The 61,681-nt window shown below is 36.9% G+C and overlaps 3 protein-coding genes and 1 long non-coding RNA gene across 34 annotated transcripts; 1 reads left to right on the forward strand and 3 right to left on the reverse strand.

Moving 5' to 3' along the window:
• The first annotated feature begins 12,388 nt into the window (after positions 1-12,388).
• On the forward strand, positions 12,389-15,868 carry LOC112182260 (protein NUCLEAR FUSION DEFECTIVE 4). Its single transcript, XM_024320706.2, has 3 exons — positions 12,389-13,063; positions 14,137-15,044; positions 15,154-15,868. The coding sequence occupies exons 1-3, from the start codon at positions 12,755-12,757 to the stop codon at positions 15,632-15,634; spliced, it is 1,698 nt and encodes a 565-aa protein (XP_024176474.1). The 5' UTR covers positions 12,389-12,754; the 3' UTR covers positions 15,635-15,868.
• Positions 15,869-18,882: 3,014 nt separating this feature from the next.
• On the reverse strand, positions 18,883-30,447 carry LOC112182496. 24 transcript variants are annotated; one of them, XR_005804354.1, is made up of 9 exons: positions 29,685-30,204; positions 29,137-29,424; positions 28,453-28,630; positions 27,192-28,216; positions 25,065-26,671; positions 23,317-23,581; positions 21,634-21,797; positions 21,248-21,517; positions 18,892-20,744 (listed from the first exon to the last, which is right to left on the reverse strand). XR_005804354.1 is itself a non-coding variant. In XM_040512390.1 (7 exons), exons 4-7 carry the CDS (start codon positions 23,459-23,461, stop codon positions 20,652-20,654), a joined length of 675 nt encoding a protein of 224 aa, XP_040368324.1. In that variant the 5' UTR covers positions 23,462-23,581; positions 25,065-26,671; positions 28,453-28,630; positions 29,685-30,203; the 3' UTR covers positions 18,883-20,651. The 24 variants fall into 24 exon arrangements, 6 of the variants coding, with proteins under 6 accessions (XP_040368324.1, XP_040368323.1, XP_040368326.1 ...); XR_005804350.1 differs by lacking the exon at positions 29,137-29,424 and having other exon boundaries at positions 18,893-20,744; positions 25,065-25,189; positions 25,687-26,671; positions 29,685-30,192; XR_005804352.1 differs by lacking the exon at positions 29,137-29,424 and having other exon boundaries at positions 18,893-20,744; positions 25,065-25,832; positions 26,433-26,671; positions 29,685-30,189.
• Positions 30,448-52,025: 21,578 nt separating this feature from the next.
• Positions 52,026-54,296, reverse strand: LOC121052688. Its single transcript, XM_040518126.1, has 3 exons — positions 53,912-54,296; positions 52,804-53,018; positions 52,026-52,127 (listed from the first exon to the last, which is right to left on the reverse strand). The coding sequence occupies exons 1-3, from the start codon at positions 53,997-53,999 to the stop codon at positions 52,110-52,112; spliced, it is 321 nt and encodes a 106-aa protein (XP_040374060.1). The 5' UTR covers positions 54,000-54,296; the 3' UTR covers positions 52,026-52,109.
• A 2,962-nt stretch (positions 54,297-57,258) lies between these two features.
• Positions 57,259-60,494, reverse strand: LOC112187160. 8 transcript variants are annotated; one of them, XR_002931002.2, is made up of 6 exons: positions 60,256-60,494; positions 60,100-60,162; positions 59,192-59,244; positions 58,529-58,587; positions 58,348-58,415; positions 57,259-57,318 (listed from the first exon to the last, which is right to left on the reverse strand). It is a non-coding gene; the product is annotated as an uncharacterized LOC112187160 (long non-coding RNA). The 8 variants fall into 8 exon arrangements; XR_002931004.2 differs by having other exon boundaries at positions 58,529-58,604; XR_005805499.1 differs by lacking the exon at positions 57,259-57,318 and having other exon boundaries at positions 57,326-58,415.
• Between the last annotated feature and the right edge of the window lie 1,187 nt (positions 60,495-61,681).

The following is a 61,681-nucleotide window of genomic DNA, read 5'->3' on the forward strand; positions in this document are numbered from 1 at the left end:
ATTGAAAGTGAAGATTTTATAATTCCGAGAAGTGAAATAGAATTCGTTTTATGTCATTCTCAGTTTCGAAATTTTGAATTACTCTGTGGGAAAAAAAAAAAAAAAAAAAAGAATTCATTACTCAAATTTCTCACTTCAATTTCCACTCAAATATGTGTCATTTCGAATTCCTTTACAGTATTCAATTTTTAATTCTTTATTTATTTCCATAACACGATTTTTTTCATTTAATTTTTTTTTTCAAAGCCATGTTATTTTTATTATTTGCTTTAAGCTTTCTTAATTTATTATACATTCTAAATTCTAAAAAGATACAACCAAAAAATAAAAAGTGTCATCAATGAAATTTTAATTGATGGAGTTGTAGATTGCATCTGACTCAGAGACATCCTTCTATCAGCCAATGAGTACTGCAAACCAACAGAAACATTGGCGCCGTCTATGGGAATCCGTGTAACTTTACCCACTTAACACCTTGGCAGAGGAGGAAGAGGCAGCAGGCATTGGAAGAAACGTTGCCCGAGCGCTTGTATCCACACCAAGTACCTCTATTGGGGAAGTACCCAATATAGCAATCGAAACCCATGGATGGGGAGCCCCAAATCCTACAATAGGTGACACTTCATCACTAGCATGAGACCCCCTGGTCCTGTTATGGAGATGGAGGTTATGCGAGCTGAAATTGCGACCTTCTGGGAACAAAGTTGGCTTGACCAAGAGCAGCAAAGAATAGATTGGGAGACAGAAACTAATAAAAAGTGAATATAAAAAACTGAAGCAGTCACCATTTGTAGTGGTAGGACCCACAATTCAACTCACTATAATTTTGATGGTGAGTACCTTGAATATATGTCAAAGAGGTAAAGCAAATTATTGGCTAAATAGTTACTAAGCTGTAGCAATTGGTCGTTCCCACCGATTAATAGTGCCTTTAGGTTCAAAACACACCATTCATAATGGTGTAGTAAACCCCATTTTGTAGTAGTGATAGTTCTCACAAATTCTTAAAATAACTCCAGTCAAATAATTAATTCACAAATTAATAATATTGAATTACTCTGATAAAAGTAACTCAATATTCGCCTATATTCATTCCCTACACCTCTTTTCGTTGTGGCACAAAACTCATACATGTTTTAACATTTTACCAAACAAATAAGATAGTAATGAAATTGTAAACCATGGAACCGAAGTGTAGTAATTCTTTTACAAGAAAACAAAAGCACAAAAAAACAAAAAAGAACCTCAATTTTTAGCTCTAGCTCTTCCCAATTCCAAACTACTAGGCATAAAAGTAGTTGTGATGACATGCTAACAAGTTAAGTCCAACTGTTATGAACTACTTTACCTTGTTTATCAAAGCTTCCATACTGTTCATGATCTTTATCCATTAAACCTTTTTTCATTCATACCAGGCTTTATTGTGGTTTTTATTTTTTGCTCAGCAACTTTGTCGTTTGTGTTGATTAGTTTGTTTCAATCATGAGCAACAAACATTTTTGTCGCTCATGCACTTGTAAGCTTGCTTTTTCCTTGAACTTAGGGCTGTTGATCTTTTTTTTTTTTTTTTTCTTTGACAAAGTGAACCAAACTTTCATTAAAGAAAAATGAATATTACAACAGAAGCCCAAGAAAGGGCTGAAAAACACAAAAGAAACAACAAGAAATTAACAAGGCCCACTCCAAGAACAAGCACCAGTCTAGAAGCCTCCATGTCGGTAGACACCGCCATAAGAGGAACACAACCCCGCAGAAGCAGGTAGCAGAGCCAGCCAATCCTTCCAAAGGAACACGCCGATAAGACCAGGATCCAACACCGAGAGGCACCTAACTCGTCCCTTCGACTATCACTGGGTAGTCTGAAGTAAACAAGCACCGAAAATAACACAAAGAACCATGGAACGGTAGTATAAGCAGGAACCACAAGGGTAAACTGCTCAGGGGAAAACTGCGGAACAAAGCCGCTAAAGGTAATGCTCCGAAGAGCGAAAGTAGTGATAGTGATTGAAGACAAAGATACATCGGTGGAATCGGTGGTACTTAGAAACATGTAAAGGGATGGATGGTGGACAAGAGACAAAGAAGTGATTAAGAAGATGGAGAATAAGTGGAGGAACAACAAGAGAGAAAGGAACTGGGAAGAGTGAAGGAAGGGTGGAGAGGGAGGGTAGCGGACAAGGAGGAAAGAAGACAGAGGGACCATAACAAAGAAAACAAGAGGAAACAAAACAATACATAGAAGAAAAACTAGCTGAAAAAGGCTAGAAGCCTCAGATCTGGGATAGATCCCAGGGAAAATTGCCCATGGCGGGCAGGAGGAAAGGCCACCGACTCTCAACTGGGGTTGTTGATCTTAGATACATACACCACCTTCTTATTGTTTGTAGATTATGCTTAACGATGTAGTAGGGGCCGGGTAACCAGACCCCAATCTATTTCATATATTATTCTGGTTTCTTAGCCTCTTTTTGGAAAATAAAAGAAAATAATAATGATAATTTACTTTGTCAACCAAAGTGAGTGTGAAATGACATAATCGAAGATCCTTATATTTTCTGTTAATTTGTTTTCTCTCCCGAATCTAGCCTTAGTTCTCCATCATTCCTAACTCATAACCTATACAAATCCCTTATTCCATTGTTTCTGTTACTTCTCCAATATAGTCTAACAGAATGCTAAACCTGCCAGTGGATACCAAGTTAACTCCAGGATTGTTTCAAAGGAAATACACAATATTAGAGGTATAAATTTTACAGGACGGTTTATGCCTTTTCGATGCTAAAGGAAGGCTATGTATGTAATTTGATAGAGTAACAGTAAGAGAGAAGAAGTTATTACCCCCAGAAAGGTGGTTGTGCTTGGTATATATATCTCGAACAATGTGGGACGCAAATCCACAGTTTGCAGGCTGATATAAGATTATGGTGTGTACCTTGACTAGCCCCACTAGGTGGAGTAGAGACCCGTATCACCCAAGGTGTGGCGACCCGGAGGCCGGATTACCACAACGTCACCTTCACAAGGAACCCTACACTCGTGACACTTAGGGAGTAAGTGCTTTGGGCCTAGAATTCCTTAAAGAGACAAGACCTTTAGGTTGGAGAACAAGAAATCTATAAGCCCAAAATTCTTAGCTTGCATAGTGGGCTTGACTCGTAACCACAAGGTTACGAACTAGGCAAGGAAGAATAAAGGAAGGTGGTGTTCTGTTGAGATTAGAACCTACGTCATTTTTAGTTTTTAGCCCAAGTTTACATTAAGTTCATTAAATGGTAATTTATGTGAGTCTACTAGGCCTAGCCCACTAGGACCTAAACTCAAGTGAAGGTTCTAACTTTAGGGTTCCACTTTGGTGGTAACCAATCACACACATCATCAACCATACATATCTTTACAAAAAAATTTTGACTGGATCAAACACGTCAAATAAAGAGAAAAATAAACTTTAGATAAAACAATTTTGTGGCGTCTAAAATAATCCTTCGTACCCAAGCTTTAACAGCAATAGCCTGCAAAAAAAACTATGCTCATGCCCGCCCCCATATCTAAGTTTGAAAATGTAAGTTATCTTTTTGATAAAAAGGTAGTAGATAAAACCAATTTGCGATGCCACGTGATCGTCACCACGTAATTATAAATCCACGACAATTGATCTCCTTCCACAACTTCCATCATAACCGTTAATCTAGCCAATCACTTTTCGGAACTCAATCATTATCACAAGGCTAGAGACAAAGGGGAAAATCAATAACAAGGGCATGGTGCACACTGCCCACCACTAGTGGCTCGGGATTTTCAATCCCCAAGGAGGAACAAACTATCTCCTTACATCCCCATCAATTTCCAACACATCATTTCAACACGCAAACCATTTCAAGTGTAAAAACAGATAATTTCCAAAAATATGCAAGAGGCCTCATATAAAACGTAGTATATGCAAGAAAAGCATAGATAGAGTTAAAGACATCCCCTACATGGAATCCGAGCTTTCTCTTGCAGTACTTGGCCTCAATGCAACCTTGTAGCAACCACCAATTTAACAAGATCGATCCTACCAAGATATCGAGCCTAGATCAAATAAGCGACATAAACAACGATAAACAAGGCTAGCAATTCACTCTCAATACTCTCCGAAGAAAACCCCTCCTTTAATCTAATTTACTAGCTAATAATAAGACCATTTGGGTTCTAAGAAGGAGTTGGTTTTCAGGAAAAAGTGGTAAGAATACCTTTAAAAGACAAGTTGTTAAAAGCTGGAAACAAAGTTTAAAAGGAATGGCCGAGGGTCACGAAAAATTCTTCAAAATATTAGAGATAAATTCATGAGAAAATTTTGAAAGGAGGATGGTTTAATGATCAACTCAGTAAGATTGAAATGGTTATTGAATTTCAATTGAAGCCATTTAAAGAGTAAAGGACTCAAAGGCTAAAGTAACAACAATGTGCATGTCCTTTTCAAAAATATAGGCTTCTGTACATATTTTTCAAAAATCCATAACTAATCCTAGAAAAATGCTTTTGGAGTTATTCAAATTCTGAAATGTTCATTCTTGTGTCTACTATCTTTCTCTAGAAGAAACTGATCCCAAATTCTTGGTGGTTCAACACCAGTTTTGAAATAAATGCAGCTGGGTCAGACTGTACTGAAAACTACAGAAAGTTTTTCTTTTGTTCAAAGCTCTTTTGGTACCCAATATGGCCAGTCAAAAAGAATCCAACACACTTAAGGGACATGTCTAATACTTCTAAAGACCTAAAGCTCGAGTTACTCTCGATACTATATGGGCATGTGGTTTAGCTCAATGATATGGTGCATTGAAACATGATGTTTGAAAAGCTATAAACAACAAACAAAACTTTGAATGAAATACGATTTCAATACTCAGAGTATAGCCATGGTCTACCAGAATTCCTAGACTTTAGAATGAATGAGAAATCAAAGTTAAAGTAGGAAGATACCAACAACAATAATGACAAGTTGTAATCTGCAAGGATTCATAACAACAACCAAATTAAACTTGGTGTTAAGGAAAGCATGATATTCACCAAAGACCAACCAAAGAGGTGAGTTTTACTGAGAGCTTCAGCTAGAAAGAGAGTTGAGGGAGTTTGATTTGATCAAACCCAGTTGCATGCCAAGAAGTTTACTCGATTTCGGACATGCAGAGTGAAACATAAATTTCTCAATATGAAGGAAAGTTGATTGAAGTACTGAGCTGATACACTCAAAGTAAGCATATAATTTAACCTTAAAAATGTCATCGTTAGCATAAAGTAAATAGGGATCGTTTTAAACCGGGGATTGAGGGTACACTTGTCATTGTAAAAACAAATTAATAAAAGTAAAAATTATTATTTACAAAAATAAAACAAAGAATAAAAATATATACAAGTAAATACAAATAAGGGGGTTTTAGAATTATAAATTTAAAATTAAAATAAATAAAATAAAGAAAATGTAAAAACTTATATACAAGGGTGGAACACAAGTAACAAAAATCAAAACCACAATCATATGCAAGAAATCCAATCACAATTCCTATAGTTAATTATCTATGTCATGAGAAAGAAGTTGACCATGTGAAACGTTAGAAAGCAAACGATTTCCCATTTTTTACTTTCCTTGAATAATTAATCTAAGTGAAAGCACCTAAATCAATCATATTGAACATGCAATCATAGTCTAGAAAGCTAGCTAATCAAGAACACATTCAACGCATGAAGAACAAAGAAAGGATGTTAACCAAAGTGCACAACCTAGTTATGAATAAGTTCACCTATTTGCAATCCTCCTTAATTGATTTCGACTTTTGTCCAAAGCCTTCGCTACTTAAATTAGCTCCAATTACATGCATATATCCTAAGTTGGCCACCAAAGAACATAAACATGCACAAGTTTTCTGTAAAACAAAATCAATCAAGCAATCTAACATAAGCAACATATAAATCAACATAAAGAAATCACAACTTTATTTCAAAACATATAAATGGGCTTTAAACTTTGCCCTTAACGTCATGTTAACTAGAATTCATAACTTTACGAATCAAACAAAGGAAAACAAAAGAAAGTATGAAATACACCTTGAAAGATGGATGACATGGCCTTGAGACGAAGAACTCGAAGATCCTTGAAAGCAAGCAATCTTCTAGGGACGACACAAAGGTGGATGGCGGATAGGATCTTGATGTATTGCATGACTTCTTCTCCTCCTTGGTTGAGATGCAGAGCTTCTGAAGACTAGAGAATGGAGATAATTTTTCTGATGTTTATTTACTGAGGGAGAGAGGTGTGTTGTGTTGTGGTGGTGTTGTGTTGTTGTGGTGTCATGGTCTGTCTAGAATGCTCCTATTTATAGGAGGATGGCAACTTAGTCTCCAAGTCTTCAAGATTGATCCACACAGCATTAACCAATCAAATAATGCCATGTCAGCTCTGCCATGTCACTGAACCAATGAGAAGCCTCCAATTTAACACCTTGATTTAGGGAGATTATTTTTGAATTAATTACATGATTATTTTCTTATTTATCTCCTCAATTTTGGCCAAGAATGAATGTGGACATCAAGGAATGTATCTGGACCTGTTTTCAACCTTTTTGCTTGTTGCAATCCCTTGAAATTCTCCTTCCATATATGTCGAAATCTCCCTTAGGCCATAATCATGCATTTAGGATTTAATTGAGATGTCATTATCCATATATATTCTTGAAATTCGGCCAAAATCAGTTTGCATCTAATATGGACCCAAAATCTGATTTTTAACCATCTTTTCTTGCCAAAAATGACTCCCAATCCATATCACCTTTGTAGAGGACGTTTTGAGCTTGTTCTTGGGCTCTCCTAGTCCACCAAGGTATCCTATTGTCATCAGGACTCCTCATTTTTTGCCATTTCTCTTCATTTATTCCAATGTACCTAGAAAATAGAAACTAAATTAAAATTTATTTATTTAAGGAAATAACTAAGTAAAATATGAGGAAATAACTATTAAAACATCGCATTAAAAAATGCTCCTATCATGAGCCTAAAAATTGAGGAAAGAGACAGGAATTTGATGGTTCAATGATCATACCAATTATTGATATCAATCTCAAACAAGATCTGGGGGATTAGGGTAGAGCAAGAGAAGGAACAAGCAGAAATTCAGAGCAAATTTGCTTCTCAATAGTTCCCACTTCGATTGGGGTAAAGGTCTCAAAACGACTCCGATAGGGTTAAAATTTAGAGGTCAGATAGAAGAGACATAGGCGAACAACTTTGGTGAACAAAGAATTTTGATCGGAGATCTTGAACTAGGCGTTTTGGGTCATGAAACCAGACTGATATGCACAGGAACGAGAGGAAAGGTAAGAGGAGAAGGATGAATGACAACTTCTGGCTTGGATGCTTCCTTTTAAAGGCCTGGGATGATTTTCTAGGAGAGGTTGCCCTCTGCATGGTGACAACGTAGGATGGAGGAGCTGAACAAGGTTCTTGTTTCTCTCTGCCCAATTTTGACGAGAACAAGAAAGAAGAGAAGGTTGGGCTTTGCGTGTGAGATAGGAGACTCAACTTGGGGAAATAAAAGAGTTTGAATCAGATAAATCATGAGGTAAGAAAATAGGTTGTAAAAACTAAAATGATGGGGAGATAAAAGTAGAATAGATAAATACAAGAAAACTCAAAATTAAAATGTTGACAAGACTAAATAAGAGTTTGGTTTTACCAAACTTGTATTTAGATTTAAAAATGACAAAGTAAGTTTTGTCGGAATTTTGCTCGAGTTTGAAAAATATATTGACTAAATAAATAGTGTTTTTGAAAGACGGAGGGATGGTTGAGGAGTAAGTGTCGGGTAAGGCGAGTAGAAATTCCACTGATTGTTAAGAAACAAGGTCAAATAAGAAAATCCTAAATGCATGCACAAGTAGTTTTCAAGATTATGCAAAGATGCTATCATGAGCTACAAAAACCTTATTGGGTCAAGGGAGATGTTCGGGTCAAAGGTCAACTAACTTATTGGGCTAGCAGGTTCACTAGCATACCCGTTTGTTAGATGTCCAAAGTAAATTATGGACTCTAACCTTAAGCTATTTTTGGGCCTAAGGCCTAAGGCCCAAGACCAAACAACTTTCCAAGGTCTTTAGCCAATCAGAGGCCGCGAAAAAAATTATCCCTTCCAAAATTGACGTTCAGAATTTCACGGGGCTTATACGAGGTGCTGACCATTGTGAGCATCGTCCAGCTGGGTGTAGGCCTTATCAACCGGCCTGGCCCATTCATAGCGGGTTTGGGCCGGGCCTTATTATATTTGTAGATACCTCTACTAGCAAGGCTATAAGTTGATATTCATATGTATTTATATGTAATTCTAATAAATTGACTATTTTAAAAACGATATATTTTCTCCTATATCCCCGATATTTCCGATATCTCATTTTTTTAGAGTTCCGATAGATATGAAGATACTGATATTTAAAACCTTGGGTATGACAATTTAAAGAGGCAAATTAAACTGTTTGGGAAAAACATCGAGAAGTGAAACTTCTAAAGGGAGATTTGGGTGAAGAGAAATCCCCTCAACGTGAATCTAGGTGAGGAGAAATCTTCTCAAAGCCAATCTAGATGAGAAGTAATTTTCTAAATACAAATATATGTGAGGAGAGATCTCCTCAAGGTGAATGTAGGTAAGGAGAAATCTCCTGAAAGCCAGTCTGGGTGAGTATTCCCTTCGAAGGAAATTTGAGTGAGAAGTGGAATCCAGCTGAGAAGAAATTCCCGCAAGATAAATATGGATGAGGAGAATTCATAATGGAGCTATTTCAGTAAAAGAAAACAAACTTGATGGAGTCATGTTTCAAAAAGATATATTTTTAAGAATATTCTCAACATTTTTTATATATATATTTTTTAAAATTCTGATAAATATGTGAAAACTGATATTTTAATCCTTCCTTCTAAGTTCCAACACAAACGAGGAACAACGGACCTACCTTTCCAAATAGAGCTTTTACCTCATGAAGAAGGTTAGAATAGCCTACCAAAAATGTGGGGCCAAGGAAGTACCGACCCGATCGAATAATGTTGCCAAACACCCTGCGGTAAGGACCTAAGTTTCTTTAACTCATAACCAGAACTGATTGAAATGTTGCTCCCAACAGCGACCAGTGAGAAAATTTGGTAGGCCGGATCTGCCATCCGTGCTTCCTTTCCTGTTTCCACTCACAGACCCACACTAGCTAGTAAATCAGAAACGTCCATATACATAGAATATAGTACAATTATACTGGCACCTGGGGCATGCGATATCGGCTATTTCGATTCCTCGGACCATATATGTATCTGCACACTCTCATCAATATTTTCAAGTTTACTTTTGACCAATACTTTCCCGATAGATCTGACTACCCCAGAAACAAAATAACGTTCTGTAAAGCTAGCCCAGCTGCATGTATCATTCAGCTTTTGGAAAACTACGACCATGGATGTCTTTCATCAGTTAGCTCAGAATATGGTTAGCCGTACGCAGCAGCAGGAGCAGAGATCCCACATATATATATATATATATATATATATATATATATATATATATCTGGAGGCATGCATTCATGCATGGCTCGAGGCAACAAGTTCTGGACTTGATTTGAACTTTGACGATGACAATTCCAGGTGGTGGGAAAGTACGTACGTACAAGATTGAGAGGTGTGGACTTGTATGTAGCCGGCTAGCTGCTGAGAATTGTACTTACTACAGTGACTACAGTCTCTACTGATATGTATTGATCTGGGAATTAGGCTACTTGAACGTGACTTGTCATTCTCAGATTAGTAGGACAAATATGAAACAAAAATGGCATAGTAGAGCAGTAATTATGGTGCTGTCTAGCTTGCACTAAAATAGAAGTTTTTGGGATGATGAATTAATTTTGGTTTGCTGGCCGGTGATGATTTTAATAAGTATATATATCAATCCAGAGCAAGTAATTAAAAATGTTGACTAATAATGCTTTAATTGATGACCTTATCCTTATTATATGCTGATACTTTAACTATACTATACATTTCCATACATATATATGTGTTAATGTGTGTCACTTAGGATTTTTTTGTTTGTCATTTTAAGAAAGTGTGCGGTTATTGCCACCCTACAAACACATGAATTATTGAAAAACTATATATATTATCCAAATATAAAATGACTAATAAGTACACTCATTTGTAAAAATTTAAATATGTAAGAAAGTAATTAATTAAATATAAAGACTATTTAATTTCTCATTGGATAACATTAAGTTTTATCTTCTCCACCCAAATTTGAATTTATTACTATTTTTTTTGTCTTTTTGTTGTCTCTTCATCGTTAATTCGTTATTCAATTAACAAAACCATTAGTGTTAACTTCATTAAAATCTTTGCAATACCCTTTATGAATACCCCAAATAAAAAAAGGGTAAATTCCTCTCATGGTACCTAAGGTATTGCTACTTGAACAGTTTGATATTTGATGTATTAAAGGGGACAGTTTGGTACTTGAAGTTAGACTCCATTTGACACTTTGGTACTTCTGTTAATTTTTCTGTTAATTGTAAGGATAAAATTGACATTTAGAATATATGTATAAAAACATAATAAAAAAACATGAGTTTGTGGGTTGATTTTCTTCATAATTTTATAGGTATGAATTAATGATTATGGATTATGTTGAAGGTGAAATATTCGAATTTTATGTTTAAGAAATATAGTAATCATATAGTGAACACCCATGAGAGTACTCCATTGAAACTAGTCTCGTACAACTAAATATTTTTAAACATAAAATTCAATTATATCAACTTTAACATAACCCAAAAGCATTAATTCATTTTCATTTTCTCCTAAATGACCCAAAAAATGATGAAGACGTAAGATAATACCAAATATTATCATCGCATTGTGTTTATGATGAGGAGGAAAAATCAATGGATTCATAGAGAATAGTACAAAAAAAATCTAATTATTATATTTCTTTAACATAAAATTCGAATATTTCACCTTCAACATAACCCATAAGCATTAATTCATACCTATAAAATTATGAAGAACGGCAATCAACCCACAAACTCATGTTTTTTTATTATGTTTCTATACATATATTCTAAATGTCAATTTTATCCTTACATTTAACAGAAAAATTAACAGAAGTACCAAAGTGTCAAACGGAGTCTAACTTCAAGTACTAAACTGTCCCCTTTAATACATCGGGTATCAAACTGTTCAAGTAGCAATACCTCAGGTACCATAGGAGGAATTTACCCATAAAAAAATTAAAACACAAAAAAAAAAAAAAAAATCAAATCTCTTCTTCATTGCTCATAGTTGTAAATTGTATTTTTACATGGACTGAAATAGAGAATATTGAAATTGAAAGGAAAAAAAATTAAAAAAAATGGAAGTAAATTTAATGAGAGATATTAGTTAAAAATATTTATTTTTTAATTGGATATGTCATATAAGTATATTATTGGAAAGAGAAATGGTTTAGATAAATAAATTTAATAATTGAAATTAAAATGTATGGTGTAATGAGTAAGTAGGGTGAACTAAGAAAATGGTAGAGTGGCAATAGCCACACCCTTTAAGGAATTCCTTGTGAAACTATTTTTCGATCATATATCGGTATCTCGACCTTTCACTTCTTAGGATTTCATGATTAGATCCATTTTTTGGTTAATTTAAGGGATTTTTTGTGAGACCCACTTTTCGATCATATTTCAGATCTGGACTGTTCAATTTTAGGTCCCAATGTGCAGATTATTTATGCAAATTTTTAGTCAAATTGATAATCGTTAAGAGATTCAAAGCTGTGATTTACAATTATAAAAATGAATGGTTCAGGTTTGACAGATTTGGTTCGTCCATTGATTTAATCTAATTCGATATCTTAATGGTCACTAATTTGACTGAAAATTTACAGAAATAATCTAATCATGGAGCTCTAACTAGTGAAAGATTGAGATGCTGATATGCTATTGAAAAATGAGTCTTACAAAAGATCCTTAAAATGACCAAAAAAAAAGCTTAGTGGGCACCAGCTTGTGTACTAACTGGGTCGGATGAGCGGTACCCAATTATAGTACGTGTTCTGAGGGGAGGCCCGCAAGTATATAGTACGTGTTCTGAGGAGAGGCCGACAAGTCTCTAGACAATTAGACATATATAAACCTATTTATTTATAGTAATTTATAAGAAAGTATTTTTCCTCTTATAATAGTTATGAAACTTTCATTTTCTTTTTTTGTCCTATTGAGACTTCCAATGAAGCGTAAAAAGTCGTTATGATGATCCGTCTGCTACAAATTTTGCTTGTAACTGTCTTTCAAGGTTTATCTACTTTGTCCCAACAACCTTTACAAATTACAATAGAGGTCCAGGTCATAAGCTTATTACAGAAGCCTTGATAGCCCCATCACTATCCCCATTCCCAAATCCCCTCCCTCTCCCTCTCTTCCCATTTCTAATTTCTCCACCCCAACAAAAATAGGCAAAGTCTGCACGCGCGCAGCAGAGAAATTCATATATGTATAAATGATATGGATCGATCAACAAGAACACTAGCAAATACAAGCTAGCACGTTCCAAGATTGGCATATAACATCAGGAAAATCCCACCCCAAAACCCTCTAAACCCTCCATTCCCACAACCCCTTTTCTCTTTTTATCAAAACCTCCCCAGAACATGATTAATCAGATTGATTGATCGATTACTACTCTATACGTCTAACAAGATTCAGCAACAATGGTTGGACAATCAAGGAAATGGATGATACTCGTGGCAACAACATGGATTCAGGCATTTACGGGCACGAACTTCGACTTCTCGTCCTACTCCTCCGAATTGAAAACGGTTCTTGGGATATCTCAGGTGCAACTCAACTACCTTTCTGTGGCCTCAGACATGGGCAAGGCATTGGGGTGGTGTTCAGGTGTTTCCCTCATGTATTTTCCTTTGTGGGCTGTCATGTTCATGGCTGCCTTCATGGGTTTGTTTGGTTATGGTCTCCAATGGTTTGTCATTCAAAGAATGATCACCCTGCCCTATGTTCTGGTTAGTTCCATCATTCCGTCTCTTATTTCTTCTCCTACATTTTCTGGGTTTTTGCATACATGATTAATGGCTTTTTCTTGATATATATATATATATATATCACTTTCCATTATGTGATTGGTGGGAATGGATTTGGTTTGTTTTTTATTTTTTATTATTATCTAAAACCAATTTTGACCCAAAATTGGTGAACCTCCAACAGCCACCAAAGAACCAACCAAAACCACAAGCAATGTTCAAGATTGATTTTTCCTTCCTGCTTAATTTACCTTCCTGTGAAGGTTAGCTAGAAACTAGAAGCAAGAAAGAGACAATTTAGCACAAATGGTGAGTGAGGCAAACACATCATCCCCTTTTTTCTTTTTCTTTGGTTTTAAAACACATCATTATCCATCAGTCACTACTCACTACCAGCTCTTAAAGGAAAACCCCTCAACGATGTGGGACCCACTGATTGCTTCTGCAGTTCAGTCATATGTTTTTGCATAAGCGTATCATATGTTAAACATAATATAGACAAACATATTATTATTTCCTTGATCCAAAAATGATCACAGTCAGTAAAATTATTTATTCATATATTATTTTTTTCTTTTAATTCTCTGTAAAGAAAACATTATTTGTTTGTCCTAATCTTTTCACGAGATTTACATCTGCGAACACTAGGATAAATTTATGAGGGGTAGTCCCTATGCAAGAATTTCTCTAAGTTTATTGGTTTATTGTCAAGACAGAACTGAAAAAATGATACTATATTTGCACTGGGATCCTAACTGTAAGTCAAGGTATAGGGTTGGTGGCTTCAAAGATCCCACAATGAAAGAGAACATGGATATTTCATATATTAAAAAGTATCTTTAGATTTATTCCAAAAAAATAATTTATTCTGTAATTACCCAACTACCCCTTCATGATCTATGAACTAAAACCATACTGTAGAATAGCTAAAGCCCTTCAACAAATTGAACTGCAAGTTTCTTTTTTTTTTATCATCTATAATGGTCAACATAAATTTAAAACAAAACAAAATCATAGAAGTAGCCGAGTTGATGTGTTAATCTTTGGTTTTGCAGGTATTCCTTTTGTGTTTGTTGGCAGGATGTAGCATCTGCTGGTTCAATACAGTCTGCTATGTATTATGTATTCGGCACTTCCAAGCCAACCGGGCACTTGCATTGTCCCTAACAATTAGTTTCAATGGCGTAAGCGCAGCCCTCTACAGCCTCATTGCCAATGCAATAAACCCGGCTGATGACAACCTCTACCTCTTATTGAATGCAGTAGTTCCACTCTTCACATCTGGTGTTGCACTAATCCCTCTGCTTCGTCAACCACCTTCAATGCAGCCACTGTCTCGTGAGGCTACTTATCGAGACTCCAGGATTTTTCTTTGCCTGAACATCCTAGCAGTGGTAACAGGCCTATATCTCCTCCTCCTCAACTCACTGTCCTCTAAGATATCAAATGCTCGAATTCTCTTGGTTGGTGCTATTTTTCTCCTGATCTTACCTTTATGTCTGCCTGGCATTGCATATGCTCGGGAGTGGGCTCGTCGAAACATGCCCTGGAGCTTCCAGAATGATAACTCGTCAAACTTCAATCTGGCCAACCCTGATGATCTTGAGCTCCATAAGGAACTCATTGCTGAAAATGAAAGTGGAAATGTGGTGAATGCCACTTCTTATGGGATGGTAGACAAGCAAGGTTGTTTATGGTGTTTTGGGAAGGTGATGGAGAAAGACAGGTTGACAGTGCTAGGGGAGGAACACTCTGCTCGGTTGCTCATACGCCGGTGGGATTTTTGGCTATACTATGCTGCATATTTTTGTGGCGGAACTATTGGATTGGTCTATAGCAACAATCTTGGGCAGATTTGTGAATCACTTGGATACGGTACCAAGACCAGTTCTCTTGTCACACTATACTCTTCATGCTCCTTCTTTGGTCGTTTACTAGCAGCTTCCCCGGATTTCCTGCGCGAGTACGTATCTTCTACCATTAAGAAAGTTAATAAATCTAAATGCTTTTATAATTATGGAATCAGAAACACAATATACCATAAAAGCTAACCTTGAGTCCTGGTAATGCAGTAAGTTATACTTTGCAAGGACTGGGTGGCTTGCAGTTGCGCTGGTACCAACACCAATCGCCTTCCTCCTGCTTACTCTATCAGGCAGTGAAGCAATGTTGCGTGCCGGAACAGGCTTGATCGGGATAAGCTCTGGGTTTGTGTTTTCTGCAGCGGTGTCAGTAACATCAGAGCTTTTTGGGCCAAACAGCGCGGGTGTAAACCACAACATCCTCATCACCAACATCCCTATTGGCTCACTCCTCTATGGCCTTCTTGCAGCTTTGGTGTATGATTCCAACGAAGGAAGCTCACAAATTCGGGAGAACTTTTTAAAAGAAGCAACATTGTGCATGGGTAGGTCATGCTACAGGCAGACATTCATATGGTGGGGCTGTATTTCAGTTGTAGGGTTAGCATCAAGCGTCTTGTTATTCCTACGGACCAGAGCTGCTTACAATCGTTTTGAGAGGAACAGATGTCGAACAGAGTCCTCCTCTTAGCTTTAGATTCAAATTTTGGTGGTAGAGGTTTGCTAAATGCTTATAGATGTGTGTGCATCTCAAAGACATTTAACAATATGACAACATAGAAATCGATATAAGTGTATCTTGTTTTTTGACACAAAAGAAGTGATTCATGTGACATTGTACATGTTATGTACCCAAAAAAAAAAAACATTGTACATGTTAAGATAACAGAGAAAAAGTCACAGTTCTGTAGAAAAGTTTTAGAAAATTTTACTCATGCTATTGTTTTTTCTTTAACATCTTTGTTTATCCTGCTGTTGCATGCATAGACCAATTGAATAATGTTTGGCTGAAGGGTACCCAGTATGCAAACAATAGATGCTCATGTAACAAAAGAATCATGTCAAATTAGAACAGAACAACTAGACTGGAACATCTGAAACTAAACATATTCTACATTTGAAAGAGATCCTATAATCAAAAGCATGTCATCTCCAGACCAGAAATGTTGTTTTGGAAACTCAGAACATATAAGGTATATAATTATTCATCATTAATATTGCCATCAACTACAACGGGTGTCTCCACCATTGACCTTGTTTAGAAGTTCAGATTGGATGTCATCTTTGAGAACTTGGACTCTTAATATTAGCTGTGTGCTTCAGACTTCGTAACTTCTAACAAAGATGCAATTTGAACCTTAAAATGGTTGTCAATCAACAATTGTTTACAAGGAAAGATCAAACGTCTATACCTTTAGTGTTTGCGTACTTCCATTATACATCATCTCCTAGGTCTTGCCCTGGAAGGTGAGAATCGTAGGGATCAAACTGGAACGTAATACTGGGTCAAGTTTGACTGGTTTGAACGTACAGGCTAGCTAATACATGATGAACCTGAGTTAGAGTAAAACAAGACTATTAGGAGATCTAAAACATTATTGCCTATAACTGGAAAGATCAAGAATGGGTTCAGCAGGAGCCAAACTATCTTTAGCTTCAACAAGGGGAACCTTTTGTGAGAAAACACAAGCAGCATGTTCAAATTCTATATAGATTGTTCTGACTGAACAAATTGTCTCATTGTTAGTTGACACATGTATAGTAGAGGTTCCTGGATCAATGTGTTAAAATTGCTGACTATGATCATGTGAACTGACATCGATAATAAACAAAATGGCATGGACCCTAAACTGACAAATTTGTACAAGGGTTTTCGATATGTGCAGTTGAGAGGACGACATCGAAAAGGGATTTCCGTAGAAGCGGCCAAAATTCATCTCCTTGCATTTCAATAATGTGATTTCATGTGGGTTGGTGGGGTCTCCCATTTGAGGATCGAGAAATTCTTAGGTAGGGATTTCCCTATCACGTGGTTTTAGAGCAAGTTGACCCGTTAGGTCACCGGGTCATCTATTATTCACAGTTTTTAATGTATATTTTCATTTTCTGGGTCACGAAATACACTGTACCCGTGACCCAGGGCACGAAATGTAGGGCTGGCTCTAATTGCCAAACCTACCGCAACAGACCGGAAACCGGCCGAACCGGAAGTGTCAGCGCCGACAAATACGGCAACAGGTGGATCGGTACCGGTAGTACTGTACCGAAGCTAGGTACTCGGCTCGGGAGTGGTATTGCATAATCCATAGGTTCGGTAATACCGAACCGGCCAAAATAAAAGTTTTTGGTTTAATTCCAAAAACTCCCACCCTTTTTGGGTCTGCCATGCATCGAATGCTTGCCAACCTCAATGAGAACTCAAGCCACTTACCATTGGACCACAAGCTCGCTTGTGACAAGTTGTGCAAAAACACATATTTAATTGCTCATAAAGAATAATAAGGTTCTCACCTTCAATTTCTTCCCGAAGCGACTATCTCTATTATTCATTCTTCCTTCTCCTTCTTCCAGAAACGACTCTCTCTCTCTCTCTCTCTCTCTCTCTCTCTCTCTCTCTCTCTCTCTCTCTCTCTTCATTTCTGACTTCTATTCTTCTTCCATTCTATTGCTTCTTCCTCCATTTTCTCATGGTTTTCCTTATTCATTCTTCCCTTCTTCCTTCTTAGATTTGAATCAAAAATCAAATCTACCAATAAATCTCTTCTTCTTCGACTGTTCTTCACTTCTTCTGGTTCATCTTTTTTTCTTTCTTCTTCCTCTCAATTTCTTCACTTGGCTTATAGATCTAAGGGTTATGAACCTCAAGATTTATAGATATGAGGCTCATTAACCTTTAGATGAAAAAAAACTGCATATTTTGTTACTGGATTTTCGCCGGATCATCACGAGATTTCATTCATCGCCTTCGAATTCCGACGATCGGTGTGTCAAAATACCAACCGATACCAACAGTTTAACTCGGTAAACCGAAGTTTCGGTAACCGAAACTTCCAGCACGGTACCGGTTTCAATTCTGGAGAAACCGAAGGCTTTCGGTCGGTATTCGGCTGACGCCAAAAACGTCGGCAACCATGCCGCAGCCAGCCCTAACGAAATTTACTGTGCTCGTGACCCAGAGGGTGAAATAACACATAAAAAGCAGTGAATAGTTGGTGGCCTGGTGACCCAATTGTTGAACTTGCTCTTAGGGCAAGCAATCAGAAGAAATAAAATTTTCTCCCTTTTTCCAAACTGTCTCTGTTTTTTAAAAGTACAATACCCAAAATACCCTCTTGTTGATGCTTGATTGGTTAGCCACACCGCCATGTGGTGCGGCTGACGTACGTAAGTCTCTCTCTTGAGGATCTTCTACTTAGTTAACCAAGACTTTACAAAGAAAACTACAAATAAGATGTATAATCATGTGAAAAACAAGAAGAACATAAGTTTGTCAAAACAGTAACAATATGTGAAAAATAGATGACAATATTTGGAGTGACTTGGAAATATTAGTATGCAATCACATGCTCTGCATGTATAAGAAAACTTTCATTGTGTAAACAGATAGTGAGTAGTTATTTGCAGAGAACATGGATTTAGTGGATAGTTATTTATGGAGTTGGTAGTTCTCCCACATATTTATCTATTTTCCTATTTTTCAATACATAAGTTTATCTATTTTTCTTTTCATATTTTTCTGTTTCTTTTGTAATTTGACTATATTATCCCTTTATATTTTATGAGTATGAAAGTTTATTAATATTTCAGGGTTATTTTGGTACAATTTTTCAATTTTGACTAACAAAGTCTCTTCTCTTAATAATAGTATAGATATGCACTTATCATGAAAAGTAGTTTCAACTGCGACCATTCATACAAGTAGTCCCGAATCCCTGAAACTCAGAAAGTATTGCATCAACAGTCTGTTGATGCCTTGATGGTCATTAGTTGACAATATTTAGACTGGCGATACCAGACTGACCACTGATTTTTGGAGAAGAAACTGTAACAAAGTACAATAGAGGACAAGAAGTACTCAGTCAAGCCTAAGAGAATACACTAGCAAGGCAAAAGACGTCAAGATTACAACACATATCAACTCCATATAGCTTTCCAATCTAAAGTTATTTCTGAGACCTTAACCATATAAGCATCCAGAACTCCATACTCCAAAGTGAAACATCAGTAAATTGAATGATAGGCATTTATCAACACCGCAACACGTTATGAAGAGCATTGTAATCCAAGTGGAAGAAGCTGTTCGAGTAGATAGTAGCGGAATAAGACTGCAACCTACAATCTTTCCTCAGCAAGGGCCCAGGTGAGACTTTGAAGACCTTGAATCTTCTCTTCATAATAATATGTCCATTGAACCATTTGCACGTAATTTTGACAAACTTAGCCCATGTTTTGAGAAGAATGACCCAGCAGCTGACTTAAGCGAAGAAAGTTCAATGTCAAAAACATGGATAATGTCAATAAAAGACTATACGGCACATCCGTTTTTATCACATAACACAAACATAACCGTCAGTTTCTCCTTTATAATCAGGAGTTTCACCCAGCAGAACCTGCACATAATTATTCTACCTATCAATGCAGCATTTTTGAATACAACATTTGTAGAAAACTCTTCTGTGACCAACAAGAAATCATATAGGCTCAACAAAACTTCCCTAGTATCTTGAACACGGTTGACTGTTGACTGAACGCGGATCAGCATTCGAGCCATATCTAATCAGAGAAGAAGCAATTTCTATTTGTAGCTTTAGGTTCATCAAATCTTGACACTAGGTCCAAGTATGATTCAAGGTATTATGAGTGCCAACATTACTGTAAAATATTTTATTTTTCCAAATAGGTGAATCCCTCAGAATGAATGAATCACCTCCAATTCGTTTCTCCCTGACATCAACTCTCGGAAGATAACAACACAAGCAAAGAAGCTGCAACTTTTTCGATACTACACTATACCAAATTCCTGAACTTACTGAACTGAGCTGGATCGAAGCGACATGGCAACTTTTGAAATTTCCTATATAAATGTGTACAAAAGGTAGACATCAGGTGCTTGTCTTCGAATTTTTGTCCCGATCATTAGAATGATAATCGGAGATTTTACTCTGCAACCAATCAGTTGGTAAGTTTCCAAGGTTGGTTCCTGTAGGACTGTACTTAAAAAAAATGTGGTATCTATATCATCACCACATCCTTTCTTGAAAAAGGGGAAAGTCTTCGAGTCATTATCTAGTCGTTAATCTTAGTATTACAACGACAATCCTTTCTTGAAGAGAGAAACGGATACTACCAGCATTCTACCTATATGAATATCAGAGGAAAGTGCATGTAACAAACAAAAACAGAACAACCACAAACATCAATGTCTCAAGTCTGAAACCCACAAAGCTTGAGAGCAAATATCTCACGCATTACAGAAGGGAGCTAATATCTTTTACATGGCTAACATTCATGCAATGGACAAATGCATGTTGTCACCAAAAAATGCATGGTGAATGAAAATGTGAAAGTGAAAAAGAACAAAGGTATTGGCGTTTAGGCATACGAGTTCAGACCCAGAAAATGTAGACGAATTCGAAGAAATACCTTAGAAGATCACTCAGAGGTGCCGAGTCCGAAGGGCTTAAGGATCTACGTTTCTATTTGAAACGCTATTCTTTTCTATATGAAACAAAAAACGGTTCTTTGCTCTTCGTACCCCCTATAAACAGAGTTCTCCCAAACTTGATTGCCACCAGAGTGTCCTGCTGCAATAATTGAGTCAGACAAGAAATTTGCTTCTCTAAGAGTATGTTATGTTCTGAAACTTTATTTTAGTACATGTGGTTGATAAGATGATGATGTCCTTGATCAAGAATTTGATTCTCATTTCATAATTGACTCTTAGTCTTTCGGTCTTTCCCTTGTTTCACAAATATCATTACCGCTTATCCTAAAACGTCCGATACAATTTAGAGAAAGCTTCCATTATGAGATGGTGAGACTAAATTGGTTAAGAGAGAGAATGAGAAAAGTTATTGAAATTTGATGTTGGTAGTCATACAATATAAACTAGATGCTCACACATGAACAAAAAGATCATGTCAACTTTCAAGTGTAGCACAATAAATAGGCTCTAACAGAGGTCAACCTCCAAAGTGAGATGGATTACTGAATCACAATTCACAATTCAAATTATAATAGTAATGCCATCAAATTCAAACTAATCAAGAATCACAAGGGGTTTCTCTGCATTTTCACCGCTGACCTTGTCTAGAAGTTGAGCTGGGATTTCACCTCTGAGAATTTGGACTCTAAATACCAGCTTTGTGCTGCTGCACTCCGTAAGTTCGAACACACACCCATCTCCGACCTTCAGATTGTTGTCGTCAACAAATGCTTTCCACGACGGTCTATCAAAGAACTTCTGAGCATTGTTTGCTGTATTGCATGTCATTTCCCAAGTCTTGCCCCCAAAAGTGAGAACCACAGGGACTGAACAGGACAGTAGTAGTGGATGTAGTTTGGATGGGATCGACTACATTGTTACAGTTAATTCAATGATTATTTCATGAACTAGACTAAATTAAGCTTGTGAGCACTTATATATGGGAGTTTAGTTTAGTGAAGGGATATAAATATATAGTTATGTACCATTTGACATTTGGGGTTGACATGTGATTTTGCGAGGATGATGTCAAAGAAAGGTTTCCCTGAAAGTGGCCAGAATTCATCGCCATGCAATTCAATCGTGGGATCTGATGAGGAGGATTGGCTTGCAGGATCTCCCATTTCAGGAAAATCAGCCAAGAAATTACCTGAAAATTAAAGATAGAAGCCTATGAAGCATATAGACATATAATACCATTAAACCGGTCAGTAGACTATCTAAGCCATTTCATCACCTAGTTGTTACTAATTGGATGCTGATCAGAATTTCAGAAGCAGTTTTCAACATGCACAACATTGTTGATGAAATGAGTGATAGAAAAATTTACTTTCTCACACAGTAATTCCTGAAAAGCCGCCAGCAAATGCAGAATTACACTTTGAAAACTAAACAAAAACGTGCTTATAGGGACCGATCAAGGAACCGTAACCCAGAAATAAAGTTGCAACGATTAATGAAGAAATTAAGAAATTATACCTTTCAAAATCTGGTAGGAGAGAGCTAGTTAAGAATGGACTGAGAAGTGAATATGATCAAGGGGCTAAAAGGGAAAAGAGGAGCATTGGTTTCTTTCAACTTAAAAGCGAAGACATACATTGTGCATTTGTGCTCATATAAGAGAAAAGTCACTGGCAAAATGACAAAGTAGGTGTGATGCCTTGGAGTTTTGGAGAAGGAGACCCTTCATAATCAAAAGCCTTAAAGGGAGTACATGCGTGATACTTTTCCTGCGTGCACCTCCCACTCAAACTTTATAACCATGATTGTGCGGACCTCCCTCTCAAACTTTATAACGTACCATGATTCTGATTCTGCAAAAAGTTCACGAGACCAACGGATGCAATGTCATATTTTCTGATCAGCTAAAGGAATCACATCTACTTTCTTTGAACAACTTGGAAACTTTTCATTTCCCAATACACAAGCAAAAAAAAAAAAGAGGAGAAACTTTCATGAAGAAATTATGATGCCAAAACTGGCATATAAAACAAGATTACAATCCATAGCTGACGAGTCACAAAATTACACTGTTTCATCTATACTTTACCGCATAAAAACTTGGCCAAAAATACTATAAATCGCCTTTAATGCAAAAGCTCAAAAGTTAAGGCAAACACCCCATAACAAGACTGCTTATTAGCTAGATCACCCATCTTCAATCTCAGCCTTTCATTGCTCCACAATCAACATATACTACAACCTTGAATCTCAAACACGAATATAATGAAAGATCTTATCATATATTCAACTGTAAGAGTTGGACAGAGGCTGAGGGTAGGGTTACTTCTTGCCAGAAGTAATCTTTAAAATAATAAGTCCTAATCTACCATAGATGTGATTCTCTCAAATGTAGCTGATCAGAAAGTATGACATTGTATCTGTATAAACCAGAAACATTCAATCAGAGCCTACTTGAACAAGAAATTAAAGACTAAAGACTCTCCTGAAAAGGGTCATTAGACACTGAACTCTTGTTTTCTTGCATATAACACATGCATAAACACAAGCATAGTAACGTTTCTAAAACAAGATACTGTCAAATTAAACTACAGGTACACATACAACTAACATATTGAAGAAGTAATATTAAGAGCTAAAAAAAAAAAAAAAAAACTGTACAAGTACACTTAATAGGCCATACATAATTTTATACATTATATTAGCACCTGAAAAGGCAATATTGTTACAAAACAATGGCTTTCTCCCCATCCTCACAGATGATAAGTTCAGCTGGGATGTCACCTCTGAGGATTTGGACTCTGAATAGTAGTCTTGTAATGCTGCACTCCATAAGTTCGAACACACATCCATGTCCAAGCCTCAAATTGTTGTCATCAATAAATATTCTCCATCACTTTCTATCAAAGCTTTTACTAGTTTTGTGAGATCCATTCCATGTCATCTCCCCGCTCCTGCCTGCGAAGGTGAGAACTGTAGGGATTGAACGTAGTATTCGATGAAGTTTGGATGGGATCCACTATATTAAATAAACGATTATTTCAATGAACTAGAATGAAGCTAATAAAATGATAATCCCAAATTTGGGTAAACTAAAGTTTTCTGCTTGGCTTAAAATCTTGGTTATCAGCTTATAATCCAGCTATTTCAAAGGAAAAGATGGCAACATTCAGTTTAAGAAAATGCAGAACGTAACGAAGAAAACATCATACATTTTGCAAATGTCTAACCAGAAACAACCATATTGACTAACCAAAGAAATCAAATTGAGTTTATCAGACCAAGAAAGATCAAACTGAGCTTATAATTTAGCAATCAAATGACCTTCCCCACATACAAATGAATCATTTTGCACTCAGCTTCATAGGTCTCTAGGCTCAAATAAACATTTGGTGCCATGGCAAAAAAGGGGTTTGGTGGATGGTAAACTAATTATTAGTTCGAATAAGATAACTCTTAACCCTTTATATGAAAATAAGAAATTATTTATGTTCAAATTGACCAAACATTTCCCTCATTGAACAAACTGTTACTTCACAGTAATGATGAGGTAGAGATCATATGGTATGACTAAATATGATCATATGGAAAGGCATAAATAGTAAACAAACTGATAAAACAGAGGGCATTTTAACATCCATTAAAGACGTGGGAATTTGAAAGGAAAATTACCATTTAAGGGATTCATATGAGATTTTGAGAGTACGATATCAAAGAAAGGATTCCCCAAAAGTGGCCAGAATTCATCGCCATGAAATTCAACAGTGGGATTTAATGAGGGTTGGGCTGAATCTGCCATTTCTGGGTTTCTGCTTTGCCAAGAGGGGCTTAACAACTAACTTATCAAAGGTCTGCACTATCATGCTTTCAATAAAAACAAAACCAAAAATATAGCAACACACAGAAAAGAAATTTTCAGTGATGAAAAGCAAACAAGAATAATTTAGTGGTTATTATGACAAATTACAAAGATTTTCAAACAATACTTGAGAACTATGTTGCATTAGTGGAGCTCAAGAAACATAAATCATATTAGAAAGGATGAGCATAAGGCCATCCCCATATGTCCTCCAGATACCATAACAGACATAACTTCGTTTTTTGGAAATGTTATAAAAATTTGGAAAAGGTGTACCACAAGGAAACAAGCTTACCATCACATATACAACAAAATGAGCTGATATAAGTATAATTCTTTTGACATAGTTCATATTGCCTCAACACCACTAAAACTAAAACCTTGTCTTGAAACACCTGGTGAGCATCACTAATGTTGCAATTCTTATATAAAAAAAAAACAAAAACAAAAAAAAGCTAAGAATCTCCATAACACATGAGATTACTAAAATGAACAAAAGAACATCTCACAAATTAGTTGCAGACAATTCACAATCAAATGCATAATAATTAAAATAATGAAGAAAGCAAAAAAAACGAAGAAGCTTTCATCAACTACCTCTGAAGATGGTCTTCTGGTTAGAGATGCCGAATAGTAGAGAGGTGTATGGTAAGTACTTAAATGAAGGTGGTTCTGTGTATCAGAATAGAAACTTGGGATCTGAGAGGCAAGTGCTTTGCCATCTGATAAATAAAAGTTCTATTTTAGCCAAAAAAGTAAGAAAAAGATCTTGTTCTGTTTTCTTTCTTTTTAATTAAATTGAGTTACTTATTGCTCACTAATTCATTCTGTTTATTTCGTAGTAGCAGATAATCTCATATTAGAGTTTGTATAGGATAAGTACTAAGGACCGGTGCACTCAATGTCTCAATCCCTCAACTTTTTCATTTAGTTCGAGTCATGTCAAACTGGTATGCAGCCAACCCCTACATTATATTTCAAAATTCTAATATTCAACTTAAGATTTTTTCTTTTATCATGAAAAAGTGAATAAAATCCATTGAACTCAAAACTCAATAACATCATTAGCAAAACATGAAAGCCATGGAGCTTCTAAACACAACAAAGGTTCATGCAAATGAAGTGCAATCCTAGCAAAATGGTGTGCCACCTTAACACGACACCTAAGAGAGAAACACCATCAAGTAGAACCGTAGAATGCAATTACTGAATAAGCAACCTTATCTCATCCAAGAGCGAACCTTCCTTGCTAAAGTCAACCTCAGTCATAACATATTGAGCATCACCTTCAATTAATCTCTAAACTGGTGAACCATCAATCCCATTCTTGACCATCATATGCATCATCCAAGGCTCCTGGCATTGCTGTTAGAGGTAAACTTTCCTCTAAAAATTTCCTACATGCTACTATTGACAGTAAATGTTATCCTCTCACAAGATGTAAGGCAAGACATTATGTCTCACTGAAAACTCTCTCCATCCATAAGTTTTCCTTATTACTTTCAACCTGATTTTGCTCACAATTTTAAGGACTCCGTGATATTATAAATAAGGAGAAATGTATCATGATCCAGATAATAATGCACCACTTGACTATGAAGAGTATCTACCTTAATCCTATTTACACCATATAAACCGAAACTGGGATCAATTTGAGGCTCCATATTCTTCTTTGTTTGCTTTTCCACATAAGTGCAATCTTAACTTGATCCAATGTTTATAACATTATTATCCACAACTAATTCTATTTTAGACACAACATATGGCATGTTTTAATTTAAGATATTCCTAAGCAAACGGCAGGACAATTTCAAATGCATTAAAAACAGGGCATTATCACATGCAGTACTTATGAAGAAAACATTATCTCATGATATTGTAAAAAGGTCCAGTAATAGAACCAGCGACTACGATAATGCTAACCCTCATCAAAAGTAAAGAAAATGACACAGAAGGATATCATACCACCTTATTTACATATGGATCAGTAGGCAAATGGGTTTCAAATGTGATTTTGCGTGAATGATACCAAAGAAAAGCTTCCCTGAAATGGCCAAAATCCATCTTTGCGATTCAATTGCACAGAGGATGAATTTTGGCCACTTTCAGGGAAGCAATTCAATCATGGCAGTTGATAAAGATTCCGATGAGTCTCCCATTTCAGAATCTTCTACCTCGCCAACTGAGACTTAATATAGTACTACCTGCATACAAGAGGTACTATCATGCTTTTGATCAAAAGATACCATACAGCATGAAAATTAAGAATCAAATATTACAATTAACCATAAGCTCATCATAATAGTGAACCCAATATAACTAGCTTGAGATCATCAATCATCTTAAACTAGATTTGTGAGCTTAGCCATACAAATCCTAACTAGATCAATTTACTAGTCTTCTAACCACTTTCTACAGCAAACCTATCTAAATTGGTGTAAAGGGTGGTGAGCCTTTCTACATATCTACCGCTCTGCTCTCAGTTAAACTCAATGAAGAATCAGAACTATCCCTAACCCCTAGCCCATCATCCCATCTAATTTTTTTATTTTTTTATTTTTTTTTCTGATCAAAACCCTACAATCACTCCTTTCTCTTCTTCCTTACTATCAAAGTTAGCTTACTTAATATCAAAATCCATCACAGGATCCTATTCTCCAGGTAAAAAAAGAAGAGCCATTGTAATAACAAAAGAAACATAAACTTGGTGCTTTAAGAAAATACCTTTGAATATGATCTGTGGTGAGAAGTGAGAACTGCCAGAAGAGTGCTATGATAAAAGGCTGACTGAAAAAGTATAGGGGGTCTCGAATACAAACATCCGGACCATGGTGGTTTCAGGTAGTATCGAATAAATATAGACATCCGGACCATGGTTGAACTTTTCTAGGTGGTCTCGAATGAATACAAACATCTGGACTATGGTTAAATTACTATGGTTAAAATTTAACCATGGTTAGTTCATGATGGTCAGACTTTTGAGACCATCTATTTTTGAAGGCTTAAGATGCCTGGTTCACTAGACCAGGGTGATCAGGGCTTAGTTTTGTTCATTTTACTGGGGACAGTAGATGTTATCCCTAACCCCTAGCCCATCATCCCATCTAATTCTTCCTAAAGACTGGTAGAAGCAATCTTTCCACAGATAAATTATAAATGACAGTAGATGTTATCCCTAACAAATTATAACTAATAAGAGGTTATATATAACTTGAAGTAGACTCTTCATCCACAAGTTTCTCCTTACATTACAAGAAATTCACTCGATCTCTGCCTCACCGATGAACTTCTTTAGAAGCTCAGCTTGGATGTCACCTCTCTAGCTCTAAACATATTAAAATGTAGCAGTACTCTGAATAGGCTCTACTGAGCTCTTTACATTATATTAGCTCCTGATCAATTCTGAGTCAGGAAATTGGTACATCCACGGAAAGGAAACATCATTATATAATAATGGGTTTCTCTGTCTCGCTGGAGTACTTCTCTACTAGCTCAGCTGGGATGTCACCTCTGAGGATTTGGACCTTGAATACTACTTTTGTACTGTCACACCCCGTTAGTTCGAAAATACATCCATCTCCAGCCTTCAGACTGTTGTCATCGACAAATGCTCTCCAAGATTGTCGATCCACTAATTTAAGACGTTTTGTTTCATTATATATCATCTCCCAGCTCTTGTCCCCAAAGCTGAGAACCATAGGAAATGAAGCACCAGCGGGTAATACTGGATTCAGTTTGGCTGGGATCTCCTTTAAGAAGCAACAAATGATTTCAATGAACTGGAGTAATAGAATGATGATTCCAAATTAGAGTAAAAGTGCCTTACTTTTTAAATTTGATTAAACAGATTGCATACAAGCTTATATCCAAAGCGTTTAAATAAAAATGTGGGCTATTTGATTTGAGATATTCCCATAGTAGAGAGAATGACAGTGTCATATGCAGTCAAATTATTATATACAGTAATCGAAAACATAATACTTACCATTTGGTAAAGGGGTTTGACATGGGATTTTGTGAATATGATATCAAAGAAAGGTTTCCCTGAAAGTGGCCAGAATTCATCGCCATGCAATTCAATTGTGGGAGTTGCTCTGGATTGTGCCGAGTCTTCCATTTCAGTATCTTCTGTTTGGCCAACTGGGACTTGAGAAATAACTTATCTGCAACAAAGATGAGTTCTGTCATGATTGCAATGAACATAAAACCAACAGTACAAAACACACAAAAGAAACAAGAATTCCTAAGATTTTTAGTGGCTATTAATGACAAGTTACAGAGATATTTAAAGAACATTTCAGGAACATAAAATTATATAAGCAAAGGATGCATATGTATCCCTATTTATGAAACCAGATACAAACATAGACAAATTTTTGTTTTCCTACAGCGAATTAAATTTGAATGAGAATCCAACAAGGTGTAACACAAGCATAAAATTAAATGCAAGTACAATAAGCTCATGACATAACCCTTTTGCATCAACAGAGACATCAGAGCGCATAAACCAAAAACTTAGCCCATTCAAAAGACCAGCTTGACTTCAATTCATCATACTAGGCTGCTTTAACATGACGAGAGAGACGCTGATCTCTAGCTCATATCAATCATCTCAAACTAAACTTGAGCTTAGCATAAACTCATAACACTAATAGTGTCAACAGCTAACCTATGGTTTGTTACATGGGACTGGATGGGATAGGATAGGCTTATCTCATATGACAAGACTTATCCCGTGTTTGGCATCACTCGGGACTCTATTAACTGAGACTCTGGAGTCCCAAAAACACACTCAACCCCTTCTTCCAGAGTGACACCAAAAAGCATCGGACTGTGGAAGCCCATTCTTCGCTTCAGTATCGCCTCGTCATTTGCAGCTCCTTACATGCAATTCAGCTCCGTCTGGATCGTTTGGGTTTTCAATTTCTTCTCTTCTTCTCATCGATTCCTTATTTCTCTGTGGAAACTCTCAAGAGTAGAAAAAGAAGCAGACTTGCATCAAAACCAGAAGACTGGTCCTCACAAAAGCCGAACTCTTGCATCACAAAAGCCATTTTAATTCAAAATCCTAAACAAGGCTACTGTAATCCCAATAAAGATTCCAACTTTAACTTGGAGGTGAATTCCAGATGCCTAAAACCCAATAAAGATGCCCTTAAAACCTAGATCAAAAAGACCCAATTTGAGAGAGAAATTGGATGGCTTCTTCCCTGTTACCTTGTTTGATTTGAGGTGTTTTCAGCTTGGGTGTTTGTCGCTAAACACCAGAAATTGCCTCCGATTGCTTCGGAATTTTCCCAACCGAGTTGTTTCTACTAAGATCAGCAGAAGCTAGGGAGGAGCAGTGAGAAATCAGATGATTACTATTTTAGTGTACCGCTCTCTCATTTAAGCCTAATGAGGAAATGAAAGTGCTATTAGTTAGGGTTAACACCTTGTTCCACTTTGTTTAGCCTATTTCACTAGCTAATTACACCTCCTAAGCCTAACCCCCAGCCTAGTTTTTCTTTTCTGATCTGATATCTGAATCTCTTAAAGATCAGAGCCTAAAACCTTACCTAGCTAGTACCTACTTCTCTTCTTGATTTGAATGAGCTAATACTCAAGATCCATCCCAAAATCTCAGTGGTCTTCATGAGAAACTCAGAAAGCCCTTCAATAAGACCAAAAACTTTTCTCAAGTGGTCATCAATTACACTCCAATTTTTTGATGTAAAGAACAAAAAGCTAAGACTATCCATTAGCCATTAGACATGTTTTCACTAAAAATGAGAAGAACAAAAAATTTCTTACAAACTAGTTCCAGAAAATTAAAAAAGAAAAAAAAAAGCATAATGAAGAAAGAAAAAAGCTTTGAGAAAATACCTGTGAAGATGATATCTTGTTGAGAGTTGGCTTGAGAGTGAAGTGCAGGGTTGCAGTAGGTACTTAAAGGGGAAGTAAGGTAACTTAACCAGGGTTAAGTTAAATGAAATGAGAAGAGTTAAGTGGTCTCACTATCACATATGTTTCATTAATGATGACTCCATGCATAGGTTGGTGCAGAAACAAAGGCATCTTTGCCATTTTCAGGAAAATTACACTAGCACCAAGACAAAGTTCTGACACCAAAATAGGAGAGAATCAAGAAATCAGATTCCTGGACCAAAATCCAGAGCTACACGTACAATAATGTTGATGTGGAAATTACATTAAAGGACAGGTCCCAATAGAGAGGGAAATGTTTGAATTTGATAGTTGAGGTTTTCCAAAAATGACCAAAAATTTTAATATGGACCAAGGTCCAGGCAGACCATGGTTAAATCCGGCGCGTGAGGAGGACGTGCGGTTTTCAGGCGAGTGAAGAAGAAATTTGATGGCATGGGACCCACTGATCTGCAACTGTTGGGTTGTTGACTGTTCCCCGACTTCGTCCTCGTCCAGGTTCCTTCCGTCCTCCGTTAAACCACCACCGACGCGCAGGAGATTACATCCACAGCTCAACCGGACAACCGATCCACCACCCAACCGGAGCCCCATTACGGCGAACCCTTCATCGATTCCATGGTCGGCGATTTCAACAAGCCAACCCCGAAAACCCCGATGGGCTTCAACGAGAACTGCTGTGCCACCCTGAAGCTCATCTGCGACGGCGGCGCTCTGGCTCCTCAAGCACCACCCCAAAACCCTAGCCTGCAACGTCGACGTTGGCGGCGGTGCTGTTGTAGACGGCGAAGTTCTGGGCCGATGGTGGCTTCCGTCGGGATATATATATATATATATATATATTACATTTCTATTAACGGTACAGATCAAAAGCTGCAGATCGTACGGTCCAGATCGAAGATCTAAAAAATTATTTTCTAATAAATAACTGATATGTTTTTAATAATATAATACAGAAATAATTTTATAAATTCTAAAACTTCTAAAAATTGTAATAAATGGCTCTGGGGTCTGCAAAAATTCAAAAAAATTCAGAGAAACTCAACGTGACGTGTACTTTAATATTGTGTCTCAAAACTTTTACTTATGAACTGTCTAGCCATTTGAAGTGTGAGTAAATAGAAATAAGAAAAAAAACTTGGTCGGTTGACCGAGCAGATCCATGTAATAAGTATTATGGAATTATCCAAATTTTTTACCTAAAGCCTAAAATGATGTATTTGGCACATCTAACGGATGGTATCTTAATCTCACGATCCAACTTTACCTTTGCTCTTTGAAGAGTGTAGTGAAAAAAATAGGGTTATTAAAACTAAGTCGTTTGACCGAGCCGATCGACATCCTAACGATGATGGATTTATCCGAATTTTTTAACCGATGACGGAAATAATGTACATGGCACATCTAACAGAAGATTTCTCAAGTGTACGATCTGATGATGCCCTTGCCCTTTGAGGTTGTAGAGAACAAAAATAGGGTTACTAACCCTTAATCGTTTGACTAAGCTGATCGACATCCTAACGGATTTTTCCCAATTTTTTAACCAATGACGGAAATAATGTACATGGCACATCTGACAGAATATTTCTCAAGTGTACGATCCGATGACGCCCTTACCCTTTGAAGGTTGTAGAGAACAAAAATAGGGTTACTAACCCTTAATCGTTTGACTGAGCCGATTGATATCCTAACGATGACGGATTTTTCCTAATTTTTTAACTGATGACGGAAATAATGTACATGGCACATCTGACGGAAGATTTCTCAAGTGGGCTATCCGATGACGCCCTTGCCCTTTGAAGGTTGTAGAGAACAAAAATAGGCTTACTAACCCTTAATAGTTTGACTGAGCCGATGGACATCCTAACGATGACATATTTTTCCCAATTTTAGACTTGAAACCTAAAATAATGTTCTTGGCACATGTAAGGGAAGGATTCTTAAGTGCACGATCCGATGCCGGTCTTGCCCTTGAAAGGTTGTATAGGAAAAAAGTAGGGTTATTAAGTCTTTGTTGTTTGACCAAGCCGATGGATACCATAACAAGGACGGATTTATCCAAATTTTAGAACCGAGTTCTAAAATAATGAACATGGCACATCTGACAGAAGATTTGTTAAGTGTACGATCCGATGACGCCTTTGCCCTTTGAAGGTTGTAGAGAACTAAAATAAGGCTCCAATCGTTTGACCGGGCCGATCGACATACTAACGATGACAGATTTTTCCCAATTTTGGACCCGAAGCCTAACATAATATAGTTGACACATCCAATGGACAGTTTTTCAATAATACGATCAGATGACGCCCTTCCCCTTTGAATCTTGTATTGAGAGGGAATAGGTATTATTAAGCACTTTAATATTGACCGAGCTGATCGATATAATAAGGATGATGGATTTTTCTGAATTTTGGACCAGAAACCTAAAATAATTTACTTGGCACATCTAACGGAAGAATTATCAAGTGCACGATCCGATGCCGGTGTTGCCCCTGAAAGGTTGTATAGAAAAAAAAAAAAAGGTTATTAAGCCTTAGTCGTTTGACATTTCTGATCGACACCCTAACGAGGACGGATTTATCTGAATTTTAGAACAGAAGACTAAAATAATGAACATGGCACATCAGACGGAAGATTTCTCAAGTGTACGATCAGAGGATGCCATTGCCCTTTGAAGGTTGTAGAGAGCAAAAATAGGGTTATTAAGCCTTAATCGTTTGACCGAGCCGATCGACATCCTAATGATGACGGATTTTTTCCAATTTTGGACCTGAAGCCTAACATAATGCACTTGGCACATCTGACGGTAGGATTCTCAAATGTACAATCCAATGAGGGCCTTGCCTCTGAAGCTTGTAGTGAAAAGAAAAAAAAAAAGAGGGTTATTAACCCCTAATCATTTGACCAGGCCGATCAACATCCTCTCAATGAAGGAATCTTCCGAATTTTGGACCCAAAGGCTAAAATAATATACTTGGCACATCTGATGGAAGGATTCTCAAGTGGAGGATCTGATTACTGCCTTGCCCTTCGAAGCTTGCAGTGAGAAAAAATAGGGTTATTAAAACCTAGTCGTTTGACCCAGCCGATGGACATCCTATCGATAACGGATTTTACGTAATTTTTGACTGTAATCCTAAAATATTGTACTTGGGATATCTGACGGAAGGATTCTCAAGTGCACGATCCGATCAAATTCTTGCCCTTGGAAGGTTGTATAGAAAAAAAATAGGGTTATTAACACATGTTCCGTTTGACCCTGCCGATCGACATCCTATGGACTACAGGTTTTGCCGAAATTTTGACTGCAATCCTAAAATATTGTACTTGGGAAAACTGACGGAATGATTCTCAAGTACATGATCCGATCAAATCCTTGCACCTCGAAGGTTGTGTAGGGAAAAAATATATTGGTATTATGCACTTTCTATTCCGACAATCCTTTTAATTTGATGTTGTTTGATTCTTTTAAGTTCAGATAATAGTTGTTCTCTATCTGTTGTATAAATTTGTTTCACACAATTACGTACCTTTAATTTTTATGTTGTCTGAGTTTATGGCTTAAATTTATTCTGCACTAGTTGAATTCATCAACACTTAGCCAAAACTAAAATTTTCTACTCTTTCCATTCAACCAAAACATCTGAGCTGAACGTCGCTCTCACCTCTCTTACATCTCTCTCACTCAGCCCTCAGCTCTCATTGTCTCTCACAATATCGAAGCTTTCAAGCCATCTCTCTCAATCCATCTCACCGGAGCTTTCAACTATCGAAGACAGCTTTAAAGGTTCTTGAAGATAGACCGCTCCCTCTTTTGAGCTAGGTATGAACGGGCTTACATTGTTTGTTTGCAGTTGAATTGGAATTGGGGATTATGGTTTCCTATTGAAATCGATTTTTGGGTATATTTGATTTTCTGGATAATGCGGATTACACTCCAATTTTTTTATGTAAAGAACAACAAGCTAAGACTAACCATTAGCCATTAGACATGTTTTCACTAAAAATGAGAAGAACAAAAAATTTCTCACAAACTAGTTCCAGAAAATTAAAAAAAAATAATAATAAAAAAAAAACATAATGAAGAAAGAAAAAAGCTTTGAGAAAATACCTCTGAAGATGATATCTTGTTGAGAGTTGGCTTGAGAGTGTAGTGCAGGGTAGCAGTAGGTACTTAAAGGGGGAGTGAGGTAACTTAACCAGGGTTAAGTTAAATGAAATGAGAAGAGTTAGGTGGTCTCACTATCACATATGCTTCATTAATGGAGGCATGGAGTCATAGGTTGGTGCAGAAACAAAGGCATCTTTGCCATTTTCAGGAAAATTACACTGGCACCAAGACAAAGTTCTGACACCAAAATAGGAGAGAATCAAGAAATCAGATTCCTGGACCAAAATCCAGAGTTACACAATAATTTGATGTGGAAATTACATTAAAGGACAGGTCCCAATAGAGAGGGAAATGTTTGAATTTGATAGTTGAGGTTTTCCAAAAATGACGTCGTATCAGTGTTAAAATACAGAACCCCAACCCAAAAGGGTTTATAGAATTTTAGCTGGGTTAAAAAAGGTTTGATCGCTAAAATGTACATTGTAAGAAAAAGATTGAAAAGAGATTAACAAGTTAAGCAGTGATCAACGATCGAAAGAATATCGATTTTTTTTTTCGCTCAAAGTAAGTTTAGTGAAATCAAGACGTACGTCAATAATAGCACAACTTATTAGATGCTTGCTAATGTTGTGCAAGTTTTTTTTCCCCCTACCAAAATGAAAAACTCCACCTAAGGTATCATAGCTAATACCAGCTACATACGAAATGAACTACTCACACCCACTTGGTGAAAGAAATCAATTTTTTTCAGATATAGGCAGGCATTATCAAATGAAAAGCCCAAGGCCAAGAGAGCGATTCGATTTAATTTTTTATTTTTTTATTATGATATTATCAAACACTGAAATAGCTATTGCTAAAGTAATTATGGCAATGACGTCATACTAAATCTTGAGCGTGACATTGGGGACTGCATGTAACCATGGTTCATGGTTAATTGAGACTGATCTAAACCCTTATTACCTAACCGCATGCCTCAATGTGATTTGGATCAGAGTTCCAATTTTGTTCATCCATTTAACCTAAAGCTATCAGCTAAATCTAGACCTGTAAATGGACCGGATTTTGATTCGAACCCGCTCCACATCCGTGGCTATTGGACGGATTTGGATTGAAAATTTTGATCTGTTGATCCGTTAATCTGTGATTTTTTGACATGCATATAGTATACAATTACATGTGATTGCGATAAAATGTAAGATAAGTATGATGGTTACTTTTCAGGAATGCTTTCTAAGTTGGCTTTTTTTTCATTGTAAGATGGATAAATCATGCATGGTTGCATGCTGACAGAAAATCACTAACTTTTGAGCTAGGGGTTGAAGAAATGATTATGTTTGTATTAGAGAATGGTTGTAAAGTTAATAAATTTTGTTATCCTTATACGAAATGTGTGCATGCCAAACATTTGAAGGCTAGGGTAGTAAAACATCATTTAGTGGAGTTTGGTATTGATAAAACTTGCACAAAATGGATATGGCATATGGAAAATTCAGAAACTGAAGGGCATTTTGAAACTGTAGAGATCGAACATAGTCCTATAGGTATAGTTTTCAGAAGACTGATGAGTGATGAGCTTTTATGGTTTGTCAAGGATGACAATAAACTGTTTTACCCTTGCTGTACCCGTTTTACCAAGTTGAATGGACTTGTTAAAACTTATAATTTGAAAGCAAAACATGGGCTGAGTGATGCATATTATTTAGACATGTTAATACTTATCAGAATATTGCTTTCAAAAGGTAATGAAGTACCAGGTTCTTTCTATGAGTCCAAAAAGATATTGTGTGCAATAGGAATGGATTACGAAAAGATACATGTGCGCACTAATGACTGTATCTTATATAGGGATAGTCATGTTGATGCGAAATAGCTGCTCCGCTTGTGGTATATCTAGGTGGAAATTAGGAAAGAATAATGTAGAGAAAGTAGGAGTTCCAAGTAGTGTTTTGATATTCCACCTATACATTGGTTCCGAAAGATGTTTTAGTTGACACAGATAGCTAAAGCCTTGACGTGGCAAGCTAATGAATGAGTGTAAGATGATAAAGTGAGGCATCCGGTTAATTCCCCTACTTGGATGTTGTTGGCAGACCCACTTGCCGAGCGTACTAACTCATGCTCGTGCGGTAACAATGGGTGGTCCCATGTGACGACAGCAACAACCCCCATATAAATGAATCATTTTGCACTCAGCTTCATAGGTCTCTAGGCTCAAATAAACATTTGGTGTCGTGGCAAAAAAAGGATTCAGTGAATGGTAAAATTTTATTCGTTTGAACAAGGTAACTCTTAACCCTTTAATTGAAGATACGAAATTATATATGTGTTCAAATTGACCAAACATTTCCCTCGTTGAATAAACTATTACTCCACAGTAATGATGATAATCATATGGCACAATTAAATATGATCATATGGACAGGCATACATAATAAACAAACTGATAAAATAGATGACATTTTTTCATCCATTAAAGACATGGAAAATTACCATTTAGTAAAGGGATATCATATGACATTTTGAGACTTTTGATAAGGATTCCCCAAAAGTGGCAAGAATTCATCGCCACGAAATTCAACAATGGGATTTTATGCGGATTGGGCCGAGTCTGCCATTTCTGGGTTTCTGGTTCGCTAAGTGCGGCTTAACAAAGAACTTATCAAAGGTGTGGACTATCACGTTTTCAATGAAAACAAAACCAAAAATATAGCAACACACAAAAGAAATTTTCAGTGATGAAAAGCAAACACGAATAATTTAGTGGTTATTATGATAAATTACAAAGATTTTCAAACAATAATTGAGAACTATGTTATGCATTAGTGGGGCTCAAGAAACATAAATTATATTAGAAAGGATGAGCACAAGGCCATCCCCATGTGTCCTGCAGATACCAAAACAGATATAACTTCATTTTTCCAAAATGTATATAAAAATTGAAAAAGGTGTACCACAAGGAACAAGCTTACCATCACGTATACTACAAAATGGGCTGATATAAGTATAATGCTTTTAACATAGTTCCTATTGCCTCAACACTACTAAGGGCACGTTTACTTACAGGGTAAAATATTTCTGTGTTTACTAATACATAAATGATCAGAATGATTCTAGGTAAAAGTATTCATCCGTTTACTAACACATGAATGAATTGGAATCGATGTAGGTCCTACTTCCTTGTCAGGAATTGATTTCTGAATACTCATAAATTTGATTATGAAGGGGAGAGATGGATTTAGGAATCAAAGCCTCGGGAATGAAGACTGATTCATTTATTCTTCCATTCCAGTTGTCTCCGATTCAAAATTATTTTTAATTCCAGTATGTGAACATGCCATAAAACTAAAAACCCTGTCTTGAAACACCTGGTGAGCATCACTAACATTGCATTTCTTATATATAAAAAAAAAACAAAAACAAAAAAGCTAAGACTCTCTCAGCTTTAAAATGCACATATGAAGAAAAGCATGGGTGCAATCACATGCGGATCGTACCCGATTGACTAGACAAATTTGAATTCTTCTTCCATCACTTGGATTCATCTTCATTCCCAAACAAAATTCATACTGTTTTTCTTACCAACCAAATTACTTCAATAATCCAAAAGAGATTTACATTTTAAGTTTAAGTCTGGTATAGTGGGGAGTCTATAAAGCATCAATATGTATAGTGGGGAGTCTATAAAGCAAGTTTTAATTAATATAGTAGAAAATAATACTTCAATTCAGGGTTAATTCGATGATTCTATTCATCCCACAATAAGGGTATATATACAAGTCTAACTCTAATAGGAAACAATATTTCCATAATTACAGGATATCCTAATTAAATAAAATCCTAATTACATACAAATTTACAACGATTCTACACTCCCCCTCAAGTTGGTGCATAGATGTCTATCATGCCCAACTTGTCGACTGAGCTATCAAATACCTTTCTGGACACTCCTTTAGTAAGAACATCAGCTAATTGCTCATCTGAGTTTACAAATGGAAAGCAAATAACCTTTCTGTCAAGATTTTCTTTAATAAAATGACGATCAACCTCCACATGTTTTGTTCTATCATGCTGAACTGGATTATGTGCAATCTCAATGGCAGCTGTATTATCACAATGCAAATCCATAGGCTTTTTAGGCTTGTAACCCAGGTCTTTCAAGACATTACAAATCCGCAACATTTCACAGACTCCGTGTGTCATACCTCGGAACTCAGCTTCTGCACTTGATCTGGCAACAACATTCTGCCTTTTGCTACGCCAAGTGACAAGGTTCCCTCCAACAAAAGTGAAGTACCCAGATGTAGAACGTCTGTCAGTTTTATTACCAGCCCAATCTGCATCTGTGTATCCAACAACTTTCAATTCATCTTTTTTTGAAATAATAACCCTTTACCTGGTGTCATCTTCAAGTACCTCAAAATACGAAAGACTGCATCCATATGCTCTTCACTAGGACAATGCATAAATTGACTAACAACACTCACAGCATAAGCAATATCAGGTCTAGTATGTGAAAGATAAATCAACCTTCCTACAAAACGTTGATACCTTCCTTTATCAGTTGGAACTTGATCAGGATAGATCGCAAGTCCGTGATTCATCTCAATGGGTGTCTCGATGGGTCTGCAGTCCAACATCCCCATTTCAGCAAGTAAATCAAGAACATATTTCCTCTGTGAAAGTGAAATCCCCTTCTTAGACCTTGCAACTTCAATACCAAAAAAATACTTCAGTTGTCTCAGATCCTCCATTTCAAACTCCTTTGACAAATACTTTTGCAATACAGTTATCACTTTCGGATCATCCCCTGTAACAATCATGTCATCAACATACACAATAAGAGCTGTGATCTTACCATTCTTGCGCTTGATGAACAAGGTATGGTCAGAATTGCTCTGTCTGTATCCAAAGACTTTCATGGACTTTGAAAATCTTCCAAACCAAGCTCTTAGAGACTGCTTCCGGCCATACAACGACTTCTTCAATTTACACACTTTTCCAACGTCACTTGGGTAATTCTTACCTCCTGGGGGCACATCCATGTACACTTCTTCCTCCAAATTCCCATTAAGAAATGCATTCTTCACATCAAATTGGTGCAAGGGCCAACCTTTATTTGCTGCAAGTGAGATTAGAATCTGGACTGTATTAATCTTTGCCACAGGTGCAAAAGTCTCCTTATAATCAATCCCATAGCGTTGTGTATATCCTTTGGCAACCAACCTCGCCTTGTATCTATTAATAGTTCCATCTGCATTAAGCTTCACAGTAAATACCCAACGACATCCTACAGTCTTCTTTCCAACCGGCATAGGTACTAGCTCCCATGTTGCATTCTTTTGAAGAGTTTCTAATTCTTCATTCATCGCCTTCGTCCATTTTGGATCCGTCAATGCATCCTGCACGTTACTAGGAATAGATACAGTAGATAATTGATCAACAACAAGTGCATGTGACCTAGAAATCCTATGGTTAGACATAAAATTAGCTATAGGGTATTTAGCTTTGGCTTTGATATCTGGTTCATATTGTTTCTTAGGAATTCCATTGGTAACCCTTTGTGATTTTCTAGGTTCGACACTTTTTAACCCAGAAGATTCATTAAAGTTTAGGGGTACCTGAGGAGGATCATTTTGACCGGGATCTTCAGTTGGTGATGCAGAAGGGGGAATGTCTTGTGTGTGAGCTTCAGATACGTCTTGATTTTGCACTACAGGAAAATATGTCTTTCACGACTTGCAAAGCGCGCCGTATATTAAAATTTACGACGCGCAAAGTCGTGCAAAAATGCGCCCTTATAGACTGCGTCCTGAAATCGAGTTCAATTTTTGAATTTTACGGCGCGGAAAAAGAACGCCGTAAATGAACCCAAAAGCAAGTAGTGAATCTCTTCCCGCCAATTTGAAAATGTTAAACTGACGACCCCAATGCACGTCGTAATCAACACTTACGCATGCCGTAATTTTACATTTTGCACGTCGTAAATCAACACATGCACGCCTTAAATTTACATTTTGCACGTCGTAATTTTAAATTTTGCACGTCGTAAATCAACACATGCACGCCGTAAGTTTACATTTTGCACGTCGTAAATCAACATTTATGCACGTCGTAGATGGACAAATACGTGCCATAAATTTGTTTGTTTTTCCTGGATATTTTCCCCGTTTCAATGAGCTAATATGTTACATTTTCTTTACATTTCCACATTACATTAACTTAAGCACCCAAAAGTTAAGTAGACAAAGAAAATGTGCATTTTATAAAATTATCCATTATATCCAACAACTCAAATTAATCCAATGTTGACAAACTATTCGTCAAGCCATAACACAAAAGGCCTTCAAAATGAAATGAGAGGCAAGAACAAAAAAGAGGACTAAAACTTGCCCATCCTCGAATCTCATATATGCTCTACCTATCTTGTTTTTGAAATGATCAAACATCTTATCGGTAATGTTCTTGATTTGCTTTCACCTCCATTGCTTACTTGCAAGGAGGAAACAATCATATAACTTACACTTCATAAAGTATACAAATAGAAAAAGAATGCTAGCCAAACAAAAGAATAATGTATCTGCATTGGTCCAAAACTAATATTTACACATCATAGTATCATACTAATAAATGGCAGCATACTTCAAATATCCCGATCCCTGAATCAGAGCCACTTAAACTAGACTCGTCTTAAACTTCAGAAGTTTGTTTTTTCCCATGTCATCCCATATATCAAACTAAAGCATCAGAAATTCAAAAAAAGAGAAAAATGAGTACTAAATGCATCAAACATCAACATCACATATTCCATCTATCTCAATCACTCAGTGCACGAAACTATTGGTCTACATTTCTAAGACAAAGTAGCAGAGGTTGATCCATTACAAGCCTCATCTACATCACAACAACACTTCAAAGAAATAGTAAAACATATGTGTAACTGAAAGAAACAGTAAAACATGGGAGCACAACATAAGATGTGGATCACACACAGTGGAGAGTTTGTGTCTATTTCCTGAATAGATTCAGATCATATAATAATGCCTCAGTCACCAAAGCAGGAGGTCTATAAAGAGTGCAAAGACCATTAGACTGATTGATACTCTCCTTAGCAAGCAAGTTAGCCACTATATTCCCTTCCCTGTGAATAATAAATAATGATACTTTGATGATTAAGAGCTGCAATTCAATGCAATTTAAATATTTGAACCATAAAGTTGGACCAAGGATGTGTTGTTCTTTTATTTTGTTGTTTATCATCTTATCCAACATATCTAATGCATCCCACTATGCCAATAATGTCTTTAGACGACACACTTCAGACTACAGAATTCTTGTTTTCTGTCGTTTGAATTTTTTAAACTTCTTTAGACAACATATAAATTAATTATGTTGTCTGAATAGCATGAGAATCCATACTGTTTTAGTTTTTCTTGCTTTGAAAAATTCAGACAACAGATAACTGTCGTATGAATAAACTGAGAAATTCTCACTTTCAATTGAAAAAATAAGATGACAGATTTATGTTGTCTGAATGAAACGGGGAAATTACTTCACCTTGTGTGTCCAAAAATTGTTTTTTATTACCATGTAAACTTATCATCAATTTGCCTTAACATGTCCGTGTTTTTCCCACACTCGGTCAAAAAATCAAAAACACCTTCTCGCGCCTAGCTCTCTCTCGACCCAGCAGCAACCCAGAAGAACAACCCAGCAACATCCCATCCATTACCAGCAACCCAACCTAGATTCCCTTGATTCCTTTCCATCAGAAAAGACAGAAGGTTCCTTTGCACTCCCCGAACCAGGTTTTCCCAGAACTAGAGTTCTTCGATTTCAAGAGCTGGAGTCCGAAGTATTCAGTATTGTTAATTGCATGGTAAGCTCGTTCCTTCGATTCGTTTTGGATTTTAGGGTTTTGTTGGGATATTAATTTGGGGGGTTTTGCTAATCTTCTTTGAAATTAGATTGGGGCATTGGGGATTTTTTTGATTTACACGTTGGAGGTGACTGAAATGGAATTGAATTTTACTCAGGTTTAGGGATCTGGTACTGGGTTTTTGGATTACCTTATTGGTTTGTTCTTTAATTCGATTTGGGTGTTTATTAGCTATAACCTTTGAATAAAATTTGCTTAAACTTTATGGGTGTTCTTCAAATAGTTTTGAGCTGGACTCCGATTCGTTGTCGTTGTACTGTCTCCAGCTCTGAAGCCGTCTCGGCTCACTATACCCAGAAGACAAGACCTTGAGTATGAGTAACAAATGGATGGACGTAACAGATTACAGGGCTGGAAGAACAGTAGTGGATCCTTCGGAGAGATCTACTTAGGTGCGTTGTTCACTTCTTCTTTTACTTTGCTTGCTTTTCGTTATTGCTAAATCATGTTTGTGGTTCTATAAACTCTATACAATTTATATGTTCGGACTCATTTTTGTGGATTGGAATATCCCTTCTCTTACAAAAATCTCTACTTTATGTCAATTACGAGTTATTCATTTGCATACTGACAATGGGTAGAGTGTAGTTTGCTTAGTTCTGTTCATATAGCTTATCGTCAAATAGGTGCTAAGTTGTGTACATCAACTGTTTGTTAAAATGCCTCACCGATGGTTGATTAGCTAGTTATCATGTACCATTTGAATTAATACATAAACAATGAGCTCTGTTCATCCAAGTAGTCCAGTCTATCCAATATACAATTGTTTTATTTATTTTGATTGATATTGTTAGTCTTAAATCTCTGTCACATTATGATAAGAGCATATTGTATCTTTTTCAATTATGAACAAGTCTGCACAAAAGGCTAGAGTTTTTGCTGCATCAATCTGCGAACAAGTCCTATGCAGATTGTGGATCTTCAGATCCAAGATGGGTGCAAGTGTGGCTATGCCTTTTTCTGTCAACTGTCAATATATTTTATTTTTACAAGCTTCATTTTCTTCGTAGCAATTCTACTTTTGGCTTCAAATATAATATATATATATATATATATATATATATATATATCAAAGTATGTGCATCTAATAAGATGTCTATATCACAATGTGGGTGGTGTAAATTGACAAAGGTTTGAGATGTCTACATCATATTGCTTTGGAGCGAGTCTGTGATGCATGTTTTCAATTCTGGACTCCAAGGTTTTTGAGACTTTGAGTTCCCTTTATTTTGATCAATTTAATTACTTAGCTTGGCCATTGGAAATTGCAATCATATTTGTATGAGTTATAACTTATAAGCAAAGTCTTGTCTTCATCTTTATAGCTGTTTGGGAGGCGGATAAAAGGCTCAGGGTCTGCCGTCGATGGTTCCTCAGGATTGCTACGCAGGGGAGAGGACCGTGAACGAGGTTGAGTGTGCGTTCGTTGGCACATTTGGGCTGGGATGAGAGGAAGTAGAAGGCGGGGGAGGGGTGTTCTGTGATTGTAATATGGATAGCTTCTCTGTTCAAAATTCTCCATGGTTCATACTCACCTTCCAAGGGCGCTATCTTGGATGATTCTAATAATGGTGGGTGTTCTGCACGAGCGTTTGTATTTTACAGAGTGTTTTTTTTTTTTTTTTACTATTGGTTTAGTATAATGTGTTGTTGATATCAAGTGGTAGTGCCAAGAAGAGAACTGCATTGCTGGTTGTTGCCCACCCAGATGATGAGTCCATGTAAGCATAGCTTTACAAATTCCTTTATCATGTTTCAAGTCCAATTGGCTTTAGTTGTGGCTGACTTCAGCTGAGTTTCTTTTTAGTGTAATTTATGTTGTGGATCTTGAATGATGGGATGGTATGAAGGAGAATTTCTCTTCATCGTATAAACATCAGATTGCCTCTTATGATGCCCTTTGATTTTGATGTCTGCATATATTTTCAAAATTGATTGTTATCCTTGATGATTAACATCTGAGAAAAGTTCAAAGCCTGTTGCAGAAACTGCCGTGTGTGTGTGTGTGTGTGTGAGAGAGAGAGAGAGAGAGAGAGAGAGAGAGAGAGAGAGAGAGAGAGAGAGAGAGAGATATTAGGATACTCATAACTTGTAGTCCATAAGTTGTTGATCCAAGAAGTCATGGATAGGTGCTAACTTCTTTTGGAATTCTGCAGAAATTGCCCTGCAGCACAGCTCTCTTGGGTATTTGTTTTACCCTACTTAATTATCTTCAAATATCTTGAAATTTTGATATGTTTCTTTTCTGTTAGTTAACAAAGGATCTGAAAAGTTTCATCTTATTCCGAAGCAAAGTGAATTTTCGGTGATTTTCCAAATTTGGTCTGCATTTGGGAAAGTTCCAGCATTTTGAATGTATCATCTGATTTTCTGTTGAGATTTGAAATCCTATTTGAATAATTTAACCTCTGATTTTTATGTATATTGAATTATGCATTTGAAATGGTTGTTTCAAAACTGATTTCATGTCAATTGGACTTACAATGAATTTTTGGTGAATTTTCTAAGTTGACCATACTGCTGAGATTTTTTTATATAACTCCTGCAGTTCAGTCAGATTGTGTTCATCTTTTTCCTCACTTTCGGAACTCCGAATTGTATGAAATTTCAATGTGTTCTACTTAACATGTTTACTATGAGTCTGCAAAATTTCAAGTTCATGGCTATATCAATGAATTTTTAATAAATTCCCAAAGCTAAGTTGTTCATGCCTTAACATTCCAGTTCACTTATGTCTCCCTTTTGATGTGTGATGCAGATTGCTTTGACTATTTCATGTCGATTTTACTGGGAGAGAACAGCTTGCAGATCACCATGTCAGTTCCATATATATATATATATATATATATATGGTAGATGAATAGTACTAAGGAACTTCTTTTGTCCCTATAGATAGAACTGGTCACTATAGGATTATACTTAAACCTAGCTAGTTTTTTTGTGCCTTCATTGATCATACTTGAACCTAGTTTAGTATTAGGGAACTGATGGGATTGATCACTATATGTATTCATGTATTTTGGTGGAGACAATGACAAATATGGCTTCATTTTGATGACTAATTTTAATGGCTTTGGTGATTGTTATTTATGAATGATGTTGATATGGTTAAAATCCAACACAAGTTTAACAATATATGTTGTCTCAACATATATAGGAACAACTAAACCAAACTATAATATGTTGTTTCTTCTTACTTTTAAACAACAGAAAAGTGAAATCAAAATCAATATCAAACAACAGAAAAGTGAAGTCAACATCAATATCAAACAACAGAAGTTGCAATCAGACGACAGAACTCATCACATAGATGTTGTCTAAGTGGCATTATAACCATAAATGTATGTCTAAATCTGTTGTCCAAGATTATTTCCCAAAACATTTATCTGTTGTTTCTTTCTATCTGCCAACAACATTTATCTGTTGTTTCTTTTTATCTGCCAACAACATTTATCTGTTGTTTCTTCTTGTTACAAACAACAGAAGGTCACCAATTCTTCAAAGTTGGGAACTTCAGACGACAGTTTCTTAAATTGCATCTGTTGTGTGAAGGAAGGTGAGACGACTGATGATGTCTGTCGTTTGATGCCGTAAGAGACGGCAGCTGAATACACAACATAAAATTTGCATATCAGATGACAGATATCATCTGTCATCTGAAGGCATTATTGGCATAGTGTCCTCTCTTGTTTAGTGTTTATGATGCCTTGTGGCTGTTCCTCTTACAATGGAGTGCTACCTGTCCTTTTCTTGTTGGCTTGGCACAGTTTACATTATTTATGTTATGAAAATTCCATAAACTATTGCTCTTCGAAATTCCATAAACTAGAACATCTATTCCCTCAGACATCAGTTCTATGTTATGAAATGCACTCAAAGTCTAAAAGTTTACCTCAAATAGCACATATTAAAGTAGCTTGATGAAGTTGATAGGCCAAGCCACTGTGCTTCCTTTAGCTGCAGCAAGCGTACTGAACTCTTGGGTTGGCCGAAACAAAGGTATGTCATGCGAGACTTGACGCACCCAAACTTTCCAACAACCAAGATCAAGAGGAACACAATGTATTTTCTCGTTTGGATCCTCTGAGTGAAGGGCAGCAGCTGCAACAATCTTTTCCTCTTTATCCAACCAACTTAACAAGTGTAATTTCTTCATCTTTTCTTCATTCCCACCTTCCTTTTCTTTGGCTGTTGGCCGAATACTTGCATGTGTCTTCTGCTTGCTTTGTTTGTTTCATTCTTGTTCAGAATCTCCAACTCTATGATCTTTTTTTTTCTTTTCCTTTCTTGCTCTCTGCAGTGCCATTTACTTTTTTCCTTTGTGCAATCTCAATGGCAGATTGTTGAGCACTGCTTGTTTCCTTTTTATTATATAAACAATAAAATCAGTCACATTACTATACATATGAAAAAGAAATAACACATGATGTATTTTGGGCAAGAATACTTACATTCTTCTTTTCTCCTTTGTCTGACTGAGCTAAAATACTTTTTATCACCATCTTCAACTCTTGCAGCTCTTGTGAATCCAAACGGATTGAATCCATCCGATGATAGTCCAAGTCTCAGATTTCAAGGTTCTGATGCAAAGTTAGGCCACTTATTGTCAATGCTTTTCCATGCCGGAGAATCAACAGGGTGGCGCATCTTACCATCCTGACTTCTGTGATTGTAGTGCCAGGTTGACTGTTCAGCCATCTCCGCTGACTTAAACATCCTTCTAAACCTGGGTATGATTGGAAAATACCTCAAAACCTTTGCCGGAACTCCTTTACTAATTTAGTTGAGCACATAGATTCACAAGAAGAATACAAGAGACCAAGTACACAATAGGTAAAGAACTCAACCTAACAAAGCAGGCTCCTGCAAAAGACAATAGGAACTGAAGTGACTAAATCAACTCATACATTTCTAGTCAAAATGCAAAAGTTGTTATGTTAATACTTAATATTGCGTCAAGCCATTAGTTCCAACTTTGAAGCCTATTTATGTTGAACTGATAAGTGCACATTTAGTACCTGAGCCTTTATTCTCACTTGTGTCCAGCACATTTGAGTTAAACACCACCACAAATGCTAATGGCAAATCATGCTTTCAATTCTTTCAGATACATATTTTGCAAGAAACCTGTGCAGATCTATATATGTAGAAGCTAGCAGTTCACTTTCACAATTTGTGCAACTTCATCAAAAGATAATAGTTAGAAATAACCAAACACTCGCCTCAAGATTCATAACAGTAAAAACCATACAAGGATTTTATGATCCATAACAGCATTACTAGCAGACCAGACCGGCCACAGCCTTCTGTATCATGATGACTTTGTATTTCAATATATGTAATACATAATTTAGATCCATGAGAGAAGTCTAGCATCCTGCATTCTGGCTTGTACTGTAAATAATTTTGGTTTTTACCAAAGCTGCCATAGATTCCTTCCATTACAAGCTGAATATAGGGCTTTACGGAAAATATTCAAATAACTTGAGCATATAGTTTAATGGGAAAATTTGAACCTCTTTGAAAAGTTTCTTGTACCAAAATGTGAATTAGGGGAATGTGTTTTGAGTCGATTATGTTGGTTATTAGTCAAAGACATCAATTATGCAGATTGTCATCTACTTTACCCTTTATCAGTTTCTTTTTGCAGAGTAATAGTCAAAACTAAATACATCACTTTCCTAGTGTTAGCTAGTATCACATTGTAGGTTCTCTTAAAAAGGTGAAGTGATTGAAATGAAGCTTATATTACTTGATTGAAAAAAATCTAGTAGACCTACTCCTTATAGCGGTAGATCAATTTCCTACTATTTTTGACTAGCTTAGCTGCTTTGAGATTATGTCAATAATTATTCTACCTTTATTAAACTGATATAGTTGATGTATCCGAACCTTACTTATTAAGGCCATTATTATCTATGTGACTTTGAAATGAAGTGAGAAAGTGCAGTTTGGTCTGCCAAGCAGTGGTTAGGGATATTTGTAAGGCATGCCTTAGCTCAAGTGGTTTCCCTGGTACAAAAGAGAAAAGATGAGTTGCATGTGTGCTCAGACCTGCTAGGTTAGAGAGAGTGAGAGAAAGCTAAGCCACCAGCTCACTCAAGAGAGTCATTTATGTTATGATTTATGTTATAATCAAGCTTTGGGATTGTTTAAGAAACCCGAAAGGATATACATCTTCGACCAAGTTTGTCCCATCTTAGTGTCTTCTACTTAAAATCTTACATATACAGTACGTATTCAATCAATAATTGGAAACGATTAAATCTTCAAACATATTTAATTAAACAAGCAAACAAGCAAGTATAGAAGCATATCATATAGAAGTCCATACATGACTCACTCATTAAAGAGTCGAGAATCTGGCAGGTGCTATCATAGACTTTGAAGGTTTCACAACCTTTAAACATATGTGATCACAATGTTGTAGAATGTAGTAGTAGTACAATACTTATCAAAATGAAATATACTGCCAGCTAGAGCCAATTGCACTTGACCCTATATGAAACCAGTTTATGAACTTATCTTCTTTGTTTTGCATTTCATCAAACACATGGTGGGCATACTTCACAGTTCACAATGATGGTCAAAACGCAATATCTTCAGAGGATGAACAACCATTCTCCTTTTTTCAAACTTTTGTGATATACATTATCATGTATATGCAAGGAGATATTACAGAGGAGACTATTCAAAGATAAATGGTAAAGTGCTAACAGAGAGCCGCCGTTTTGAAGAATAGCTAGTCTCAAAGATAAATGGTAAATTGCCACAAAGGAGATATTCTTTGTGACTTCAAGAGAAAGCTAAGCCACCAGCTCGCTAATTTGATCAGTAAAAAACAGCCCACCCCACACTATGTTATGATTGAATGGAAATAATTTGTTTCGTTGAACTCGAAGAGCTACTGCTATAGATACTAGACCTTGAAGAATCAATAGCCACCAACCACTACTACAATAAGTTAATCAGACGACAAATATTTGGAGTTGTGTGATGACTAGCCTCACTGTGGTCTAAACGAGTGTTGTGTGATTGAAAAATCACACAACGGTGATTTCACCGTTGTGTGACAATACTTTGCTCAACAAAATACATGTTTACGTTGTGTGAATTCTGCGCAGGCATGTGCCTGGCATGGCATGCGCGGGGATGTGTCGACACATTCAGACAACAGAAGAAAGAATTAGCCGTTGTCTGAGATTCATAACACACAACAGATATAACTCATTCTTTGTTGTCTGAGGTTCATAACACACAACAAATATTACTGATTCTTTGTTGTCTGAGATATGTAACACACAACAGATATTACCCATTCTTTGTTGTCTGAGATTAATAATACACAACTGAAGTGAAATTACCTCCCTTGTCTGTTGATTACTCAGACAACAGAGATGATTTCATTTCTGTTGTGTGTTATGAATCTCACATAATAGAACTTTGTTTTCTTTTGTTGTTGGTTGTTAGTTCACACAACCACTATATTTGGTTAGCTGTGGTGTGAATATTGTAATCAGATTGGCTAATAGCCAATACATTGTTTTGTATTGTGTTGTATGAGATCAATGCTAGGTGAAATCATACAAAATCAATGCTAGAGATTATTACCAATGAACAATAATTTTATATTAATGCTAAAAGTAACTTTGATACATCAAAACAAACTCCAATTGATTCACTATATACAATTTTATAAGCATTTAAACATTTCATTGAACTAAGCCTTACAATTTCATAAGCTATACAAGATTGTGTTCGATCCTCACCCACAAGCAATGCTGTAATACGAGCAATCCAATTTCTATCTTGTGCAGCATATGCTTGAGGATTTTGATGGAAAAGTTCATTATCTTGTGCAGCATTAGCTCTATATTCATCTCCTACATGGAATCTTAGGCCTGAATCCACACCCAACTTGGATGCCAAGGACAGTTGCCTTTGATGCTGTGTCAACATCATATTTCTGCATAAAAAAAAATATAAAAAAAGAACATGGCAGAAACACAAACAAAGAAAGTTAGGTCCAATTTCTAACTTTTGGCAGATGGTCCATTACAATACCAACGTGATCTTAGACACTTGAAAACCTTATTTTTAATTCTTTTGCATCCTCTCCGAGATACATGCATGCACAAGACCTTATTTTTATGTCTTCATTGAATCAATTAGAGTAAACCAAATGCATGTGGTCAAGACGAAGTCTAAGAAAATAATGCACAACATCACATTCGACAAGACCAATATGTAAAAGCGTGGCATGCTTTTATAAGTATGAAGTCAAAGCACATTAAAATCTTACTCATATATACTGCATACATGCAGAGAAAATATCAAATATAACAGTGCGAATCATTAAGTTCATATGTTTAGGATCAAGAAAAGATAAGGGATAAAATGAATAGGATCAAGAAAACACTAGATGTATATGATAAGTTGCATCAAGACTGGCTATTTCAGTTACAAACTCTGGTGATCAAGAGTGAAATGCAAAATGCCTACCCACTGGCCGAACGAAATATAGGCAGTCCCATCTGTGCTATATGTTGTTCAGTCAGCAAAAGAGGGTTGGATAAGTCTCTACATAAAGCTGCAATCATAATAAGAGACACATTGCCAATGTTTCCTTAACATCATTAAAAATAAGCTTAGTTATTTGCATAAAGCCCAAGCAGCATTAACACAACTTACATAGAAAACTAATTCCTTGCATAGAAATATACTCATTATTAGCTGCCTGGAAAAAGCAGGCAACACCATCAATTGGTACTTATACTAGATAATCCATCCATTAAACCGCAGAGTATCACTTTGCAAAGTCAATGAACCTTTGATATCATATTAAGAAATTATATTTTAATAATGAAGTAGAAATTGGAAGGCGAAAGTACCTCATAGAGTTCATCTGATATAAGCCCCATCCAATGAGAACAAACATACCTTGAATTCTCATTGAGAGTTTGATCAGTAAGTGGACACCTTAGAAGGGACCCCTAAAACCATTCCGGATGACACACTCAGTATTCAACATTATAGAAGGAAATAAAAGAAGAAGGCAATACCAGATACTTTGAATAAGAAATCACTGGATTTTAAACAACTGCACAAGAGAGCAACAATTACCATTGAAGCATGAGAGTGAGAGAGAGAACAAGCAGATCAATACAAACCTCAGAATTGCGGTAACCACAAGCATCAGAATTTCGCAACTTATTTCACAATCTAAAGGGTAAAAAGACACAAAGGATATGGTGACAAACATTCGAGTCTCACATTTTGCAATACAAGTTCCGCATGTTGATGGGAACTCATCACCTGTCAACATACAAGGGAAAAAGTACAATTGAAAAATTAACAAATGGACACATAGATATAGAATTCTCGAATACTAAATGAAAAAAAATTATCTAATAGTTGATGTACCTGCTATGGTGCAGAGTATTGAAATAAAGCTTCAGAAATTTCCTCAGCATTAGTCTAAGCAATGGCTCGATGACCAGCTGTTGCACCAATGGAACCATGAGGTACTCTGTGCTCCTGGTCAGGACCAATTGGATTCGTTGATGCTACATCATGAGCTTGTCCTATTTGTGATGAGTCAACAACATACCCTAGGACTGATTGTTGCTTTGGAGTTTGATCATAAAACTCGATACTTAGTGATGGATCAGGGGATGGAGCAAACCTGATCAGATGAAATTTATATCCTCAATCACTGGACAGTCTGACAATGAATGATCCAAAATCCATCAACAAAAGGTAATTAAATGTCAACAGAACCCAGAGCAAACAACTTACAATTTAACATATTGCATCCCATAAGGAATCGAGAGATTAAAGCTATACTTTCAAAGGAAGAGAAAAGGACGGAAAATGAGCTCATGTAAATAATACTTTCAAACTATTTTACACATTTTTGCATACAACTCAGGAAAAAAATGGACATAAACTCACAATGCCGAGATTTTAAACTAACAGAAAACGAAGAAAGTAGTGATTTTTCATACAATGAATAAAAAACAATGAAAAAGATAGACATTACCCAGATGGAAAATACAACTGTTCCTTACAATCCATACTCAAAGAAACTGAAAACCCATGTAATAAAGAAACAAATTCAGTTGAAAAAGTATCAGACTCAACATTTTGGTTAATTTAAAATTGCGAGCTCTCAAACAGCTCAAAGTGCTCGAAACTGGGTCCAAAATAATTGATCGAAACAATGGAATACACCATGTGATACCCAAATGTGCAAGCTTTGATAACTAGAGAAAAGTTGGAGGAAGAGTAAAGGCATAGTGTTTTACTGATGTCCAACAATTTATCATTAAGTAAACTAAGAGGGAAGCAGAAGAAGAAACATTTTCGGTGTGGGATTGGTAAAAAGAGTTAACTTTGGACTGGGGAGTGATGCCTTTAATGATAGGAAACCTCTTCTCCTTCACTACTCTCCATTTTACGACTGCTTTAGCTTTGCTCTCTTCAGGCTTCAGACTTGAGGCTCCAGGCTCCAGTTCTGAGTGCATGTCACAGCGAAAGTGGAAGATATATATGAGTATGTATATGTTATAATTCCCTGCAAATATAATAAGTATGTATAGGTTATAAGAATGTCATTATCTTATCTCATATTATAAGTATGATTTAAAGTAACAGTGACAATAAGACATCAACAATTTCTTACAAAACAATAACAACAGAAGGAGTACCAACGAGACTACCACAGTTAACAACCAACAGTAACCTGCCCTTAAGAACCCCTAAACTTAAGTGACTATAAAAATGCATACAACTCTGCAAAAACTAAACCTGAACTCAGAAGGCACAGATTACTTGAAGTAGTTTTATTCAGTAGGGCATCAAAAGCCAATTGACATGATTAGGAATTAGGAAAAAGATAAACCCTTTCAGCGTTAGATTGTAAAGATAAACCCTTTCACAACTACAGCTTGGAATAGAGATTACCCAGATGGAAAATACAACTATTCCCTCAATCTATACTCAAAAGAACTGAAAACCCATGTAATGAAAAAACAAACTTCAGTTAAGATAGTATCAAAGACTCAACATCTTTGCTTAATATGAAATTGCAGACACTCAAACACCCTCAATATTGGACAAGTGCTACATTCCTTAATTTTCCACAATTCTAAGAGCAATTCTATGAGTTCACAGATTACCCATCTATCTCTGTTCACTCATTAGAACGAAATTTCCAAATAAAATTAACATCTTGAAGTCTTAAAAAAGCAACCTGAACCTGAATCCCAATATGTGCAAACCCAATCAAAATCCTACATTCAATTAGTTTAAGCTAATTGCAGAAACTGGAAACCAATATTGGAAATCGATGTCATACATAAACCCTAACCCTAAAGCTAAATTTATCATCCATTAGATCAAAGCAAAGAAAAACCAATCATCTGAGTTAGAGAGAGAGAGAGAGAGGGGGGGGGGGCAAAAAGGGACCTGGAGTCCTGAAGCTTAGCAGTGGACTTCTTCTCGACGCCAAGAACGATGGTGTCAGTACCACGGATGCCGACAGCGGCGTTACCATTTCACACGGCTTCGAGGGCGTACTCAACCTGGAAGAGCTGGTTGTCGGGAGAAAAAACTGTAATGGCCCTATCGTACCTCGCCATCTTTCTTCTTCTACTCTATTGCTTTCTTCTTCTTCCCCATGTAGATTATTCAAGAAGTATTGTCTCACAAGATAAGCTACTTTATCCTTCTCTTGCCAAAACTGCAGGAAAAGTCAATTAGATTTCAATGTTAAGCCCCGTTCAATGAAATTGGATAGGAAATTCAATGAAATTGGAATGAACCTGGAAGGGCCAAGGTGAGGGTGATCGATGGAGTAGCCGCGCTTGAAATAAACCTTGACTGAAGAACCATCCGCGACCTAAAACCTCTTATGCATCTCGGACGAGGAAGAGAGAGAGAAAGTAGATCTGGGACACTCTATCTCCTCCATCACTGAAGAGGATTTGGATTTCGATGGATAAAGAATAGAAGCAAGGAGATTGAGAGACTAAGAGAGGTTTCAGGAGAGAGAGGGGTTTCGCGGGGGAAGAGAGAAATAGAGAAGGGAGCCCGGAGGGGTTCACGACTAAGAGAGCTCGAGAGGGGTTATGTTTCGTTTTGTTTTTCTTTTCTTTTCTTTCGAACACTATGTGGCAAGGACTGGGTGAGGGCACAATTATACTTCAATAAATTCTAAAGTCTCTCACACAACAGAAACCTTACCAACTGTCGTATGAGTGCACTACATAAAATCAAAATGCCAAAACATGGAGGGAAACCTAGCGCCTACAATATTTTGGCTCAAAATGTTGCCGCCCAGTTCCAAGTTCACACAACAGAAAAATTTAAATATGTTGTCTGATGACCACAGCTTACACTAGGCCTATCTAGGAGAAGACATTCAAGCAAGCTTACTCAAACTTTGGTGCTTAGTTTTGCAATCACACAACAGAAATAATGAAACCCGTTGTACCTAGTAGCCCAAATTTTAGAGTTTCAAGAGCCAACCAAGACTCCAAAGTGGAGGGAAATCTGTCGCTAAATTTTTTAACACTCAGACGATGGACACTACTTAATTCCGTTGTGCAATGTAGTTTTGATAAAAAAGGTATCACTTTGTTGACATTCACACAACAGAATATCCCTAATACCATTGTACAATCGAGCTTACTTAAACACATAACAGATAATTTCTGTTCTGTTGTGTGATTAGTGTTGCGTGATTAACTTTTTGTAGTAGTGAACACAAGAATACTAACCAGAAAATCATACGAATGAACAAAAATCCAGAAAATCAGATACAATCTAACTTGGAAATTCATAAGCACATAATATGAACCACTCCCAACTCCCAAGATTCTGAATTACCCAAACCCAGAAAATCATCAATCACACAAAATAAAAAAAATAAATCCAGAAATACATAGAAGAAGTAAACCCTTACACTCGATGAACAAAATCAAAAGAGAAATCAGGAACGCACACCAAGTGTTCGACGCAATAACGATAACAAAAACTTCAAGAATCAACTGCAGTCACTTGTAGAAAACCAAAATCGAACACCGAGTATGTAAAATCAAAGCTTCAAAGCTAATAATCACATTAGAGTTGTGGATGAGAGAGAAGAAAGTACCAACGAGAAGAAAGTACCAACTGTGGCCGAAGCAATGGGAGAGGAGGAGGTCGGAGGAGGTCACCGCTTTTTGAGAGGCAGGAAGCAATGTAGAGTGAGAGAGACGAGGCGCGCTTTTCGTAACGGGCTAATTTTTATAAATGAGACAATTTTGTATACGTTGAAATCACGACGTGCAACGGAAAACGTCGTAAATTTCAATAAAAGTATGATTTTACGGGGTTCTTTACAAGCATGCCGTAATTTTCTTAAAAAAATTGTAAGATTTATGGCATGCATCTAATACACGTCGTAAATGATACTCATTCACAACGCGCATTTGATGCACGCCGTGAATCTTGCGTCGTGAATGACCCATTTTCCTATAGTATTGATTCAAACTATCCAGAAAAGTCGTCTCTTCTGTCTCGGAATTCACAACACTCTATTCGGCAGTCGCATTTTCTGTTTCGGAATTCGCAACACTTCGTTCAGAAGTCGCATTTTCTGTTTCGGAATTCTCAACACTTCGTTCGGCAGTCGCATTGTCTGTTTCGGAATTCACAATGCTCTGTTCAGTAACTGCATTTTCTGTTTCCGAATTTCTACCTTCAAATCTATCCTCCAAATTTTCCAAGTCTTCAAAGACATCAAAATCAATAATAGAACGAGGATTCTCTCCCCCTAAAAGGAAGACTGAGAAGCTCCCCCTGAGTAATAAGGCTCGGATTCACGAAAAGCAACATCAAGAAAGACATGTAGAGTGCCAGTAAGAGGATCATAACATCGATAACCCTTCTGGAAGTCAACATAACCAACAAAGATACACTTATGGGCACGGGGATCAAGCTTGCTACGTTGAGGCTTGGGAACATGAACATAGGCTGTGCATCCAAACACCCGGGGCTCCAAATTAGGTATAGAAGGGATGGTTAAAAGGGCATGAAGCTTCTGATGAGGATTCTGAAACTCAATCACCCGTGAAGGAGTACGGTTGATAAGATATGCTGCTGATTTTACTGCTTCTCCCCAATAGGATCGAGGTACATTCATGCCAAATAAGAAAGCACAAACAACTTCCATCAACTGCCTGTTCTTCCGTTCTGCTAAACCATTCTGTTGAGGAGTATAAGAATTGGAGGTTTGATGATGAATTCCATGTGACCGGCAAAACTCAATCATAGGGCCATTCATAAACTCTCCACCATTGTCAGACTGAAACATTCTGATGGATTGTTGATACTGAGTTGCCACAATTTTGTGAAATCCGGTAAACATGCCAAATAGATCACTCTTATTCTTCAGTAATGACACATTGACACCCATGTCATGCGAGTGCAATCATCAATAAACGTTACAAAATACCGAGCTCTAGAAAGAGAAGGAATTTTTGCAGGACTCCAGACATCAGAGTGAATCTTCATAAAAGGAACAGGACTTTTATTAAGACATGGTGAATATGAAATACGGTGACTCTTGGCCAGTTCACAAATGTCACAGTGGAAATCCAACTCACTAACAATTGAAAACAAATAACATTGCAGCTTCTTAAGATAACGAAAGGATAGATGACCTAAACGGCGATGCCATAACCATACAGCTTTTTTCGCATTTTCTACCCCGTTGATCTGATTAGCTTGTCCCAAAAGATGCTTCTGCTTCTTTCCAGTCTCTGTCAAATCCAGATAGTATAATTTCCCCTTCTAACACCATAACCAAGAATCCGTCTAGTCAGAATGTCCTGAAACACACAGAAAGACGGATAAAAGGTCACAATACACGCAAGAGCTAAAATAATTTGACCAACAGACAGAAGATTATAAGCTAGTGATGGAACAACTAAGACAGATTCAAGGGTATCAGATAAAGCAATGGAACGTTCTCTGGTGACCGGAGTTTGAGTACCATCAGCAATAGAGACAACGTTTTGAGGGGAATGTCTAAGGTTTTTCACGAGACTTGGGTCATTGGTCATATGGTCAGATGCACATGTATCAATTATCCATGTACTATTAAAAGTAACCTTACCCTTTGTTGAAACAAAAAAAGATAGATAATGAAAAAAGGACGGAAAATGCGTGAAGGTCAATTGCCCATAATTACACATGAGCTTACTAAGTATTAGAGTTTGATTGCAACTGATGCACGGTAATTCCCTGATAGGGATCATAGTTATCTCTTGGTGTTTCATGTCATGTCAAGTACAAGAGTCTTTCTAAAACTCAACCATACCATCAGTACACTATATAAGAGGCCAAGAAGGCCGTACAAGAGAAAAAGAAAAAAGGCAGAAGGAGAAGAAAAAGAGGCAGAAGGAGAAGGAAAGCAAAGGAGACAGAGGAAGCTGCAGCGTGTTCCATAGGAAAAAGGTGGAGAATCCATCTCTTTATGGTTTTACCACTTTCAAAGCTCCGGTGGCGGTGCCTTACGGTGCCAATACTGTTTCAGAGCTCCATTCGGCGTGCCTTAGGGTGCCGAAACTACTTTCAAAGAACTTTGACACGGCGTGCCTTAGGGTGCCGATATTATCCTCAAGGTTTGGCTGTTTAAAACACCAAACTGACAGAGGCCCCTTTGTGAATTACCATAGGGTTGTGATGGTTCAATATAAAAAAAGATAACAGGAACTCTGTCAATTCCATTTAAACACCACATATAATTCCTATCTGCATCTTTTCAAAACTCCATAGCCAAAAAAAGAGCCAGTCCCAACCTCCGTTCCGAAACACCTATTCTAAACAAACCAGTGGGAAGTTTAAAAAAGTCTCACCCTTGAGTTTAAATCTTGGAATTCTGAAGCTTGGCTAAACTATAGTATTCGTTCTCGTCTCGGGCCACCTGCATTGCCAGGGAGAGAGGTTGTCAAAATGAATCCAATTCCGCTGCAGACTATAAACTTAACGCCCACAAAGAAGTTGACATCAGAACTGACACTTCAAGAAGAAACTCACCAAAGAAAGAAGCTTCGTGAGGCCTCTGAGGCTCTGATAATTACCGCTTTCGTTTACACCTGCACATCAAACTATCCTGTTGAAATCAAATACAAGCTATGTTCAGAAAAGAAGTTGTTCTTGTCCAAAGTTTAATACTATTGGTCGACAGCTGTGTGTTTTTAAGGGCCACAGGTCAAGATGCAGGCCAACAGCAAAAAAAAAAGAGAAAGCAAGGCGGTGGAATGGCAAAATGACAACTCAAAACTTTGGTCAAGTGCACAAGACGGTTCGACACATTATTTGTCAAAGATATGTCGAAGTGCAGTATCATTCAAAGCATATTTTGAGGCCAAATTACATTTATTCCAAACAAAAAAAACTGTGAGCCAATATTGTTGCAGGAGGCTGAGGAGGTGCTCACATGGAAAAGTAGAGGGAGAAATATCTTGGTCTGGGATCTTTTAAACCAAGAAAGAATGTTTAATTAATCATGTCTTCCTTTGTGCAAAGTGTGCTGTGTGAAATGACACCACAAAGAAGAAAGGATAAAGGAAGCATAATTAATGAAAACTAGTTTTGTCTCTTTACAAATAAAGAAGTCTTGACACTCAGACCAAAAGCACCAACTCAGATAGCACGAGGAGGAAAAAATAAATAGAACCTAAATAGACAGAGGCTCACCCTCAAATTGATACTCTGGGATCTTAACTGCAGCTACTGTCCTCGCCCTATACCTGCACAAAGGGTTTATTAAATTTAGAATCCTCAAGGTTGCAGCATTAGGATTTGACAAAACACCAAGATAAATGTTTTCGGTGCAGAGAAACTAAAAGAAAAAGACAGAAGAGTCGCTGCAGAGGGAAGAGTTCAATCAAATGGTGCAAATACAATAACACTGACAAAGCAAAATGACAAGTATGTGTTCGTGGGTGCAGCGTGTCAAGAGAAGGGAGAGAGTTGAAAATTTGAGGTGGACTCGACTAAACAAATTCCAAAATTCAATTATGTGCAGCAGCTTTGGAGCATTACGGGTCCAAGAAGCTTCAAAGTGGTGCCAACCAAAAAAAAACTAAAAGAAGAAAAGTCTTAGCGGTGGCATCTTCGTGTCTAGCATGAAACCTTGATCTAAATGGGCTAACATCATCAAAACCATTCCAGAGATTGACAGAAGCACAAAGCAATATATATATAAAGAAAGAAGAAGAGGAATGAATGTTATGATGGTGTTGCAGACTAAGGGATTATATTAATTAAGCTATGCATAAGACAAAAGAGCTTAATTAACAACATGTCCAACACAATTGCAGAAGATGACAAAGGGGCATTGCAGACCATCAATTCATGCACAAGACAAAAGCTTAATCAACATATTCAAAGGAAAAGCTTGGCTTTGGTCTTCTAGTCAAAATTGCACAAAGGCACTAAGCAACAACAAAAAAAAACAAAGAAATGAAAAATGGGTGGTGGCGTTCCAGACCACCAATTTATGAAACAAGACAAAGGTTTAATCAACATGTTCAAAACAAGAAAGGTCAAGATTCAACAATTCCAGTCAATTGGGTATAAGGAAAAAGTGGGTTTGACCTCACCCACAACATGCCGACCTTTGAAGATGGCTCTTCGATGCGCAAAGCTCCTCCTTTTCAAAATCACTGTGAAATGTTTTGGAAGAAAAATGGGTGTCAGCATCTAGCCTTCTGAATCATAGCACTCGCTGGAAGCAAAAGCAGGGAGAAAGTCTTCACCTGATTTCTCACAGAGAGAAGTAAGGCGCCGAGTTTCAAGCTTCCAACACTCTGGGACTTGTCGTTGAAGACCCATGTATAGTTCCATCTCCGAATTGGCCTCTGTCTTCAAATCCATCTCCAATTCGACCTCGCAGAAGATCAGTATTGAGCTCGTGTTCTACCTGGTTTGGGATAAGATGGGGCGATATGCTTGGAGAGGAAAAAAGAATAAGAAACAACGAAAAGAAGAGGAGAATTGAAAGTAAAAAGGGAAGAAATGAAATTATGCCCGGGTGTCCTTATCAAATTTGGGACTCTGGGAAGATTGGGCCTTTGAACAGTTTGATGGGTGTCTGGGCCTTCGAAAAGTCTCTCTGATGCCCAAAACAAAAGTTCGATATACTTCCCCGAATTCTTTTCAAGAAAAATTGAGACTCGGAGTTCACTCGCTACATTGGGGGTCCCTGTATTAAATTTAGGGCTGAGAAAGCTTCATGGATCGAGGAACATGACTCGCGAGGATACAAAAGAAGTCCATGTCCAAATTTGGGCTCGTTGGAAGAATTCGGCAAAACATGACGCTATGGGTTCTATTTCCGAATACCCAGGCTTTAGTTTCGTAAAAGAATGCTCCGAAACCTGAAAAATATCCTTTTGGTACAAAACCAAGGAAAAAACCCCAAATTTCCAAAAATTCATGAACTACAATGGTTTGATCCCTTCACAGGGTATGTAGGCAATCTAGCGACCCACTAGATGCAACCACAAATTCAAATCGAATCCCTGACTCCACCAGTCAAATGCAACCACAAATTCAAATCGAATCCCTGACTCCACCAGTCAAATTCAACCACAACGTAAACCGAATCCCTGGTTCTTTTAAAAACCAAATTCACCCAAACACCTAACCAGAATTGTTTCGATAGGTCATCCACCTGTTGAAACTCCAAAGCCACGAAAACTTGAACTACGAGTGGCTTGATCCCTTCCGGGGTACGTAGGCAACCTGTAAAACAACTCAGGTGCAGCCGCAATTTTTCACAAACACACACATCTCCATATGTTAACTTTGTACTTGGAATCAAAGGGTTTTCCCTTAAAGTGAGGGGTTGTAATTAAGAGATTGTTGTTATCTTGAATGGGTCGAACCTGACATAATAAAAGCTCTATTTTGTCAATAAGATAGAGCGAAATTGTGTTGGGTATAAATTTACAATTTTTGCTCAACACCCTTCATACTTGACTGTGCTATATTAGCGGAGGCATGGTCTAGGTAAACTTCCTCTGTAGTAGCAACAGAAGCCTTGCCCAGATTCTTTCGCGGTTTCTTGGAGAAGTCCCACCAATCAGGTTGTATGACCTAATTCCCCACAGATAATGCACCTTTTGTTTGCATATGGATTTAGTTTACCTAGAGAACGGCGTGGAGAAGGTCCTGAGAAGC

This window comes from Rosa chinensis, chromosome 1, assembly GCF_002994745.2.
Source record: "Rosa chinensis cultivar Old Blush chromosome 1, RchiOBHm-V2, whole genome shotgun sequence".
NCBI lineage: Eukaryota > Viridiplantae > Streptophyta > Magnoliopsida > Rosales > Rosaceae > Rosa > Rosa chinensis.

Bases quoted from the DNA above. Each gene is read 5' to 3' on its own strand.
- LOC112182496 (XM_040512390.1), bottom strand. From the start codon at position 23,461: ATGGATGTGTGTTCGAACTTATGGAGTGCAGCATTACAAGACTACTAT. The intron at 21,798-23,316 runs GTGCTAATATAA...TTTAATTTTCAG, and splicing joins TAACAATATTGCCTTTTCAG to GTAATTTCTTGGCTGATTTT. The intron at 20,748-21,247 runs GTCAGCGGTGAA...CAATTATTGCAG, and splicing joins CAGCTCAACTTCTAGACAAG to CAGGACACTCTGGTGGCAAT.
- LOC112182260 (XM_024320706.2), top strand. From the start codon at position 12,755: ATGGTTGGACAATCAAGGAAATGGATGATACTCGTGGCAACAACATGG. The intron at 13,064-14,136 runs GTTAGTTCCATC...TTGGTTTTGCAG, and splicing joins TCACCCTGCCCTATGTTCTG to GTATTCCTTTTGTGTTTGTT. The intron at 15,045-15,153 runs GTACGTATCTTC...CTGGTAATGCAG, and splicing joins TCCCCGGATTTCCTGCGCGA to TAAGTTATACTTTGCAAGGA.
- LOC121052688 (XM_040518126.1), bottom strand. From the start codon at position 53,999: ATGGTAACGCCGCTGTCGGCATCCGTGGTACTGACACCATCGTTCTTG. The intron at 53,019-53,911 runs GTCCCTTTTTGC...TTATATTTGCAG, and splicing joins GCTAAGCTTCAGGACTCCAG to GGAATTATAACATATACATA.